This window comes from Muntiacus reevesi, chromosome 21 (genome assembly GCF_963930625.1).
Source record: "Muntiacus reevesi chromosome 21, mMunRee1.1, whole genome shotgun sequence".
NCBI lineage: Eukaryota > Metazoa > Chordata > Mammalia > Artiodactyla > Cervidae > Muntiacus > Muntiacus reevesi.
Window position 1 is genome coordinate 4754015 of NC_089269.1, and position 72089 is coordinate 4826103.

At 40.3% G+C, this 72089-nt stretch overlaps 1 long non-coding RNA gene across 1 annotated transcript; it reads left to right on the forward strand.

Moving 5' to 3' along the window:
• The first annotated feature begins 7231 nt into the window (after window positions 1–7231).
• LOC136152364 (uncharacterized) lies at window positions 7232–48722 on the forward strand. Its single transcript, XR_010660203.1, has 3 exons — window positions 7232–7308; window positions 36349–36453; window positions 48689–48722. It is a non-coding gene; the product is annotated as an uncharacterized lncRNA (long non-coding RNA).
• The last annotated feature ends 23367 nt before the right edge of the window (window positions 48723–72089 follow it).

A 72089-nucleotide genomic window follows, 5' to 3' on the forward strand; every position in this document is an offset into this window, starting at 1 on the left:
GAAGAGGCGGTACAACCAGATAGGAGGATATTAGCCAAATTGCATAATTTTATGCTTTAGATGTTTGCTTCCCAGATAATTTTAGTACAGTACTTGTAAAGATCCTGAGGTCTGTAGTTACGTAAGTACAACATTTTCCCCTAAGTCCCACCTGAAAAGAATGTTTTACACATGTTCCACTTTGAAAGATCTCTATTTTGAACCACCTGTCCAAATTTATGAAGCCCTTGGGTGAGGAATTGCTTTAGTAATGTTGTCATTCTTTTGCTATTCTCTGTACCATTGCCTGTAGATTTCTGTCTACTTTTCAAGCCTCATGTGAAGTGTGAAATAGCGAAAAAGCAGTCTAAAATATTCCTTTGGTGGCTATTTTTTAAATCTAAATTGAAGCCCAGAATTTCTCCTTTTTGAATTAAATTATCTAAATGTCTGTTTTTCTTAGAAGGGAAATTGGTGGGTCAAAATGAACCCAGGATGATATTAAGAACTATTCTGAAGGCTGTCATCAGTTTACTGACATTACTGATCCCTGTTCAATTTACAAATTCCTGATTACAGTCAATAGTCTTTTGTGCTTCAAATACTCATATATGGATATCAAGTAGAAAAGGTATGACACCCATCCCAATACCTGGTACCAGGCCAATTCTATTTTATATCCATATATGAGTATTTCCAGTGAAAGCAGATCATTGTGTGGTTCCTAACAAGTAGAATTGGATTTGAATCACAAAAGAATATTGACTGCAATCTGTAAATTGGACTGGGATGAGGATTTAGCTTAACTAACACCTTTCTTATAAAGTCTGTAAAAGCAAGGCAGCCCCTCAATGTACCCCATGATTCCCTGGATTTTTCTATGATCTATTCCTATGAAAGCTGGATTGTGAAGACTAACTCCTCTGTAGATTTCTTTTTTCTACAAAAAATGAACATTCCTTTCTAGGTTTGACATATTAGAAACTTTAGATTTCTATCTGGTCTATTGTGGTTTTGCCATTTAAATAAGTTGCTTGGTAGTTGAGTTCAGTTAGCAAGGATTATAAAAAGGACTCTGTTTTGTCTGATTTGTAACAAAGAAATGGTACCAAATGAAGCTGGGTAGCTCCCAAAGTAAAATCTCCCATTAGAATATAATGGCTTTTGAAATGAAAAATTAACATTGTGAAATAAAATTTTCTGTGTACTTCTTGCTGTGTATCAGATGTAATGTATTCCACATGTACAACATGGGAGTGGATAAAAGGACATGTGTTTGTTGCACAGTTTCTGTATTTTTTCTGATGTGGCAAAATATTAACTTTAAGTTTATATTTTAAGTTCATGAATTGTGAAAAGTGAAGCATGTATATTGTAATCCTTTAGAGCAACCAGTGGGGAAAATATAAGAAGGCATAGTAAATAAAAAGCCAATAATTAAAATGGTTTACTAAAAAATACTTGAAAATCAAGAGTAGAAAAAAAGGGAAAACTGGAATAAAAGACAAAGGAACAAATAGACAAACTAATAATAATTTTGTAGAATTAAATCCAACCATTTTGATAATTATGTTAAATGTAAATTTTGTTTTAGTTAACAAAAAAACAGATATTGTCGATAAGAAAAAATATACCCAACTGTTTGCTATCTACAAGAAACCCACTTAAAGTATAATGATATAGGTAGGTTAAAAATAGAAACCTGAAAAATTATGTACCATGCAAATACTAAAGAATAAAAAGAAGCTGGAGTGCCTATTTTAATTATAAGACAAAAGAAACTTCAGAACATGGAAACTTACTAGGAATAAAGAGGGACTCCAGTATTCTGGCCTGGAGAATTCCATGGACTCTGTAGTCCATGGAGTTGCAAAGAGTCGGACACGACTGAGCAACTTTCACCTTCACTTTCAAAGAGGGACTTAACACAATTATAAAAGGCTCAATTTACCAATGAAGCACTAAGATTTTAAAAGTGTATGCATTAACAGCAGAGCTTAAAAAAACTCTGCTTAAAGTGATGCAAATGCTGATAGGAGCTAAAGGAAACATAGACAACCAGAATTATACTTACAGACTTTACTATTCTTCTCTTTATAATAATTTTAAAAGTAGATACAAAATCACCACGGATTTCAAAGGCTTGAATAATTTTATCAACCAACTAATATGATTGTCATTTATAAAGCACTCTATTCAATAACAGGTACTTATTTTTTTTCAAGGGCACATAGATAACTCTTTGTGACCCCATGGGTTATATAATCCATGGATTTCTCCAAGCCAGTATACTGGAGTGGGTAGCCATTCCCTTCTCCAGGGGATCTTCCCAACCCAGGGATCGAACCTAAGTCTTCTGCATTGCAGGCAGATTCTTTACCAGCTGAGCCACCAGGAAAACCCATAGATAACTCACCAAGATGGTTCATGTTATGAGTCACAAGAATCTTATTATATTAAATGAAATTATGCAAATGATGTTATCTAATTATAAAGGAAATAAAATAAAAATTAAAGACAGAAAATTACTTGGAAATTTTGTAAATATTTATAAATTAGCATAATCCTATAGAAAATACAGATCAAAAAGGAAGTCTCAAGGGAAATCAGAAAATATTCTAAACAATAGAAATTGGAATGTATTAAAATTTATGAGATACAGTTAAAGCAGTCCTTAGAGGGAAATTTGTAGCACTCAGAGCTGATAATGGAAAAAGAAAATTGTCTCAAACAGATAAGAGTCACATTAATAAACTACAAGATTAGTGCAAACTATACCAAAAACAAGCAGAAAGAAGGAAATGATAAAGAGAGGAACACAGATCAAGAAACTGGAAATAAGCAAAAAAATAAAAAACAATAGGGGGAAACCAATAACTGCTGAAAGATATTTCCTTGACATGATTAATAAATTGACATACCTCTAGCAAGACTGATGAAGAGCAAAAGAAGGCACAAAATACCAATGTTAGTAAGAAAAGTATCACTGCAGTCTAACATACATTAAAAGAAAATTAAGGGATTGCTATGAGCAACTCTATGCACTTAAACTTGATAGCTTAGATGAAATAGACTGATTTCTTGAAAAACGCAGCAAAAAGATGAAGAGCCAGGAGAGTCCCATATCTTTTGAGGAGTTGAATTTGTTGTTAAAGATAGTCCAAAAAAGAAAAACTCCAGGCCCAGATGATTTCATTAGTAAATTACACAAATATTTTGGAAAGAAATAATGCCAATTTTGCATAATGCCTTCCACAAAATAAGGACCTCCCAACTTGTTTTATGTACCTAGCATTACTTTGATACTTTGATACCATACCCAGACAATGGCAGTACAAGAAAATAAAACTATAGATCAATATCTCTCATAAACATAGATGCGAAAATCCTCAACAAAATGCAGTAAATTAAATTTAGCATAAAAAAGAACAATGCATAATGATCAAATGGAGTTTATCTTGGGAATGCAAGGTTGGTTCACCATCTAAAAATCAGTGTTAACTCACCGTACTAACAGACTTACGAAAAGCCACATGGTCATATCAATTGATGCAGCGGAGTCACTTGAGAAATTTAATGTCCATTCATGATAAAATCTCCTCATAAACTAAAAGGAAGATGGAACTTCTGTAATATAGCAATAGGCGTCTGCAAAAACAATCAGCAGTAACCTAAAACTAACATGCGCATGCTAAGGTGCTTCAGTCGTGTCCGACTCTTTGCGACCCTGTGGACTGTAGCCCTCCAGGCTCCTCTGTCCATGGGATGCTCCAGGCAAGAATACTGGAGTTCGTTGCCATACCCTCCTTCAGGGGATCTTCCTGAGCCAGGAATCGTACCCACACCTCTTATGTCTCCTGCATTGACGGGTAGGTTCTTTACCACCAGCGCCAACTGGGAAGCCCACGCCTGACATATCTGGTGGTAATAAAGACTGGAACGGTTCTTCTGGAAAAGTCTGGCAGTTAAACATATACCTATTACATCTGATTCCTAGGTACTGACTTTAAAGAAAAAGAACTTATGTTCACACAAAAGCATGGATGTGAATGTTTATAACAGTATTATCCATAATTGCCCCAAAGGAGAAACAGACTGAATTTTCTTCAGTGGGTGAATGGATAAACAAACCTTGGAATACAGCGCAACTATAAAAAGAAACGGACTACTGACACACACAGCAGTGTGGTTGTACGTTTTATATTAAGCTAAAGAAGCCGATCTTTAAAGTTAAAATTCATATGACATTCTGAAAAGGACAAAACTATCGGGCCAGAGTAATAGCACTTAACCAAGCTTGCATGTGAGGTGGGAGTGACTGCCTCCTGAGTAGTAAGAAGGGATTTGGGGGAGTTTTGGAACGGCTCTAGATCCTTTTGTGTGGCGCTTACAAGAATCTGTACATGTGTGGAGAATTCCCTGGCGGCCTCCTGCTTAAGAATCCACCTTGTAACATAGGGGATGTGGATTCAACCCCTGGTTGGGAAACTAAGACCCCACATGCCCTGGGCAGCTAAGCCCGAGAGCTGCAACGGAAGATTCTGCAGGAAGCAACAAAGATCCTTGGGCCTCTACTAAGAACCAGTCTGACCAAATAAATAAATAAGTAAGTAAATGAATATTAAAAAACTATATGTAATGACCAAGGTGTTATATTTTTCTTATTGAGAAATTCTCCAAGTATCCAAAGATTATTTATTACATGGCACAATTTAACATTAGTCTAAAATCTTAGGCTTAAGGCCTGGAAAAAACAATTTAAATCAGAATCTCCTATGATTTAGATTAGCATTAGAAAAGTTCATAAGGCTAAACATTTAAAAAAAAAAATCTGTCAATTCAGTTTCTTTATTCAGTTCAGTTCAGTTCAGTTGCTCAGTCGTGTCTGACTCTTTGTGACCTCATGAACCGCAGCACAGCAGGCCTCCCTGTCCATCACCAACTCCAGGAGTCCACCCAAACCCATGTCCATTGAGTTGGTGATGCCATCCAACCATCTCATCCTCTGTTGTCCCCTTATCCTTCTGCCCTCAATCTTTCCCAGCATAAGGGTCTTTTCCAATTCTCTGAAAAAATTTTGTGTCCCAAGACACATAGAACTAATGGGAAAAATTTTTCAAATAGTAATCATTGCAAATTAAACCCATATCTTGTACTAATTAAAATATTGTGCACACATCATTTTTTTATATGAAAAATAGGAAAAAGATGTGGATAAAACCAGGGAAAAGATGTGGAGTTGTTTTTAGGTTAGAATTACATCACTCTATGGAATTCCTTGCTGGTCCAATGGCTAGGACTCCACACTTTCACTACGGGAGCATGGGTTCCATCCCTGGTTGGGGAGCTAAGATCCTGCAAGCTGCGTGGCTAAGGAAAAAAAAAAAATTAATTACATCACTAATTTGTTCAGAGCTTATATATTTATCAAGTATGTTTTAAGACCATTGAATTAATTTCAAAAACTCTGAGTGTCCAGCTTGTCTTCTATCTGGGTTCAAAGGTGATTAACCAAATTCATGGTTAAGCCTTTTCTTCTGAGTTACCATTTTAGCTGGGAAAACATACCAAAGAAGCACAGTTAACATTTTCTCTCTCTTTTTAAAAAAATTCTTGACTACCTAGAGTAGATACTTCTTGAGTGTGTAAATTAGTACCAAACAGTATTTTAATGATTAGTTAATCTCTAAGGTTTCACAAGAGTGGGGAAAGGAGAGAGAAAAAAAAAAAAGGAAAAAAAATATCTGGCTTTAGAAAAATATAAAGTTACCATTGAAAAAGGCTAATTACCTCCTCTCTACAAGGAGGGAGTAGGCTTAGATATGGGGAAACCCATCTTCACCCTTAAATGCTCTCAGGCTAGATGAGTGTGCATATGTCCGCCCCATCCCCCCCACCCCAACACAAACAGGGTCAAGATACGGAGAGAGAGGCAGAGCCAGGCTGAGAGAGAGAGAGACAGATTGACTATGCCAGTATAAAGAGTACCATGTGATCCAGGAATCTCATTCCTAAGCATTTATCTGGAGAAAGCTGTAATTCCAAAAGATACCTGGCATCCCAGTGTTCATAGTAGCACTATTTACAATAGCAAAGACAGGGGAACAGCCTGAATGCCCATCAACAGATGAATGGGTAAAGAGAGATATATATAATGGAATATTACTTAGCCATAAAAAGCATGAAATAATGTCATTTGCAGCAACATGGATAGGCCTGGATATTATCATACTAAGTGAAATAAGTCTGAGAAAGACAAATATATCATATCACTTACATGTGGAATCATAAAAAGTGATACAAATGAACTTATTTATAAAACAGAAACAGACTCATAGACATAGAAAGCAAACTGACAGCTGCCAAAGGGGAAAGAGGTAGGGAGGAATAAGCTGAGAGTTTGGGATTAGATACGAGCTGCCGTATATGAAATTAATAACCAATAAGGCCGTACTGTGTAGTACAGGGAACTATACTCAGTATCTAGAAAATAACCTCAAAACTGAATCACTCTGTTGTATACCTGAAAATAACACAACATTGTAAATCAACTGTGTTTGAATAAAATAAAAAAGCAGCAACTCAAGCCTTTGACAATTCTATCAAATGTACTATTTAAAGCCCCAATATCTTTTGATCACTGATGTGCAAAAATAAAAAGGATGATTTCTCCTTTGTTATCAAAATGATCTCTCTTTTATGTTGACAAAACAGAATCTTGTAAGTGCTTCTTCCCCTTTTTTGAATGTACTTTTCAAATGAATAATCTTATTCTTGTTAAAATTTCCCGAAGTGGCCACTGGGTGTTAGTAATAGAATTATGCCAGGTACAGAAAAATGCAGATGAAAGAAAACAGAAATCAAGGAGGCACTCAGCCAGGCAGGCAAACTGATGGAGAAGGTCCCATTAGAATTGCAATAATTATCAAAAATGATGGTTATGCAAACTTCTAACCTCTGGAAACTGACAAAAGAGTATTTGTCACCAGCTGGGGTCCAGTGACCCCTCCATCTCTAGGTAGACGAAACCAAATGAAGCACTTCTCAGGGATGCAAAGAGCAGACCGAGGCAGATCCTAATAAGATGTTGAAAAGGTGCCACGGGTCAAAGACAGTCGAAGGAATGTGATCTGTCGAGAACTACTGGACTCGGCAGCTCTTAGGGCTGACTTGAGGCCTTGCTCTCCAGTTCATGACCCTTTTCTTCCTTGACTTGTCGTACAGACTCAAACAGAAAGTGACAAGAGAAGACGAAAGCAAACAGTAGCAGCTTCCACCATGGGTGAGAGATTTCGGTGACTGCATCTGGAGAACTGTTCAGACCTTCTGGTAAGTGAGCGAGTAGTGCTATTTGCAGAAGGCAGGATGAATGACCACCTAAAAGTTTCACCTGACCATGTGCTCGATTGTGTCCGATTCTGCCCCATGGGTTGTAGCCCACCGGCCTACTCTGCCCATGGAGTGAGGTACCATTTCTTATGCCAGGGGATCTTCCTGATGCAGAGATGGAACCCATGCCTCTTATGTCTCCTACTTGGGCAGGTGGATTCTTTACCACTAGCACCAGCTGGGAAGCCCTCATCTGATAACAGAAATTATGTAATACATGGTTCTCAGTTTATCAGGGACTGGGGTTGCTAAGGAATTTTTGCTCATAAAGTCACATGAAGATTATAGTTTTTACTTATTCATTTCAGCTTTTTGCCGACTGAGTAATCTGAGATTTGAATTCACTAAAAGATTCTGGGGTATAAGAATACCTTCTATGAAATACTTTAAAAGTGATAATAAACTTGTGGTGATATAAATATGAATTCACTTGATCACTTGTCCCAACCTTGGAGAGGTTTTCAGTCTAAATAGATAACTATTTAAAATAACAAGAGGGCATCCCTGTGTTGTTTCTGTCCTTCAGAAAATGAAGTTCCAGTTCAAATCATATTTACCATAGCTTCTGATAAATATTTAAAATATGACATTACGAAAGTGTTCCTCAATTCCCATTTTCTAAGAGGCTTTCTATAAGGAATGTGGTTGGATTTTACCAACTATCTGAGGTTTTGAGATTTCATCGACTAAGTTGGCTGTGCTGGGTCTCCGCTGCTGCTCGGGCCTTCTCTGGTCGCGGCGAGTGGGGACCGCTCTCTCCCTGTGGTGTGTGGGCTTCTCTTTGCAGGGGCTTCTCCTGTTGCTGAGCCAGCGCTCTAAGGCGCTCGGGCCTCAGGAGCTGTGGGTCCCTGCCTGGCTCTAGAGCACAGGCGCAATAGTTGTGGCGCGTGGGCTTAGTGGCCCGAGGCGTGTGAGATTGTCCTGGGCCAGGGACTGAATCCGTGTCTCCTGCATTGGCAGGCGGATTCTTTACCACTGAGCCACCAGGGAAGCCCTATCTGAGATTTTTATCAGGAATATGGTTGCCTTTTCTACATCTCTGGATATGATGTGATTTTTCTACTTTAATGAATGTCTCAATATTGAATAGGCTTCCCTGGTGGCTCAGTGGTAAAAAAAATCTGCGTGCCAATGCAGGAGACGTGGGTTTGATCCCAGGGTTGGGAAGATTCCCTGCAGAAGGAAATGGCAAAAATGGCAACCCACTCCAATATTCTTGCCCGGGAAATCCCATGGACAGAGGGACCTGGCGGGCTGTACTCCTTGTGGTCTCTAAAGAGTTGGACATGAGTTAGCAAGCAAACAACAACGACAATATTGAACTGCTCTGCTGTTCCTGGTATGAAACACGCTTGCTTTTGTACTTCTTTTTTTTTTTTTTTTTCACTCTGTTAGACCCTTTATTGTCATTGTTTTAATTGCTCAGTCATGTCTTGACTCTTTTGAGACCCCATGGACTGTAGCCTACCAGGTTCCTCTGTCCATGGGATTTTCCAGGCAAGAATACTGGAGTGGGTTGCCATTTCCTTCTCCATCTTTTGTACTTCTTTATTACACTTCTGGAATAGTTTTTTTTTAACATTGTGTTTAGGATTTTGGCATCTGTATTCATAGGCACTCTTTCAAGTTTCACTAGGCTAGCTTAACACAAACAAGAAATTCCTTGTTTCAGAAATGTTTGATAGAGTTTTTCTCCAAAACTATCTAGTCCTGTTGCCTTTTGGGGATGAAAATCTTCTCACTTTTTTCTTCAGTTCAGTTCAGTCACTTGGTCGTGTCCAACTCTTTGCGACCCCATGGATTGTAGCACGCCAGGCCTTCCTGTCCATCACCAACTCCTGGAGCCTGCTCAAATTCGCGTCCATTGAGTCGGTGATGCCATCCAACCATCTCATCCTCTGTCATCCCCTTCTTCTCCTGTCTTCAATCTTTCCCAGCATCAGGGTCTTTTCAAATGAGTCAGCTGTTTGCATCAGGTGGCCAAAGCACTTTTTTCTTACCTGATGTATTCAGTGCCGCCACAAGAATGTACTAAATGTAGCGTAGTCTGGGTGTGGGCATTTGCTGTGTTGAGCAGCGCATCCATGTGCGGGTCTAAGCATCTATTCAAGTTTCCTGCCTCCTCTTAAAGCGGTTTGGCAGTTTTTGTTTCTCTAGTATATGATATGTTTGACCTGGATTTTCTAATTTATTGTCATAGAATTTATGAGTATATTTCCCCTTATATTTCTAATAGTTTATTTATTTTTTTTTTACTTCCTGGGCAGGCAGTGATATATAAAACAAGTTCTAAAAATGATGCATTATTATAATAATTGCTAATGCTTACATAGGACTTCCAATTCATTCTATTTTTCTAATACTATTTTATATAATCCTCAAAAAACCCTATGAAGTAGACCTAAACTGAAAACTTATACCCTTTTAAAGATCCTATGCCAACTTTCTATATGGCATATTGAAATCTGATTTTGTATCTTGCCATTATTTCTTTTTTTCCCAAAGGAACATTTCTATCCCTGCCCCCCTCCTTTTCTTTTCTTATTTAGCTTAAGTATTTCAGTGTCTCCATAAGAAATAAATGCTAGAGAGAAGAAATGAGGCCAAGAACACCACCGCAAAGGACAAGATAGAAAATTTTTTAAAAAGAAATACTTCTTGCTGTCTTTTTTATTTAGGAGCAAATGTTTACTTGTTAAATGACTGGCATGAACATTCTAAAATCTCTTACAGGACAAAGCTAGGAAAAAGTAGATGTACTGAAATTGTAAACATTATAAAACCTCCTTGGGTGGACAGGAACCAGAAGATAATATTCTCAAATATTTCTCTTAGAGAAGAGGTCTTGGCATTTAATTTGTGTAGGTACAGAAGGCAGAACTAAACTCAGACAAGTTTACCAGGAAGTAGATATTGAATAAACTTGAGGAAGAACTTTCTAGGAATTGGAGCTTCTGTCTATGAAGCTTCTATGCACATGAACTTGGGCAAAGGCTAGGAGATGGTGAGGGACGGGGAAGCCTGGTGCTGGCTGAAGCCTGGCGTGCTGTAGTCCATGGGGTCACAAAGAGTCAGAGATGACTTGGCGACTGAACAGCATCATCTATGAAGGGGGGGGACTGCTTCACATTGCAATGAATTTCCTCCTCACCTAGGGTGACCATACGAAACTTTGAGAGCGAAATCATATACTAATAATTATAGTTTCATAATTAAAAAATATGAAACTAATAAATTGAAAAACAATTTCTTATTGGTGAACTTATATAATGAAAGTTTATTCAAAAACTTTAAAAATAAAATTCTTAATAAAGATGAATCTATGTATATTAAAGCAAAATATGAAAACTCGTATGGATTATCTATATTCAAATTATATAAGCAGAGTTTTTTGTCTTATTTTATTACTTTTAAAAAAAATTTGGAATTATCTGAATACTTTAGTCAGTAAATCATAGCTTTATAAACCTATAAATTATAAACCTTGGCATTTATTTCCCCTGAATATTTCACGTTTATCAGCTCTCTAATTCCCTTGTTTCCCCAAGAACCCACCGAGTGGCCGGCTGAGTGCTTTGGGTGCCCTGTGGCCTGGGGCGGGGACTACGACAAGAACTGCCGCTCCAGCCACGCCGCGCTGGCTGGACCACAGCTAAGCCAGCCGGGTGGCAAGCGCCAAGGTGGTATTCGTGTGCATTTCCTTTTATTCCTGAGTGTCCTGCGTGATCTTCTCGGGAGACTGTTGTTTTCTTCACAGACAGGCTTGGACATCTATGGGATTTAACCCTCCATTCGCGTGGGGCCTCCACTCCTCGCACATCATTCCAGTGTATCCTCGCTGAGTCAGAGCTGAAGCCGGAAAAGCGGAACACCACAACACCCATCGTGACATTTTTAATGAACTTTACTAATAATACTGGGTTAAAAATGAAATAACCCAGAGCAAAAGCTGAACTGAACAGACCAACAATACGATGGAGTAAGAAGAGACCGTCCTTGGCCACCAGCTGTGAAGATCTCAGACATGCAGAGCTGTTTTCTCTTTTATTAAGCATAAATTCTGTACAGGCAGAAAGAACGAAAAATAAAAATGTATGGAGTATTTCGAGTATGTCTAAAATGTCCTGCCTCTAGTGCTGTTTGTTTGGTGCATTATTCATCACAAGTTCCTCTCCAGCGCTGTTGGAGGCTGGAGACAGTGGAGACCTCCACGAAGAGAAGAAAGTAGCTGGCTGTTCCTCAGTGATGGAGCCGAGGGACCTGCACATGAATCTGGGCTCGCTCTCTGCTGGCCTTAAGCACTCAGCGTGTCCTTTCCTCCTCTGTAAACTGGAGATAACAATAGTAACCATGTCACAAGGATGCTATGAAGATTAAACAGCCCAACATTTGTAAAATAGCATTCGCTATCTAATTGTCGAATAAAGTCAGCTCCACACCCTTGTGGGATAGAAAAGGAAATGAGTTTTGTTCTACTGTGTTCTGTTCTTCAAACTGAGTGTTGAGAGTTTCTCTCCACTTTCTACAAGAAAAGAATTGCTTTCAGTGCTAAAATAAGAATCCTATTTGATACGGTGACGGAGACACAATGACACGATTGCTGCTCCTCTCAAAGGGCCCTTAATGCAAGACCATCTTGCTTGTGATTAGAAACTTAATTAAGGGCTTTTAGGCCCTTGCACTCTGGTTAGGAGACACCTTTAAGATCCTGAAACCCCAAGCTACCCAGGATACTTTCTGCCAAGAGCATCAGCCTTGGACAATAAGTAGCAGCTTCATGGAAGAAAATTAGAATGAGTTGAAAAATCTCTTCAGGCTCCTGTCATAGTTACAAGAGAGAACAAAATGTTAGCACTGTAAACAGGACCATGATTCATCATCATATGGCCTCTGAAATTACAGTCGTGGAAACCAAAACACTGTACATAAGAAATCATACAGCAACACTGATATACTGTAAGATCATGTCATTATTCTGGTTTTAATTTAACTGCCTGTCATTCCATGTTTATGTTAACCCCATACCAGTGTGGGGCATTTAGTTTTTTTTTTTTCGATTCTAGAATAAAATGTTCTTTAACTGAAAAACTGTTCAGATGAATCATAGCCTAGGAAGTACATGTGGGCAGCTCATAATAAAATAAAAGCATTACCTTTGCTAAAGCATCAGAATAATATTTTTTTTTTTTAGCAAGATGCACTTTGCACAGTGGTAATTACTATGCTTTTAAAAACAGCAAGTTGAAAAAAAGCTTGTACTACTTATTACTGGCCCCTGACTCACCTGAATTTTAGTGCCTGTAGATCAGTGGTCTCCAGCCTTTTTGGCACCAGGGACCAGTTTCTTGGAACACCATTTTTCCACTGACTGGGGTGGGGGATGATTTCAGGATGATTCAAGCACATTGTGCACTCCATTTCTGTTATGATTACAACAGCTCCACCTCAGATCATCAGGCGTTAGATCCCGGAGGTTGGGGACCCCTACTCTAGATGATGCCAGATTGACTTTTTTGGACAAGAACATCCCAGGATTAGCCGTGAATTAGGGTAATCTGGCCATGGTGTTCCCACTCCTCTGACCTCACTCCTGTCCATTGTCACCCAGCTAGGACAGTCTCAGTTCCAGTTCTAATTCTTCAGACACAAAGATGAAAGAAATTGGAGATTATGTGTTAAACAGGTAGCTTCTGTCTCCTTCAGAATCAAAGGGTTTACCCATGAAGTGGACTTGTCTCAGTAAAGACTTCTGGAAAGCTCTCTGCATGGCTATGTTATAAAGGAGTTAGTTGCTAGGGGATAAAGACATGATTAGCCACACAAGAACACAGATGCACTTCCACACACAACTCACACTCATTTCCATCTGTTCAAATTCACAGACCCTTCAAAACAGAAGTCTGAGCTTAAAAAGAACATGACCAGTGACACTCTTCTTCCTAAATTTCAGGACTTCCTAATATACCCCATAACCTCAAAAGAAAGAACAATTTGTTCAACAAGGAACAAAGTTTTCAGAAGTTCAGGTTTTGTTTCTATAAAGAAAAATCTCTTGCATTTCAGGTATCTGCAGCGAAAGAATTTGAGTATTAACTTTTGCAGTAAGAAATCAACTTTTTCATAGGCATAAATCCTTAGTTGTTTCATTAGTGAAGAAATAAGTAATTTATATTTGAAGTTCAGGCATACAGTGGTATTGATTTGCTTAATGCAGAAGGTGGCAAGCTATGGCATGCAGATCCAATCTAGCTTTCACCTATTTTTGTAAATATTTGTTGGAACACAGCCACACTCATTCATTTAGATATTGTATACAGCTGCTTTCACTCAGAGACCGTGTTCAGAGTGTAAAGTAATTTCACAGAAATTACTGGTCCTTCACAGAAAAAGTTTGTTGCTCTCTTTCATATTATTTTATGAAAACAGTACATATTTTTATAAAAACCTCATGGGTTTTCATTGCTTGCATAGTGAATCTTGGTGGAGAGAAGAAAAGTAATATAGGTACAACTTAGCGAAGATCTATTCGATAGTTTTATATTTTGCACTGCCTTTTGTTTACCCACTCAAGCAAAGTTGCTTCTTACTTCCTTTGTGTTTCTCTAAATTCTAGAGATAGGTCTGCTTTTGCAGTCATTGGTTTAAATGCTTGTCTCTCCTATTTAATGTCGAGCAACTTGAGAGTAAGGCTCACACTTGACTTAATTTTTTATTCTCAAAATCTAACAATACTTGGTATAATACCAAAAATTTTAAGGAGTTGAATTAAATTGGACAGAATTTCTGAGCAACCCAAAGCAGAAGCATTTTATGATGAGTGCAAAGAAGCCAAGAATGCGTTCACCCTCAGAGCATTTTAAATTTAAAATAACATGGACTCTAACCATAGGATTATATCAAATAATAAGAATTATAAGCCTCCAATACATCTTGGTCATACAGCTCAAAATCAGTAACCAGGAAGTGTGTTTAACAAAGATGAAGATTTAGTTTTTGCTTTTGATTTTAATTTGTCTTTTAAAAATAAATACTATAAATTCCTATTCATTGAAATGATGAGGAAATGGGATTTTATAGTTAATCTAATAATCTGGCTAGTTACTATACAGTTTTATGTTTTCAATTTTTAGGGGGAAAATGATGAAATAAACATAAAACCGCCTGGACAGATTCTAAACTTGCCTTGATTTTAAACTTCTTTCGAAATGCTCTTCATGATTTTGAAGTAACACAGTTATAATGAACATAAATAGTAGGTGGTCAAATACTTATTGATTTGCATTCTACCTTCAAATTAGATAATCTGAGAATTTGGTCTGCAAATATGCTGACCCTCTGGTATATACTTTGAAAATTGCTTCAAAAATTCCTGTTATCAGCTTGTTTACTTGTCATTTATATTTTTCACATAAAAGTCAATTGTGGTTAAAAACAAAAACAACTCTTCAGTTATTTGAGTTTCTAGGCTATTTACATTGTAGACAAAGGAAAATTTTACAGTTTTTAAATACCATGAGAATTGGCAGGGTTCTACAGTCCTTTTCCTTTCACTTTGGATGTCAGTAATAAATATTAGTTTGTACCCATCTTAAACAGCAGAAGCAAACATTCTGCTGTCTTCCAAAACTGGTTTTCTGTCTCAGTGCCAAAAGTGATGACTGTTACGGGTCTATAGAGAGAGGGATGAGTTTAAATCCTGATTCAGCCATTTATTACTTTTGTGATCATGGACAACTTACTTAATCTATGTTTCAATTTCCTTATCTGTGAAATAAGGAAACTTAACGGGGTTACGGTAGGGATTAATAAGTTAATGAATATAAAGTCTGTAGTTAGCAAGTTTCTGGCACATAGAGTTCTGAAAATGGTAACTATTATCCTCATAGTTCAGGTTATTAAAAATTATTTACTCTTTCATTTTTAACATTAACATCCAACAGAATTCATTCTGGGGATGAACCGTTCCATGTGTGTGTACGCTCATGTAACCATCATTACACTTGGGGTGTAGAGCAGGTCTGTCACCAGAAAAGTTCCTCATGCTGTTGCTTTGAAGTCATACTCTTTCCCCAGGCCCTAAGCTGTGACAGTCACTGATCCAATTTTCATCACCATGTTCTTTCCTTTTCTAGACTGTCATATAAATGGAGTCATACAATGTGACCTTTTGAGGCTGTCTTCTTCATCCAGCAGGAAGCATTTGGGATTCATTCAGGTTTCTCTCTGTGTCAGTGGTTTCTTCCTTTCATTGCTGAGTAGTATTCCATTGTGTGGATGTATCACAGTTTGTTTATCCATTCACTCGCTTAAGGACATTTGGCTTCCTTCCAGTTTTTTACAATTTTGAATAGAGCTACTGTGTGAACATATGTTGTGTGAGACGTTTTCATTTCTCCTGGGTAAATATTTAGGAGTGGGGTTTTTGGGTCATATGGCAAGATGTATTTAACTTTATAAGAATCTGTCAAATTGTTTTGCAGAGTGAGTATATCATTTTGCATTTCAGGAATGCAGGAGTTCTGGTGGCTGTGCATCCTCACTGATACTTAGTATTATTGTATGCGTGCACACTCAGTTGCTTCAGTCCTGTCCGACTCTTTGCGACCCTGTGGACTGTAGCCCACCAGGCTCCTCTGTCCAGGGGATTCTCTAGGCAAGAGTACTACAGGGCATTGTTTGCCCCCCTCCAGGGGATGTTCCCAACCAAGGGATCGAACTCTAGTTTCTTTATGTTTCCTGAATTGCAGGTGGATTCTTTACCGCTGAGCCACTGGGGAAGCCCATTATTTTATATATATATATATTTAAAATTTTTAGCCTTCTGATAATGTGAGGTGGTAGCTCAGTGTTTTTTTAATTTTTGTTTTCGGCCATGGTATGTGAGAACTTGCCTGCCAGTGCAGGGGCTGCAGGAGACTAGAGTTTGATCCCTGGGTGGGGAGGTTCCCCTGGAGGAGGAAATGGCACCCCACTCCAGTGCTCCAGCCTGGAGAACCCCATGGACAGAGGAGCCTGGTGGGTGGCAGTCCACGGGGTCGCACAGAGTCAGACACGACTGAGCAGGAGCAAGATGATGATGTGGCTTTTGAGAACTTGGTTCCCCAACAGAGGCTGAACCTGGGGCCTTGGCAGTGAAAGCCCAGAGTCCTGGACCCCCAGGGAATTCCCTGTTTTTTATTTTGTTTTGTTATGGATAATAATGTTGAGCATATTCTCATGTGTTTATTTGAAAACTATATATTTTCCTTGGTGCAATGTCTATATGAATACTTTGTCCATTTTTAAATTGAGTTGTTTTTTCACTGCTGAGTTTTTGAGAGTTCTTTGAATATTGTTTTTATATTCTGGATAGAAATCTTTTATAAGATATATGATGCATGTGTTTTCTTTCAGTTTGTGACTGGTCTTTTCATTCTCTTAGCAATCTTTTACAAAATGAAGGTTTTAAAGTTTGATGATATCTAATTTATAATTTTTTTTCTTTTAAGAATTGTAGTTTTGGCATCATGTCTAAGAACTCTTTGCTTAACCACGTATCATGAAAAATTTCTCCTACGTTTTATTCAAAAGTTTTATAATTTTATGTTTCACATTTAGATCTAGGATTGATTAATTTTATATAAAGTGTAAGGATTTTTTTTTTTTGTAAAAAATCAATTGGTCTTAGTTGTGTGGGTCTCTCTCTGGATTTTCTCTTTTATTACATTTGCCTTTGTGTGTATCTCTTTGACAATAGCACACTGCTTTGATTAATATAGTTTATAGTAATTTTTAAATTACTTCTGACCTTATTCTGCTCTCTAGAAATTGTTTTGGCCATTCTTTCTCTCTCTCTTTTCTTTTTTTGGCTTTTCTATATGAAATTTAGAATCAGCTTATATATACTTACAAAATCCTATTGGATTTTTGTTGGAGTTACATTATATCTATAGTGCAGTCTGAGGAGAATTGACAGCTTTATTACATTAAATCTTTAATCCACTAACACAGTATGTCTCTCCATTTATTTTGAACTGCATTGACTTCTTTCTTCAGAATTATGTAATTTTCTGCATACAGGTCTTGCACATATTTTGTTAGATTTATACCTAAGCATTTCATTATTTGGGAGCTATTATGTTTTAAAAAATGATTTTTAGTTTCCTATTGTTCATCGTTGGCAACTAGAAATGATTGATTTTTGTGTGTTGATTATATATCCTGAGACCTTGCAAAACTCATTTTTTAGTTTTTAGGTTTTTGTTATTGTTGTTGTTGTTCTTTGTAAACCACTTTGGATTTTCTACAAAGAAAATTTTCTCTCTTGCCAATAGGAGTAATTTGATTTCTCCTTTTCCAATCTTCTTGATGTTGAATAGAAGTGGTGAAAGAGGATATTTTTGCTTTGATCCTTATTTAAGGGGGGAAAGCTTTCAACTTTTCATAGACAAGAGTGTTAGTGAATTTGTTTTTATTTTCCATCAGTTCAGTTCAGTCACTCAGTCGTGTCCGACTCTTTACGACCCCATGAACCGAAGCACGCCAAGCCTCTCTGTCCATCACCAACTCCCCGAGTCCACCCAAACCCATGCCCATTGAGTGGGTGATGCCATCCAACCGTCTCATTCTCTGTTGTCCCCTTCTCCTCCTGCCCCCAATCCCTCCCAGCATCAGGGTCTTTTCCAATGAGTCGGCTCTTCTCCTCAGGTGGCCAAAGTATTGGAGTTTCAGTTTCAACATCAGTCCTTCCAATGAACACCCAGGACTGATCTCCTTTAGGATGGACTGGTTGGATCTCCTTGCAGTCCAAGGGACTCTCAAGAGTCTTCTCCAACATCACAGTTCAAAAGCAGCAATTCTTCGGCATTCAGCTTTCTTCACAGTCCAACTCTCACATCCATACATGACCACTGGAAAAACCATAGCCTTGACTAGATGGACCTTTGTTGGCAAAGTAATGTCTATGCTTTTTAATATGCTATCTAGGTTGGTCATACCTTTCTTTCCAAGGAGTAAGCATCTTTTAATTTCATGGCTGCAATCACCATCTGCAGTGATTTTGGAGTCCAGAGAAATAAAGTCTGACACTGCTTCCACTGTTTCCCCATCTATTTCCCATGAAGTGAAGTTAGTCTGTTCCTAGTTTGTTGAGTATTTTTTTTTGTCATGAAGTGATTTAAAACTTGAGCAAAAAACTTTTTGTGATATCTACTGATTTCTCTTCTTTAGATGGTTGATATCATAGATATATTGATTGATCACAGTGTTCCATGGTCATTATTTTATATATTACTGCATTCTATATGCTGCTATTTGGTAGAGGGTTTTTGTGTCAATGTTCAGGAGTGATTTTCGTCAGTAATTTTCTTTTATTTTCTTGTGCTTTTTGTCCAGTCTGTGGTGTTCTTTACTTTCTTGTCCTCTTTGTCTGCCAGAAGAATGCTGGCTTCATAAACAGGTTTGAGAAGTGTTCCCTGTTCTTTTATTTTCAGGAGGAGACTGTAGAGCTGATGTTCTTTCTTCTTTAAATATACCAGTGAAACCATCTGAGGCAGGAGATTTTTGGAAAGGTTTTACCTTAACTAGACAGTTTTAATTTTTAACAGTTATAAGTCTATTTGGAATGTCAATTTCATCTTGGTTGAGTGTTGATAGTTTATGACTTTTGAGGTGTTGGCTGGTCCATTTTGTAAAGTTATTGGATAATGTGAAGTTAATTGTTCATAGCATTCCTTTATTTTTCTTTCAACACCTGTAGGACCTGTGACAATATTCCATTTTAGTCCTGATATTAATGATTTCTCTTTTTCTTTTTCAGTTTTTGATAAAACTTGTCAACTTTGTTAGCCTTCCTAAGGTTAATAATGAGAAGGGACTGGCAAACCACTCCAGTATTCTTGCCTGAAGATCCCATGGACTGAGGAGCCTGGCGGGCTACAGCCCATGGGGTTGCAAAGAGTCGGACACAACTGAGTGACTGACACACACACCCACATACCTACGAGGTTAATCAAGTCCAATTTTTTCTTCTCTATTTTTTTCTCTGTTCAGTTTCTGCTCTTATCTTCATCATGTCATTTCCCCCTTACTCTTGCTTTTGAGTTCAGTTTTCCCCCCCTTGTTTCTTAATGTAAAAGTTTGGATTACTGATGACGCTTCCCTGGTAGCTCAGCTGGTAACGAATATGCCTGCGATGCAGGAGACCCTGGTTGGATTCCTGGGTTGGGAAGATCCCCTGAAGAAGGGAACAGCTACACACTCCAATATTTTTGCCTGGAGAATTCCATGGCCAGACGTCCATGAACAGAGGAGCGTGGCAGGCTATAGTCCTTGGGGTCGCAAAGAGTCAGACATGATTGAGGGACTTAAACTTTCACTTGGATTACTGACTTGGGACCTTTATTTTTTTCTAACCTAAGTATTTGATACTATACATTTATCTCAGGGGATGGCTTTAGAGTCATTCCTCAAATTTTAATATTTTGGACTTATAATTTTTTCCAGTGTATTTTTTAACTTTTCATGATATTTTTTTTCTTGACCTGTTGCTTATTTGTTAACATGTTGTTTATTTAATATGTGAGGGGGCTTCCCTGGTAGCACAGTGGTAAGGATTCTGCTGGCAATGCAGGAGACATGGGTTTAATCCCTGGGTCGGGAAGATCCCCTGGCGAAAGAAATAGCGACCCACTCCCATATTCTTTTTTTTAATTTTTTTATTTTTCAGTGGGTTTTGTCATACATTGATGTGAATCAGCCATAGAGTTACACGAATTCCCCATCCCGGTCTCCCATCCCACCTCCCTCTCCACCTGATTCCTCTGGATCTTCCCTGCCCAACAGGCCCGAGCACTTGACTCATGCCTCCCACCTGGGCTGGTGGTCTGTTTCACCACAGATAATATACATGCTGTTCTTTCGAAACATCCCACCCTCCCCTTCTCCCACAGAGTTCAAAAGTCTCTTCTGTACTTCTGTGTCTCTTTTTCTGTTTTGCATATAGGGTTATCATTACCATCTTTCTAAATTCCATATATATGTGTTAGTATACTGTAATGGTCTTTATCTTTCTGGCTTACTTCACTCTGTATAATGGGCTCCAGTTTCATCCATCTCATTAGAACTGATTCAAATGAATTCTTTTTAACGGCTGAGTAATATTCCATGGTGTATATGTACCACAGCTTCCTTATCCATTCATCTGCTGATGGGCATCTAAGTTGCTTCCATGTCCTGGCTATTATAAACAGTGCTGCGATGAACATTGGGGTGCACGTGTCTCTTTCAGATCTGGATTCCTCAGTGTGTATGCCCAGAAGTGGTATTGCTGGGTCATATGGCAGTTCTATTTCCAGTTTTTTAAGAAATCTCCACACTGTTTTCCATAGTGGCTGTACTAGTTTGCCTTCCCACCAACAGTGTAAGAGGGTTCCCTTTTCTCCACACCCTCTCCAGCATTTATTGCTTGTAGACTTTTGGATAGCAGCCATCCTGACTGGCGTGTAATGGTACCTCATTGTGGTTTTGATTTGCGTTTCTCTGATAATGAGCGATGTGGAGCATCTTTTCATGTGTTTGTTAGCCATCTGTATGTCTTCTTTGGAGAAATGTCTGTTTAGTTCTTTGGCCCATTTTTTAATTGGGTCATTTATTTTTCTGGAATTGTCACTCCCATATTCTTGTCTGGGAAGTTCCATGGACAGGGAGCCTGGCTAACTACAGTCCATGGGGTCGAGAAAGAGTTAGGTACAACTTAGCAACTAAACAACAACAACTTAATATCTAAGTGCTTAGAAATGTTTCTGTTATCTTTACATTATTAGTTTTAGTTTAAATCTATTATAGAGGATGTATTTTTATAATTATAATTTTTTTAAAATTGTCAAGTTTTTATTTTGCATTCCAAGACATAGTCTACATTGGTGATTGTTCCATGCACTTGAAAATAATGTGTACTTGGCTGTTAGTGGGTGTTAAATAAATGTGAATTAAATCCATTAGTTGATGGTGTTGTTCAATTCCATACCTTTTCTGATATTTGTTGGCTTGTTCTATCAAATACTGAGAGATGTTGAGGTTGTCAGATATAATTATAGATTTTTCTTTTCATTTGGTCAACTTTTGATTTATGTATTTGAAGCTTGGCAGTTCATTTATGATTATTTTGTCTTCTTGGTGGATTGACCCTTTTATTATTATGTAAAATCCCTTTTTATCACTTTAACTTTCTTTTGATTAGTGTTTGTATGATAAATCTTTTTTCCATCATTTTTCCTTTAAGCTACCTAATTTTTATTTTTAAATTGTTTCTGACAATCTGCTCTTTAATTTGTATGTTTAAACTATTTACATTTAATATAGTTACTGACATATTTGGATCTAAGTCTATCATTTCATTGTTTATTGTCTATTTTCTCCCCTTCATTATTTGCTTTTCTGTCTCTTTTTCACTGCCTTTCTTTGGACTGTATGATTTTTTTTACTATTATTTCACTTTATTTATTGTGTGTTTGACTCTCTTTTTCATAGTTTATGTGGTGCTCAGGAGTTATGCTTAATTTTTCACAGCTTAGATAAAATCAATATTTACTGCTTCAGTTAGAATGTGGGAAACTTACCACCATGTAGCTGCTTTTATTCTCTCCCATTTATGTTGTCAGCTGTCTCGTGTATTACTTTAATGTGCATTGAAAAATTATCAGACAATGTAATAATTTTTGTTTTCACATATCAAATGTATTTTAAAGAGCTCAAGAAAAGTTTTATTTACCCAATTATCTACCATATCAGTAGCTTTCCCTTCATTCCTTTTGATACAAGTTTTCCTTTGGTATCATTTGCCTTTAGTCTGAAAATTTTCCTTTAGCAATTGTTTTAGAACAGGTTTTCCAGCAAAAAGTTTTCTTCATTTGAGAAAGCATTTACTTTATCTTTATTCCTGAAAGAAATTTATGTTCTTGAAAATATTGAGCCAATTCCTTCTGGCCTCTGGTATTTCAGATAAGAAACAACGCTTTAATTGTTGTTCCCCTTATAGTTAAAATATTGTTTTTGTCCTACTTTTTAATGTTTTTAACTTGTTTTCAATTTTTAGAAGTTTGATTATAAAATGTCTTGCCATGAACTCTTTTGTTTTTAATTAGTTGATTAATTTAATTTTGGTTGTGCTGGGTCTTTGTCCTTGTGCAGTGGCTTTCTCTAGTTGCAGCCAGCAGGGGATACTCTTTGCTGTCTCCTACGGGCTTCTCACTGCGTGGCTTCTCTTGGTTTGGAGCATAGGCTCTAGGTGCACGGGCTTCAGTATTCGGAACGCATGGCTCAGTAGTTGCAACTCCTGGGCTCTAGAGCATGGGCTCAGTAGCTCAGGTACATGGCTTTGTTACTCCACTGCATGTAGAATCTTCTGGACCAGGGATCGGACGCGTGTCCCCTGCATTGGCAGGCAGATTCTTATCCACTAGACCACCAGTCAAGTCCAGCATGAACTTCTTTGTATTTATCATGTTTGAAGTTCACTGAACTTTTAACATTTATAAATTCTTGACTTTCACCAAAAGTAGGACATTTCAGTCATTACTTCTTCAGATTTTCTCTGCACCATCCATTTTTTTTTCCTTCTAGAACTTCAATTATACAAATATTAGACTTTTGGTTACTGTTGCATAGTCCTCTTTCCTGTCATCTCCATTCTACTATTGAGCCTATCTGGTAAGCTTTTGTTAGACATGTAAAGTTTGCAAAGCAATATGCTGTTGAAAGGCTTATAGAAAATCCCTTGCATGCTGTTGAGTCTTGTATTTGTCCAGGTGTATTTTTAACAAAATGAACAGTTATTATTCATAGTTGCATTAATATAAGTTGCCAGTCCAATCCATGGGACACAGGAGAAATTATTAGATTCATGTAAAGTATATGTGTGCATGTTTTGGTTTTTAAACATGTCCTCAATCTTTTTAGCACTCTCTATCAGAAGATTGACTTTAATTACCCTCTCCTTGAATAGTATTCAGTGCTATATTAGTGACTTATCTGTAAAAAAGAGAATGCATTGAGAAGTGACGCTGTGTCACTACCAAGGTCTAGCTGGAAAAGGCAATACAACTTCCTTTCTTGAAAAACTCACCCTTGGAAACCAGCCACCATACTGTGAAGGCACGTGTAGAGAGCACATGTTGGTGTTTCAACTCATACTCACGGCCAAGACTAGCATCAACCAGCAGACGTCCGAGTGAGCCAGACTTCAGATGATTCCAGCTGCCAGCCTTCAGTCTCAGGCAAAGCTGAGTGGAGCATAGATGAATTGTCTCAGCTGAAGCCCGTTCAGATGATTGGTTTTAAGCAAAATGCATGTTGTTGTTATAAGTTTCTATATTTGGGGTCACTTGTTACCTCGCAATAGATGAATAGAATAGAGCTTAGTGTTTGGTACCTGCAAATGCTGTAGAGGGGTACTGCTATCACAGCAAACCTAAAACATGTAGGAATCGCTTTGGAACCTCAAGGAGAGTGTTAATGAAAGTCTAGCACCTTGAAGAGACTGTTAATAGAAAACAGCCTTTAGGAAAGTCCATCCACCAATGCTTTCCAGTCTTTTAATTACATCTGCCCCCTTACCATTCAAGTACTAGAGATATTGCATATGTTAAAGTTTTGCCTTTCACTCGAACCTTATTCCTCTGCTCTGTATAGTAGAGGAGAGCCTTAGTCACGGTGATGCCACAGATGCTGGGAGTTAACCTCCTTCCCACGTCTGCCCCATGCAATGCCTGCTATTGACTGTTGGATAATTCAGTTTCAAAATCCTATCATAAGGGACTGTTTCCTGGAGCCATTTTCCATTCTAGCTCTTAAACTGGGTTTTCCTGAAAGCAGAGTCTGATTCAATGACGCAGTGAAGGTGCTTTATTTGGAACATAATCCCAGGAAGCACATGAGAGAATAGAGAGAACAGGAAAGGGAGAACAACTGGGGCTCAATCTCCCCTGTGAACTCTGAAGAGTCTTGTGGAACATGCCTCCAATATCTTGTTAAAGAGCTGGAGGTGAGTCTGTTGACATGAAAACTCATGTTCAACATGGTTTAAAGGTTGTCCCTCCCATTGATAATACTTCTGCACTTTTGTGTCTGGGGCTTCCCAGGAGGTGCTAGTGGTAAATAATCTGCCTGTGAATGCAGGAGACACGGGTTCAATCCCTGGGTCAGGAAGATCCTCTGGAGGAGGGCATGGCAACCCATTCTAGTATTCATACCTGGAGAATCCCATGGACAGAGGAGCCTGGAGGGCTACAGTCCATGGGGTCGGAAAGAACTGGGCATGACTCAGGTGCCTTAGCACACATTGCATGCTTTTGTGTCTACTGAGTCTCTCTGAGTGACTTCCAAGACCCCAGAGAAACCCTGAGGCAGAAAAGCAGAGAGATGTCATTCATATTTGAGGAGAGACACTGGTAATATGCATGAGGTTTACCTCAGCTGCAATGAAATCAGATGAGCTGAGCGGGATGTGGTTTGGGGCCTCACAGATGTCTAACACAACCTACATATATATTTGAAGAATATGCAATATTTCAGGTAGAGGGTAGGATGGAATTCATTTTCCATGAAGCCAAAAGATGTTTTGGCAGCCCATGAACCCCATGTTAAAAACTCTTGGCCTCGAAGTTGTTACTTCGTACACATCCTCTTTCCAAGCACACAGGGAGCCTCACTCTCCGCCTCCCTTACAATCAGGTTAAGCAGGCCTGAGTCTGAGACAGCGGGCGGGGACAAAAGTAAGGTCTATTGTTTCCAGCTCTGTCCCCTAAAATTTGCTCATCAACAAGAGAGGATTTAGTGGGGAAGATGATACAGTCACAGGATGGGAGGAACTTGAATCCTGAATTGTAACTTGTAGGAGAGCAGCCCAGGCTATTCATTCAACTCTCATCAGACTTGAGAGAGTAACTTGGGTGAGAAATAAGCCGTGTGTGTGTGTGTGTGTGTGTGTGTGTGTGTGTGTGTGTGTGTGAATCCACAGATATTCTGAATTTCTTTGTTGTTTGTTTGTTTTTTTAGCAGTTGGATTTAATTACTTTGGCTAATACAGTCAAAATGTTTTATAAAGTAGTGCCAGTATCTTAAATAAGACTAGTAGTTTCTTGATTCTCACCACACTTTAGTCATTGAAGAAAGTGTTAGTTATCACCTTTTTATCTTCTTGGCAGGCATAAGTGACAGAATCATGACAAGTGACAAAATCAAGATTGTAGTTCACTTTTAGCATCCTAGGGACTAGACAGGAGCTTAGCTTTAAGAAATAGTATAATTATTTTTAGATCACCGATTGCCTTCCTCCTAATTAGGGAGAATTGCCCATTGCTATCTTGCACTTGCTAAAGACAACTTGAGAGAGAAATCCTTCTTCACATTCCTAATATAATAAACAGGAGAAAGAACTAGCATGAGATGCTGTCTTTCTCCTTTATCATGAATGAATGTCCAAGAAGACATCCTGGGTATAATAAATACAGAAAAATGAAAGACAAGCAGATAATCACTTGCATTTTAGATGAGTAAAAAAGAAGCTTTCCTAGTGTTTAATAATATGTCTTACCACTTTTAGACAAGTATGAGGATAGTATCTATTTGATGTCAGAGATGGACTGTGACAAAGAGGTAAGAATACTCCCTCTTGTGGTCCTTGAGAAAAATATTCCATTCTCTGAGAGTGTATTGAGAAAATAGAAATTCTGGATTCAAAGGTAATTTCAATGGATAATTAGAATTTATCCTTCCCCTTCTGACCTGGCTCTGCAAGGCTGAGTAGCCATTTTAGGCTGTAGGTCTTCTTGAGGGTGTTTATGAATTTGTACTCTTAACCTCAGGGAGAAACTGAGAATGTGACAAGAGGAAAGACCTCTTCAGCCTGAACTGGAAAAAAACAAAAACAAAAACAAAAAACTGCTTCCATCTGAATTTTTTTTTTTGAAGCATTAAATAGTAATTGTCACTCGGCTTCTTCTTTCTTTACGTTGCTACTGGTTCCCCGAGGTGGTCTTGTACTAGCCCCTGGGGAAGCTTTGATTTCAGAGGAACACATTTGTGTTAGACACTGTCTCCTTTAAAATACGTCACTTGTTGCCTTATGGCGTGGGTATAAATGTATCTCGCGGGTGTGTGTTTGTTTCCTTCATTCTCCTTGGAATATTATTTAGCTTTGTTTTTCTCAGGGGATGGTTGGCTGCAAAACTTTGGAAACAGTAAATTTACTAATTTCTTAAGTGAAATAAGGATGGCACTGCAGCTGGAAGACAACACATATCCAGTGTCAGCTGTGGTTGATGAGAAGTTGTCATTTGTTTTCTCATAATTGATGCCCTCTGTGTTCTGCTTCTAATGTTTCATTATTAGAAATATGATATCCTCCATTTCTGAGGAGGGTTGACATCTGTGTAGGAAATCAATATCCATTCATCTCTTGATCTCTCTTTCTTTCTGGTTCTCTAGTTAGGTTATATGTATTGTTCTGGTTTGCCCTGAAAAGTCCTGGTTTAATACTGCTGTCTCAGTGTCCCATTTAGCTGAAGGTTTGTTCCTTTTTCTTGCCTTTTTTTTTTCTTTTACAGTGAAAAATTTAACAATTTCAATTTCATAAGTCAAAACATGCCACTTTAAGAACACAGGAGGCAACTTTAAATTTAAGAAGATTTAACTATTACATTGAAAAAAATACATTCTTTAGAAAATACCTATTCCATGATATTATAAGAAAAAAAAATTAAAGTACATAAAATGTGAGGGAAAAAGAAACTGCCTTGGACTGGATGAAGCCTATCCCTTCAACTTCGGTTTCATTGGAGAAGCAGGTCTCATGAGCCACTGAGATGCGTAGCTGCTGGAAAAAGGAGTTTAACTGCTGGCTCAGAAAATAACAAATGGGTTTGAGAAACATATACTCAGTCTTTACCACATTATGTAAGAAGAAATGAATGAAGAGAGGGAATGAAAGATACATGCAGTACAAAAGCAAGAGAGGTGTTATTTTACACTACAGGTAAAGAAACAGGCTCAGAATAAGTAAGAAAATTGCTTACGGCCATTTAGTGAAATCCTACAGAGTTCAGTTCAGTTCAGTTCAGTCGCTCAGTCGTGTCTGACTCTTTGCGACCCCATGAACCGCAGCACGCCAGGCCTCCCTGTCCATCACCAACTCCCGGAGTCCACCCAAACCCATGTCCATCGAGTCGGTGATGCCATCCAGCCATCTCATCCTCTGTCGTCCCCTTCTCCTCCGGCCCCCAATCCCTCCCAGCATCAGGGTCTTTTCCAATGAGTCAGCTCTTCTCATGAGGTGGTCAGAATACTGGAGTTTCAGTTTCAGCATCAGTCCTTCCAATGAACACCCAGGACTGATCTCCTTCAGGATGGACTGGTTGGATCTCCTTGCAGTCCAAGGGGCTCTCAAGAGTCTTCTCCAACACCACAGTTCAAAAGCATCAATTCTTCGACCCTCAGCTTTCTTTATAGTCCAGCTCTCACATCCATACATGACTACTGGAAAAACCATAGCATTGACTAGATGGATCTTTGTTGGCAAAGTAATGTCTCTGCTTTTTAATATGCTATCTAGGTTGGTCATACCTTTCCTTCCAAGGAGTAATCGCCTTTTAATTTCATGGCTGCAGTCACCATCTGCTGTGATTTTGGAGCCCCCAAAAATAAAGTCTGACACTGTTTCCACTGTTTCCCCATCTATTTGCTATGAAGTGATGGGACTGGATGCCATGATCTTAGTTTTCTGAATGTTGAGCTTTAAGTCAACTTTAATTCTTAGTACAGGGCTTAAGATGAGTTGTTTTGTTATAGAAAAAATTGTCCTTTTCTTCTCCTTGGGAACACTGGATCCCTTTCTCCTCCTCAAAGGCACTGAACCCCTTTCTCTTCCTTGAGAGTCCCAGACTCCTTATCAACCTACCTAAGTATTAGCTCTCTCACTCATGTCCCATCGAGTTAGTGATGCCATTCAACCATCTCATCCTCTGTCGTTCCCTTCTCCTCCTACCTTCAATCTTTCCCAACACCAGGGTCTTTTCTAATGAGTTCTTTGAATCAGCTAGTCAAAGTATTGGAGCTTTAGCTTCAGCATCAGTCCTTCCAATGAATACTCAGGACTGATCTCCTTTAGGATTGACTGGTTTGATCTTGTTGCAGCCCAAGGGATTCTAAAGAGTCTTCTCCAACACCACAGTCCAAAAGCATCAATTTTTCGGTGCTCAGCTTTCTTTTTGGTCCAACTCTCACATCCATACATGACTACTGGGAAAACCATATCTTTGACTATACAGACCTTCATTGGTAAAGTAATGTCTCTGCTTTTTAATATGCTGTCTAAGTTTGTCATAGCTTTTCTTCCAAGGCTGCAGTCACCATCTGCAGTGATTTTGGAGCCAAAGAAAATAAAGTCTGTCACTGTTTCCATTGTTTCCCTATCTATTTGCCATGAGGTGGTAAGACCGGATGCCGTGATCTTCGTTTTTGAATGTTGAGTTTTAAAACAACTTTCTCACTGTCCTCTTTCACTTTCATCAAGAGGCTCTTTAGTTCCTCTTCACTGTCTGCCATGAGGGTGGTGTCCTCTGCGTATCTCAGGTCACTGATATTGATCCGTACTTGGAATGCTTGGCTCCAGACCAGCACATCATCTTGCAGAAACAACACTCAGGACTTTCTACCTATCCTTTCTGGAATTGTGTCTGGTTAATTGTTGCTTTGCCCTTACCCTTTCCAAGCACAAAAACTCTGAGGCTTGTTCTTTGAGGAAACATGTCAGCTAGTGCAGCATAAATCCCTGTTTGTCTCAAACAACAAGTCATACATTTAACTGCTTATCAAAAAACTTTTTTTTCCTCTGTTCCTCAGAGCGCAGCAGCTCAGCATACTTGGTGTTCCTCCTGACACAGAGCTCGGAGAGCCCGCATCAGTAGTCTGTAAATGTAGCAGGAGAACGGGCTGCAGGCTCCGGAATTCAGACTTGTCTGGACATGCCTGGTGTACTGGTGAGGCCATCTCCCCATGACTTGTTTTTCTGATGGACTAAGGAGATTTCTGAGAAAGTATGTGTCCTTAAAGAGGAGAGTTTCGCTTTGTAATAAGCCATAGTTGTCTGGGTGAATGAGTGATTCCAAATACAACATAAGAATTTTCATTTTCATTTGGCTAGTAGGCAAGATGCTATTGGATGGAGATTGAAAATCCTGTGGTGCACAATGTATTTCAGTTCAGTTCAGTCGCTCAGTCATGTCCGACTCTTTGCAACCCCATGAATCGCAGCACACCAGGCCTCCCTGTCCATCACCTACTCCTGGAGTTTACTCAAACTCATGTTGAAGAAGGAACTCACAGGGCCTGGACTCCATCTCAGGCCTGTTCGTGCTGACCATGCTCGGCCGCCTCTCCAATGAACTCTGAACTCTGTGTTTAGTGCCTGTGGAAATGACGACAGACGGATAAGACCCCCTCCAGACAGGTGAACCTTGAAGATCATATCCAGGTTACTCCTCGCCTAAGAGAACACATAAACTGATCACCCCTTCCTCCAGACAGGCCATAAATTTTCTGTACCTATTGGACTGTAACCTTGGGCTTATTGATTATTGGCTAATTGTTTAACTGTCTGAGCACATGGCACATGAATGATGAGGTTATTGGGATTGTATTTACCCTTCCTTTGTTTATGTAAGTCTCAAGGAATTTGGGGTGGTGAGTCTTATACCCCATTACCCCATATACATGGGGTATAAAAGATTTTCACAAATGCTGGTCGGGGTCCTTGGCTAAGAGGAGACTCTGCCTTGGGCCCACCGGTATAATAAACTGCACTCCACTATCTGCATTGTCCTTCTGAGTGAGTTTGTTTCCCGGAAAGCGTGGCTACAACAATGTCCATCCAGTCGGTGATGCCATTCAGTCATCCCATCCTCTGTCGTCCCCTTCTCTTCCTGCCCCCAATCCCTCCCAGCATCAGGGTCTTTTCCAATGAGTCAGTTCTTCACATCAGGTGGCCAAAGTATTGGAGTTTCAGCTTCAGCATCAGTCCTTCCAGTGAACACCCAGAACTGATCTCCTTTAGGATTGACTGGTTGGATCTCCTTGCAGTTCAAGGGACTCTCAAGAGTCTTCTCCAACACCACAGTTCAAAAGCATCAATTCTTCTGGTCTCAGCCTTCTTCGCAGTCCAACTCTCATATCCATGGAAAAACTATAGCCTTGACTAGACGGACTTTGTTGGCAAAGTAATGTCTCTGCTTTTTAATATGCTGTCTAGGTTGGTCATAACTTTCCTTCCAAGGAATAAGCGTCTTTTAATTTCATGGCTGCAATCACCATCTGCAGTGATTTGGGACCCCCCCCCCCGCAAAAAAAAACCATGAAAAATCTGATTTTCTAAAAACTCTGAAGTATAGGTGGACAAACAGTGCCTCACTGCAGCTCCATAAAACAGATGCAGAGGGGGAAATGCTCTCTCCGTGATGTAAGTGTGGTGGACAAGAGTCTAAAGTTGCTTTGCCCCCACCCCACCCCAGGGTTTCTGACTCCCATTCAACAGTTACCCATTCAGCAGTTATCTAAGTACATCTTTGAAGGGATTTTGCAGTTGTAACTGAAGTCCCAAGTCAGTTGACCTTAAAGTATGAAGATTACCCAGCTGGGCCTGATCCTATCAGATAAGCCCTCATCTGTAGGTAGGGGCACAGAAGGAGGCCAGAGATTCAAAGCACAAGGGTAGATTTGATGTGCTGTTGCTGAAATGAACACGAAGGGAGCCTTGTGTCAAGGAATGCAGGTGGCCTTAAGGAACGTAAAAGTAGCCCGTTTCTGACAGTTGCCAAAGACATAGGGATCTCAGTCGATGTTGAGTCAATGGCCTGAATGAGTTTGGAAGCAGATTCTTTCCTAGGGTTTCCAGATAAAAGCCCAGCCCAGGAAACCTCTTGATTTCAACCTTGTGAGACTCTAAGAAAATAATCCAGTTGAGCCTGCCCAGACTTCTGACACAGAAGTGTGAGGGGATTTGTGTTTTTTTAAGTCCCTACATATATGGTGATTTTTCTATGCGGTGAGAGAAAACTAAGGCAGTAATGGAATCGATGAAGCCATACCTCGTGGGACTCAAACCTCACTGCTAGTGGGAAGCCCCAGAGTCCCACAAATGTGGTGGGTGCCAGTGGTGAATGGTGGACACGGAGAGAAAGGGCTTGCTGAGGGCTTGCAAAGCATCCCCTAGCCACTCCCAGAAATTCTCCTGGGAAAGCAACCAGAAATTTAGACTGTCACAGTTAACATGAGCTGCTGGAACCTATGGGCTGATGAAGTTCACGGAAATTGCCTGTACACATCTCAGTAAAGTTCAGGTTAGTTAAATCTCCTAGTATTAATATAACTTCATTCACCAAAAGGGACACAGTTTTGTTTTGTTTTTTCTTTGTTTTTATCTGATTTACTTGTCCCCGCTCCTAAATTCTGTTGTCTTTTTCTTGGTCCTTGGAATCTCTTTTGGTAGATGCCCAAAAGTAGATTTAATAAGTATATCCTTAGATAGTGGAAACAGTAGAAACAAGTATCTCTTTTTTCTTTATTATTAAATTTTTGCTGAGATAAAATAGTAACTTAAGACATAGGTCATTTTCAATATACTTAAGTGCCTTTATCACAAACTTCCAATCAAAAAAAAAATAGCAAACATTTTGTATTGGGTTTTTAACAAAGGAAACATGACCAAAGTATGGAAGAGCATGGACCTTTCATTTCTGATGCCAAGATATAGATTAGTAAAGAGATGATTACAGTATAATTGTGCTGTAATTTTATGGGGATAGTAGCAGGAGACAATACCCTTCAAATCTCTTGCTTTTCTGCACATCTTCTGAGCAGATATATTGGCAGCTTCTATTCTGGAATATCTTCTTAAGTATGTTTGTATGGCAAACAGCTTGAAAAGATAAAGATAGAGTTTCTCTCTGAGGCAAAGGGCAGATTTGTTTGCCATCCAGGATAATAAAGATAATGTCTCTTTCTGGAGCAAAGTTTGGGCAAATTTGCTGGGAGTTTCCTTTAAAAGTTCCGTGTTTCCTAAAGTCATGGCGTCTGGGCTGTGACACAAACTCGTTGTGTACAAACTTGTCTTAGTTGGCCTGAGGTTTTCCTGATTACAGCCTAACGTCCTACATATCAGGAACCCTTCAGTTTGGAGCACAGCACGGGCTGGTCACTCTAGTGAGCTGCGTGCACGCGAGATGGAGATACTCCGTGTCACGCCTGGTTGGGTTTGTGAGGCAGGAAACCCATGTACGCTTGAAGCTCCTGCTGTCCGTGTGCTGTGATTAATAAAGTCCTTGGCTCTGACGCACATCTTGGGCTAGCATCCTTAAAACTGTGCCGGCCTAACATGTTAGGTAGCAAGGACCATAAAATCGTAGACCCTTCACAGTTCTTTACAAATTCAACTCCAGTAATGGCTGGAATTGTAGTTGGGAAAATGTCTATTTTAGATTGGAGAAGTGGAGAGAGTCTGTAAGCTTCCTTTAATGTTTTCCAAAAATTGTTTTATGAAATGGGTAATTCAAAAACAGATCAACTTATGAAAGTGACTTTGTAAGAACTTGTGTAATTTCCATCACAATTTTTCCTCTTATTCATACATTATTTAGAAGTGCATTGCTGAATTTTCAAGCATTTAGGAATTTTGCTAGTTATCTTTATGTCACTATTTAGTTTAATTCCACTCCAGTGAGAAAATATACTCTATGATTTCAATTGTTTAAAATTTGTTAACATTTTCTTTGGTTTATTTTGGCAAATGTCTAAATGCATTTGAAAAACAAAAAAAAATTGTATTATCTTCCTATTTAAAGGACTCTTTTTATCATTTTGAAATATCATTATTTCTAGTAATGCTTGAAGTCAACTTTGTTAGTGTTTTTAAAGCTGTACCAGCTTTCCTTTGTTTAGTTTCTGCATACTGTATATATTTCCACTCTTTCTATTTTTGAGGTTTCTGTGTTCTTAAATTTAGAGTTTGTCTTTTACTAACATCATATTGTGCGTGTGTGCTCAATCGTGTCCGGATCTTTGCGATCCCATCAACTATAACCCACCAGGCTCCTTTGTCCGTGGGATTTTCCAGGCAAGAATGCTGGAGTGCATTGCCCTCTCCTTCTCCAGAGGACTTCCTCACCCCGGGACTGAGCCCAGGTCTCCTGTGGCTCCTGCGTTGGCACATGCAGAGCCTTTACCACTGAGCCACCTGGGAAGCGCAAGCCTCGTATAGCCGGGGCTTATTTGTTTGTTTGAAGTTCCGTCCAGCAGTCTGTCCTTTAATTGAAGTCTTTTTTTCTAGTTATATCTTGTACAACTACTGATAGAGCTGGTGTTGTGGAGTGAATGCTTCCCTCCCAAAAATCATCTGTTGAAACCCTGCCTCTTAATGTAACCATATTAAGAGGTGGAGCCTTTGAGAGGTAATTAGGATTAGATGAGGTCCTGATAATGGAGCCCTTGTGAGTGGGATTAGTGCCTTTAGATGGGAAGGGGGACTTGCTTCTCCTTTCTTCTCTCTGCTGTGTGAAGATACAAGAAATCTTCAGCTTGGAAGAAGGCTTTCACCAGCACTCAACTGTGCTAGCCACCTAATCTTGGACGTTCAGGCTTTAGAACTGTGAAAAATAAGTTTCTATTGTTTATAAGCCATTCAGGCTATGGCATTTTCATGTGTGTGTGTGTGTGTGCGCGCGTGCTCAGTCATGTCCGACTCTTTGGGACCCCATGGACTGTAGCCCGCCAGGCTCCTCTGTCCATGGGATTTCCCAGGCAAGAATACTGAAGTGGGTTGCTATTTCCTCCTCTTGGGGATCTTCCCAGCCCAGGGATTAAACCTGCACTGCCTGCTTGGCAGGTGGATCCTTTACCGCTGTGCCACCTGGGAGCCCATGGTGTTTTCTTATAGCAGCCCATTCTTTGATCCTTTATTTATCCTTTCTTGAATTACTTTAATCAGATACTGTTCATTACTCTATTTTCCCTCTATAGGATTTTTTTATTATGTACTATAAAAATTATTCTTTTTGATATTTTCCATGTAACTACAATATGCATCCATATCTTATTGTGATCTACCTTAAATTAGTAACTTTATCAGTTACTGACCAGTATGAGAACACGTCAACAGTTTAATCACGCCACTCCATTACTCTTGCCTGGAAAATCCCATGGACGGAGGAGCCTGGTAGGCTGCAGTCCATGGGGTCGCTAAGAGTCAGACACGACTGAGCGACTTCACTTTCACTTTCCACTTTCACGCATTGGAGAAGGAAATGGCAACCCACTCCAGTGTTCTTGCCTGGAGAATCCCAGGGACGGGGGAGCCTGGTGGGCTGCCGTCTATGGGGTCGCACAGAGTTGGACACGACTGAGGCGACTTAGCAGCAGCAGCAGCAAAAGTTTAATTCCATCTACTCACCTGCCATCACTTGTGTTAGCATTGCTGGCAGTGTGAGTCATCATCATGAGTAGAAGGGAATTTGAATGCAAATTTTTGGATCCTTCTCTCAGTTCCTTTCCTATCTGGGGTGTGATGCTCAATTTCCAGACACACTGGCAGTTCTGAACTCAGACCTCTTTCCCCTCAATCCAGTAAGACTGTCACTTAGTTTGAGTTATATTCCATACATTACAGTTAGAAAAATGCCCTCAGAGAAAAGCCATGGCATGAGTATAGACCTCACCACGTGTGCTTCCCTTCTGTCGGAGCCCGAGCGAGTCCTGCCTGTTCTGACTCTGCCGGCTCCTCCACACAGCTGATTTATGGACGTCATCAGCTTTTATAGTTGTTCTTGGCAGAAGGCTTTGTTCAATACCAGCTACTTTATCATGCATGACTGAGACTGGAAATCCTTTAGAATATTTTTATAAACAGAAATTTCTCCTCAGGTAGTATTTAGTACACCAGTGGACAGTTCGTGGAAATGAATGGTGGTTGTTTTTTTTCTAATCAGTATTTAAAATAGATAATTCCTTCACATCCTGCAATGTTGACCAAATATTATCATTTTTGGTGTGATTATGAGTTCGTGGATGTAGACGTATTTGTTGTACTTCAAGGCGCCCCAGGTGGCACTAGTGGTGAAGAACCCGTGGGACAATGCGGGAGGCAGGAAGAGGCTAGGGTTCGCCCCCTGGGTGGGGAAGATGCCCTGGAGGAGGGCATGGCAGCCCACTCCGGAGACCCCGTGGACAGGGAAGCCTGGAAGGCTGCAGCCCACACGGCTGCACAGAGCTGCGCTTGACTGGGACGGCTCAGCACACTTGCATCCTCGACTGAGGGGTGTTGGCCATGCCTTCGTTTACCTAAAGATTTATCTGGAAAACAGCTCTGTACAGAGCTCAGAAAATGCAAACATTTCTTCCCTTTCGTTAGCCTAGAAAAGTGGTGAGAAGTGGGGTCACCAGACTCTGTAGAGAAGGAATGAGCACAAGGACTGGAATTCATTTGTACATTTTACTCAGTAGTAACTCTCCTCCATTCACTATTATGTTACTATTATTATAGTGCATTTAAAGATATTTATTTCATCCAAATATATTATTTAAAGAGCCTTAGTGCATAAACTGTTGGTTGATATTTTCTATTGAGCTGATGGATTTTAGAGAAATTCTTGGAAGGAACATTATAGTAACTTGCAATGTTATTTTTCTGGATAGGAGTCTCTTGAAATTGTCTTAATAGTTATGGTAATGAAGATAGTTTAATATTAACTTCTGTTAATGTTGACTTTATAGACTGTGTATGTTTGTGTGTGTGTGTATGCGTCTGTGTGGTACATGGTTTTGATTTTTCACTGTGATTAATGAGGCCTATCTGATTTCAAGAATTTCATTTAGACGAGTGATGGAGACAGGTAAGCTATAGAAAATATTTAGGGCATCAGGGATGTAGATTAATAATAAGTGCTTTATGCTTGGCTGTAGGGAGCAGCAAAGGTTTCACCCAGGAGATGATCTTTGAGCCTTTTCATTGGAGTTCACCCACAGTGGAAGGAGCCATTCCAAACAGAGGGAACAGCTCGTGCAAGGGTACGTAAGCAAGTAGGATTGGAGATAACGCTATGAGGTAGCTAAATCAACGGTAGCCTTTATTCCATCATAAAGAGTTTCCACTTTATCCTATACAAGAAGAGGAAAATAGCCATTAGCTGAAATTAGATCAGCAGGAGAAATTTACTTAGTAAAATATAGCCAGAACATTTTTAATAATTAGGGAAAAGGAAAGATTAAGTGAACTTCCCACGTCCCTGATTTTATAATTGGATAATAATAGAGAGGGGATGGGTGGGAATAAGCTGTCATTGGGGGAGTAGGACAATGATAAATTTTATATTTCTATTAATATATTTATCTGTAGTTGTGTCTGAGTGTATCTCTCATGGTATATTTTTTAACCTTATATATCTCTTAGGCTAACCTCTCTGCTCCTCACAGATAATGAAATACACTTCCATGATTTTATTAGGAAACATTTATCTTGTCTTGCTGCCCTTTCAGCTGTTTACTTCTTCTGCAAGCTCTCATGTTTTCATGAATAATGTTATGTACTCAGTGGATATTTTTATAATGAAAAGTCACACATAGGGCTCTGTCACACATAGAGATAATATTAGTCACTTTAAGAGAGTGTCATCACACAAAAATGGGCCAGATTGAAAGTTAGCTAGATATGCCTTGCTGGTTGCAGTCATGAAGCGGGTTCAGCACTTGTCAACTCATTTAGATTTTAAGGGAGGAATTGACTGAACATTCTTGAAGAAGACATTGAGGCAGACAAACAGGACAGTGTTGGCATGGAAAAAGAATGCATTTTGTAGGGACGTGGATGGCCCGAGAGTCTGTCACATAGCGTGAAGTAAGTCAGAAAGAGAAAAACAAATATTGCTTATTAACAGAAATATGTGGAATCTAGAAAAATGGTACAGATAAATCTATTTTGGGGCTTCCCTGGTGGCTCGGATGGTAAAGAATCCGCCTGCAGTGCAGGAGACCTGGGTTCAATCCCTGGGTTGGGAAGATGGCCCGGACTTGGAAGTGGAAACCCGCTCCAGTATTCTAGCCTGAAGAATCTGCAAGGACAGAGGAGCCTGGTGGGCTACAGTCCATGGGGTTGCACAGGGTCGGACACGACTGAACAGCGAAGCACAGCACAGATCTGTTTTCAGGGCAGGACTGGGAATGCAGACATAGAGAACAGGCATGGGGACCCAGTGCGGGGAGAGGAGGATGGGACAAACGGGGGGTTAGGATTGACCTATGTCCCTTCCATGTGTAAAACAGCTAGCCAGCGGGAACCTGCCGTAGAACACGGGAGGCTCAGCTGGGTGCTCCGCGGCGCCCCAGAGGAATGCGATGGGGGGTGGGAGTGAGAGGGAGGCCCAAGACAGAGGGGATATATGTGTACACACAGCAGATTGACTGGCTTCATTGTACGGCAGAAACTAGCATAACATTGCAAAGGGACTATAACCCAATAAAAAAAGAAAAGAAAGCAGAGCTTGGGAGGTATCTCTTTGATATATTTTTGGCTTGCATTTGAGTCTGCCAGATTAACGGAATTTCCAATCACTTTGTTATCTATTTCATGTATGATTTTAAAATTGAAATGTTTATATATCTCTAAGTGAAAAAATGAGAGAGACATGCCATTTGATTTTTTTAAATTTGACCAGATTCCCCATCTTGGTAGGAGGTAGGACAGAGTTACAGAGGCATGAAACACCATCATGATGTTGCCCATTTGTCTTTCTGCCTCAACTTAGGTGCTCTTAACTCACTCCTGACCTACTGAAAGAGGCTTCTCTCTGCTGTGTTCATACGTCCAAACGTGCTTCCTTTTAATGCATTTCAGAAACTTCTAGAAAGAATTTTTGATGCCATTCAACAAATCTTAACAATGTGCATGTTACTAAATTAATTAAGCAAGGAGGCCAGTAGACTATGGCTCTAACGCCCTGGCAGCCTGGAAGGAAACCAGCCTCTAAGCCTGTCAATGTGTCAAGGTTAGGAAATCAAAACAGAGGACAACCAGTCACAAATAGTCAACTAGGCGTTAAACTTTTAACCAATCAATGATTTCCTTTCTTTGCTTCCACACTCTCTCTATATATCTTTTTCCCGGCTTCTGTTGGCAGGTCACTCCTGACCACGTCCAATTTGGGGTTACATAATGCACAATGATTTTTGCTTAAATTTTCAGTATGCCTCAGTTTATCTTTTAACAATGTTCTTTCAGTCAGCTTGTACTTTTGACCAGATCCCTAGCTTTTGTTTTTAACTTCAACATGGGGTTAATGTTTTTGAAATCTCTTTCTGAAAGGCTTGAATAAAGTTAAAATATTTAACCTCGGCATCTGAAACTTCCCCAGATTTTATTGCAAATTGATTAACAGTCACTCTTCCCTGAGGCCATCCCAAACCTCTGCATGTGTCTCTGTGATGCCGCCTCACTTTCATATGACTTTGCTGGCCATGGCTAGAGCGTAGGCACCACCAAGGCTGATCTCCAGGAATTTGAGCAATGGGAAGATTTTGAAATGAATGAATCATTCATGAATCATCCATTCATTTGTCTTCCTCCTCCTCAGTCTCTGTGTATCTAAATTGTATGTTTACTGTAAGACTTAGATTAAATACCTCCTCTACCATGATAGTTTCCTAGAATCCTTTACACAGAAGAATCATATACTTCTGAATTCCACAGTATTTTGTTTATGCCTCATTTATGATACTTATTTTCTTTTTAAAATTATTCTCTACCTATTCTCTATAATGGAGTCTATATTACATTTATTTTTGCATCTTTCCTAGACCCTAGAGTCACGGTACTTGGCACATAGTAGGCACTTAGTTCCTGTTCTTTGAATCCATTAATAATTAGAAGAGAACTGAAGTGATTATTGCACGAATGACTAAATCTCTAGAATAAGTTACATGACTTCCCTGGTGGCTCAGACGGTAAAGCGTCTGCCTACAATGCGGGAGACCTGGGTTCGATCTCTGGGTGGGAAGATCTTCTGGAGAAGGAAATGGCAACCCACTCCAGCACTCTTGCCTGGAAAAATCCCATGGGAGAAGCCTGGTGGGCTACAGTCCATGGGGTCGCAAAGAGTTGGACACGACTGAGCGACTTTACTTCACTTACTTCACTTCAAACACACATATGGATCTCTCTTAAAAAAAAACAACAAAAACAGTTAGTGAAAATAAAATCACAACAATTTTGGTATCACCATTCCAATAATTAGCAACTTTGATAATTCTAACAGCCATGCTTTATTGACAACTGACTCTGTGCCAGGCAATCTAATCACTTTATCATCATGAGACTTCAAAACTACCTTGTGAGGGATTATATCCATTTGAATAATGAACATTTTGAGGCTGAGCATTATATTTGCTAAGTATGTGAACTAAGATTTAAGTATTAACCTGACCAACTCCAAGGCTCTAGCCATTTGGTCATACCTCTGCACTTTGGGGGTTAAGAAGTACTTTTGGCTAACTAAGTTAAGTGTCCTGTGTCCTGTGTCCACAGTGGAGACACAAATGTGACCAGGGGATCTGGCTATTTTGGAAGGATCCTCTGGAGAAGGGCATGGCAGCCCACTCCAGTATTCTTGCCTGGAGAATTCCATGGACAGAGGAGCCTGGTGGGCTACAGTCCACGGGGTCGCAGAGAGTCAGACACGACTGACCGACTAACACACACACACACACACACACACACACACACACACACACACATCCTTAGTTTCCTTGATAGAGAACTGATGACCACATTGCTAACAAAGGACGGAGGTACCATTAGTAAAGTGAAAGTCGCTCAGTCGTGTCCGATTCTTTGTGACCCCATGAGCTTGGACTTCTCCAGGCCAGAATACTGGAATGGGTAGCCTTTCCTTTCTCCAGGAGATCTTCCCAACCCAGGGATCGAACCCAGGTCTCCCACATTGCAGGCGAATTCTTTACCAGCTGAGCCACAAGGGAAGCCCAAGAATACTGGAGTGGGTAGCCTATCCCTTCTCCAGCGGATCTTCCTGACCCAGGAATCGAACCAGGATCTCCTGCATTGCAGGCGGATCTTTTACCAACTGAGCTATGAGGGAAGCCCTCATAGTAAACTAAAGTATCAGAATTTAAGTTGTCTTGGTCACCATTTTCTATAATAACTTAATATTACAACCTGGAATCCAGTAGTGAAAGGAAATTTTGGGAGTGCTCCTAACTGTGGCTACCTGATTACAGTTCAAAGACCTATACATTCTGAGGACCAGAAGTTCACGGGATTGCCTTCCTCTGTACTGCCTCATTAACCTAATTTCCCCTGCCTCCGCCATCTCCAGTCATCCCTGGGAGATGCTAATTGTAATGCCTCTGGAGTCAATGGAAGGTAGAAACCACACAAGCACAAAATGAATAAACTACAGAAATGCTAGTTTTATTTCACAGCATCAGGCTTTTATCCTTATGATTTTCTTTTTTTGGCTGTTAAAAAAATTATAGTATGGCTAAGTCAATGAACCTTTAATTCTGTAATTTTGTAGTGGGTGTTCATTATCTTTTACATGGGAACTAGAGAACATTAACTCTTTCTTTCCCTAACTGATAAGTGTTAAGTAGATGAAGAATGTTCTAGCTCCTTTTTTTATATAAAATTTTTTTTCTGTCACTTTGCAAAGTTAATGCAATATTATTGACTAAATATAGCTCTTTCCTGATTGTCTTCTTCCTGCTCCTTTAGTCTGTTCCTGTGAGTAAGATTTTGTGCCTCCCTACTTCAGCACTTCATTCAGTATCTCCCAGTAGTAATAATTATTGAATGGAAACCACCCATATTTTTGTATGGTGATTTATATTTAGCATATCCATTATCTTATTTCACCCTAAAAGTAACAATCTATGGAAGGTCGATTGATAGTATTTTCATCTCTGTTTTACAGATAAGGGGAATAGGTCTTTTTTTTATCTTGAATGTGAGAAAAAATAGCATTTTTAGTTCCACTGTCATCAGAACCAGCAGCCTCAAGACTACACAGTTGTGGCAGAGGAGAGAAGCAAGCGGAACTAGGGGTCCTCTTCGTGTTTTCTCTCCTACTCATCAGTACATGGAACACTGAGTTAAGAGCAGCCTTTGGACTAGGACAAAGGAATACAAGTCTCAGCTCTGATCATCTGAAGCTGCGTGTTACTGAGCAAGTTATTTGACCTACCTAAACCTCAATTTTGTATTCTAAAAAGATAAAAAAATAATAAGGATTATGATATTTATGCCCAAAATTCACGACTGATGTGACTTAGCAGCAGCAACAGCAGCAATAACATTAGGAAACATTTAATTCCAGGCCATCATCATTGTACTTAACACTCGTCCAATCAAACAGTATGTTGTTCCTGTGTTCATTTATTCCCTCAACAAGTACTTGAGTGTTCACCGTGTGCTGTAAATCAGACACAGTGCCTGCCCTCATTAAAGTGCACATAACAGAAAGTCTGAGTTCATTCACATGTCAGAATGCATGCAGAGAATATCTAAGGCTATTCAGATGTCACAAGGTCCGGATTTTCACGAGGAAAACGGACAATGCATTGAAGCAGCAGAGGAGGGAAATCAGGCAGGTGCACCACTGTTCTAGAAATCGAGCCAAGAAAGTGTTTCAAGGAGGTGGTAGTGATCGATTGCATTAAATGCCTCTGGAAGTTAGAGTAAGTTCGAGTGTGAGAATGAAATTGATTTTGGCAAGATGGATATCATTGATGTCTTTGATAAGAGCAGCTTTAATGAAAGGTGGGGGATTAGAATGGAGAAGGAAATGGCAGTTCACTCCAGGATTCTTGCCTGGAAAATTAGAAAACAGCTACTTGGTACATACAAATTTATGCAAAGAGTTTCCATCCAGCTCATGATCACTAGAACTCATCTGTTCTAAAAGAGAATACCATATTTATCTTTTGGTAAGGTGGCTGACATTCAAATTGAGCTTTTGTAGTGCCGCTATTAATATCATCATACCTATTCATCTTTAAGTCTAATTTATTAATATATAGAGGTATAGAAATTGGCTTTATAACAAATAGCATTCCTTTAACATTTGAAAAGAAAAAAATGGCATTTACTTAACATTTTGATTTGTAAAGACAGAATTTTCAGAACAAATAGTTTCAAGGTTTTTTTTTTTAAATGTGTGTGTGTGTAAAACCCTTAGATGATAACAGTTTTCTAAAGCTAGTGGATTTCTCCACCCCACCCCCAGCTACTGTGCACTTTGGCCTCTAACAGCCCTCAGACCTGGAGCTGCTTTGACCTTGGTGCAAAGAGAGTGAAGCTAGGGCGACCAAACTAAATAAATAAAATAAAATAAAGTCAGTGGCTTTCTTAGTCAGCATTCCTAAACAACTGTGATAATAAAAAGCCCTTCACCCAGGGATGTGTTATCTGCTGCAGGTAAATGGATCATGAACAAAGGCCACTGCTTCATTATGTGAGACAGAATATGTTGTTATTACATTTGCAGTACCATTTACATGGAAGCTTATTTAGACAATCTGTAAGTGCTACGTATCATTGAATATTTGCCGTTAAGTCCATAGGGTGAATGCTATGAAGCTATTTCCTTTGAGTTAAGGTGATTCACTGGAGAGAGAAATCATGGCCATCACATTTAAAGGTACATGAGTATATAGGAAAGGAATAGGGCCTCCAGTTCACACGTCATGCCACTTCTTTCTGGAGAGTGCCTTGGGGAATAATACTTTTTAAAATATAGGTATCCATAGAAGGTAGGAATAGCAGACAGATCATTTGCTTCTCACTGCTCACATTTGCCGAGAATCTTCTACAGGTTTTCCTTGGGCACATGAATCAGTTTAATAATGACTGCTGCCAGTGGGCTGCTAGACATCAGACTGCCAGCCTACTCAACAGTATTGCCATCTGCTATTTGGACTCACAGCGTGCTGCTGCTATGCACCACCTCATTAAGAACGGGACTCTTGTGAGCCATAGACAGTAGCTTATTCAAGTGAGCGGAGGCAGACTCCTCGCCAAGCCATGTTTGTAGAGGCTGCGTACATCTCATCTCATTTGGGCATTGCTCTGTGCTGGTTATGCAGTCTGGCAGCTCGCTGTCTCTGATCATTTAAGTGCAAGCCTTTCGAGCCAGCGCCTTGTTTCAGAGCAGTATTAAAATACAAAAAGGATTATTTCAAAGATTTGTAACAAATATTTATTCCAGACTTTTTTTTCCCAATAATACATCTTGAGATGGTGTTAGTCAGTGACTTGCCGAACACAAATATTTAAATAAGTGTTTTATAATTCAGTGGACTTTTTTAGGATAGACTTTCCAGTTCTGAAGATCTCTGTTTTCAGTTTTGTGGAAGTCCTACTGCCTAGTTTTCATTTCTTGGAAAATGATTTTCAAAGGCTTTCATTATACTTTTCCTTTTTCTTCTCCCACTGAATATCCCAAGGCAGCAGTGAAGACAAAATATTTGTATTTGTCAGACAAAAATGGCTGCATTTCATCCAACCTCACTGATCACTTCTAGCATTTTTACAGGATAAATGAAAATTTATTTGCATAGGTCACCCAATATTTAGATCTTCTCCATCCGCCTCAATAGCTAATGGGTTCTGTAGCATTTTCAGAATCAGACAAGGGTCTTGCCTAGTGGCTTGGTGGTAAAGAATGTGCCTGCCAATGCAGGAGACACTAGTTCAGTCCTTGGGTTGAGAAGATCCCCTGGAGGAGGAAATGGCAACCCACTCCAGTACTCTTGCCTGAGAAATCCCATGGACAGAGGAGCCTGGCGGGCTGCAGTCAATGCAGTCGAAAAGAATCGGACATGACCTAGTGACCAAACAACGTCATCTCAATATTGACCTGGTTTCAAATTGCAAAGGACTCATGGGCTGGTGTTCAGGCTCAGGCCCCCGTCCCTCACATCCCACACAAGCACTTAGTTCTCACACTCATACTTACCAGCATCAAAATGTTTCCTGTCTTTGTGCTCATTAGATACTCAGTGAAGAAAGGCTTTGGTGGGCAGACAGAATTGGGAAGTGGGGCATCTCAGCCTGGGTTCTCTAGGATGCAGACTCTGAGATGAAGCATAACCTGCAGGATGTTTATTAAGCAGAGTGCTTGTAGAAACCAGTATTTGCAGAACAGAGGGAAAGCAGCAGGAGTGGATAGAAGGAAAAGCTGTGTTGTAATTCAAATCCAACAATCCAATCAGGGGTTGGAATGACCTTCAGTTGTCCTGAGACGGGCCAAAGGACAGCTTCGTCATCTTGCACTGGTAGGTCACTGGATACGGGCAACATCACCAACGGGGGCGACCTCCGTGGAGCAGTTCCCTGAGGCTGAGGCAGTTCCCGAGGACGGCAGACGGCTACAGGCTACCTGCTGACAATGCTCCCAGCAAATGAGGAGCAAGTGCTGCCTTGAAGGGGATCTGAATGGTAGATCACAAGCGGCCGCAGGAGCTGGATCATCTCCTTTGAAGAGCTGTGCTAAACTTGCCCATATGAACGGCTTTGAGAATCTGGCACCAAAGAAACCTTCCAGCTTTGTTTTTCTCTGACCATCAATTCACACCCTAGGGCACTAATGTATCACAGAACATAGTATCATAAAGTCCTCACTAGTCTCACAGTGCCTTGTGGGCTATGTTAAAGAACTAAGTACAGATGGTTTTCTCTACCCCCCTGGCTACCCGTCCTGCTTGAAAACTCAGGTGCTGTTACACTAAGCATGGGTTTGCAAGTCACAGTCAGGTGTGTGGAGAAAGCAGTTCCCTTTTCCGTAACTGTTATGTCTTAAGCTGTCCTGCTTAGCGGGCTTCTCCACTGACATTGCCCTCTCTGCTGACATCTGGTGAGATCCCTCCTGGAATTGTGCTGCAGTCTGGGACTCTTGCTTCTCAGCCTTCTTCCTTTCTTTCAAAGGGGTAGACATGTTAGGCAGTCTGAAGACTCTGCTCCTCTGGCTTCCTCTTTTCAACCCTTAGACGCATTTCCCCAAGTACGTCTCTTATAAATTGAATCCCATATTTACACGTGCTTCTTGGAGGGTCTTGCACGTAGTTACCTGAGGATCACTTCATGTTACTGAGGCTTGTTTTTTGAGCAAGTCTAGTGTAGATTTTATCGTCAGGCTAGTTTAGAGATACCATGTAATGTGTAACTTCCTGAGATCCGAGTAAAAGTTTGGAGTTCTCTGAGGACTCTCCACTATGGCTGGATGGAAGTTAAATGTTTCCTGCTCTCATGCTAGTTTGGGGAATTGTTTAGTATTTAGCAGTGGGCACAGAAGGATGTGTAAGCAAATTTCTGGGAATGCTTTCTCTGCATACCTTCTTTCTTGCTGATACTCTGCCTTGAAAACTCAAAAGACACCTGTCCCATTCAATACCAATCTTTGTCTCCTCAACTCAGCAACACTCCTCTGCTCGAGCTCCTCCTCCTGCAATGCGATCCAGAGCGCTTAACCCCGGAAAGGCAGGGCAGTGGTAGGGCCACCTTGGCTCACCTGCTCAGCGACCAGTCCTTTGCTTCCGGTTGTCCAATGTCTGAAAAGCTGCTTCACACAATTTTTCTAGCTTCTTGAAACTCTGACAGCTAACCATTTTGTAAAGTTGCTAAGATACTTAGATATTTAGAGATATAAATTTCCCATAAGCATGTGCTTTCACAGCATCCCACCAAGTTTTGATATGTTGTATTTTCATTAGAATTCATTTCAAAATATTTTCTAAATACCACTCTGATTTATAGTTTGACTCAGTCATCATTAGTGGTATGTTCCTTACATTGCTACCATTTGGGAAACTTTTTTTTAACCTTTATATAATTGATTTCTGATTTCATACTCTTATAGGATGTCAGTCATTTGAGATTTGTTCAGATGATTTGTGATCAGTCATATGATTAGTTTTGGTAAGCATCCTGGGTATGCCTTCCTTGGTGGCTCAGATGGTAAAGCGTCTGCCTGCAATGTGGGAGACCCAGGTTCAATCCCTAGGTTGGGAAGATCCCCTGGAGGAGGAAATGGCAACCCACTCCAGTATTCTTGCCTGGAGAATCCCACAGACAGAGGAGCCTGGTGGGCTACAGTCCACGGGGTCGCAGAGAGTCAGAGGAGACTGAGCGACCAACACTTTGATACCTTAAATGAGCGTGCGTTCTGAAATGTTTGGATGTAATGTTTCATGTCTAACATGCAATGTACTGTGCTAAGAGCAAACAGCAGGAACTCAAGTCATATTAAGTAACTCAAAAGTTTATTCCTATTGATGCTAAATCCATACCAGATGAAGAGAGGATGATTATGCAATCACATGGATGTAGGCAGAAAGAAAATCTTTTTCTGGTAAAATGGAACTTCAAAGAGGAACCCCAAATCAAAATGTGCAGTTATGCCCCGTGCCCTGCCCTGATTCCAACCTATATTAATACCAACCCTTTACGTGATGGAAATTTCTCCAACATTTTTCATTCCTGTGTTTCTACCAGTGTTCCCTTCATTGGTTGTAATTTCTCTATCACTAGTGCTATGTGACAATAGAGGCAGTATCTTAGGGGAAACTAATGACACTGATTTATAAAGCTCATAGAAATGTAAGAAATGGTTGATTTTATTTCTCCAATTTATGATTGCTTCTCAGATTACATGAACTTAGAGGATACCCAATACTGTTATCCAGCGGTAAAATGTTTCAGGTGGAGTAACTTAAGTTTTTTCAAGTTCGAGTGTCACTTTCTATTTCTTATGAGCATTACTCAAGGTTAAAAGTTATTAACATACAGCTTCTAGGAAATACATTTGGCCTTCCTCTTTAGCCCTCTGCCAAGCTCTGTTCTGGACAATGCAATTGTGATGATGGAAAGGAGAGGGAGTGTAGACTGAGACAAGGCTAACAGCACGTTCTCCAGGCTGCCGAGATGCCCCCTGCGCACTGGCTCCCATCTCTCCCACCTCCAGTTCCAGCTGCGCCTTTGGTGAACAGCTCCGGGCAGGCTTCCCCTGCCTCTGCGCTGACAGTGCCTCATCCCAGGCTTCTAGCAAGAATCTAGCTTCCTGTCCCGAAGCTCCTCTGCTGCGACACATGTGATGCTGTAGCACCAGTGACGCTCTCCTGGGTGGGGAGGTGCTGCCCCGTGGGAGCAGCCCGCAGCACACAGGTGATGTCAGCTGAGAGACATATGCTGCTTCTTTTCCTTCCTCAGGCAGACAATTCCGAGACACAGTTTAATTAGGATCCTGGGAAGCTTCTGCACTAAGCAGCCAAGAGCACTAGTGGACCGCTCAATAACACTGTCTGTTTTGCTTGGACATTCTTTCCTTTTCCACCTGTCTTCTCCCCTCTGTCTCATCCTTGTTCCCTAGGGCCACATTTCCAAGTAGAATATGTCTCTACATTTGTCTCAGGCTCTGCTTTCAAGAATAGTCTAGATGAAGACAGTATGCAGATAGGTTGTTGGTAGACTGTATGATACAGGAATATAATTTCCCTTGACTCTGCACATGCTACAAGGAAACACTCATTTAGTTGTGAGCACAGATTATGATAATTTCAATGATTTTTCCATCTTTTTTCTTTTTGAAAGTTCATCATTGATCCTGATGCCTGAATGCCTGAAGAAAAAAAAAGTTGGTACAAATTAGCTTATAATTGAATAGGCAAATTTCTTTGTGATGACAGCTCTAAGTATTTTTTCTTTGTGAGGCAGCCCTCAGCTATTTGATTGGATTTTTCAATCTAATAAGGAGAAGCCCTCTGTCTACTTAATGAGGTAAAGCTTTTTGTTGCTTTGGAAACAACCATATCACATTTCTTATTCTCTTTGGTAAAAAGCTGGAGCTTTTAGCACTGTAATCCTTTTTTCTAAGACACTCAAACATACTTTAAAAATGTAAAAATTACTGGACTTTCTTATTCATGAAACACTGAAAGAATATCTTGAAAGATTTAGGGGTTATTAGGAATACACTAAGGTTGCCCACATGCCATCTCTGAGAAAAATGTTATCATTAAAATTCACTCATTTAAGGTACTGAAGACATTACCGAGAACAAAATTGGTAAATTCCTCTCCCTCTTCACTGAAACTTGTATTTTACGAGTGGGGAAGGTGAGACAGTAAGGAAATTAAATAATTAAAATATATAGCATTTCAAATAAAGGCTACAGATAAAAAATAAACTGGGGATGGGGGAATGAACATGCAAGTTTTCTGTTTTGTTTCGTTTCATTTCTAGGTCTTACTGATGCTTGAATAAAGACCTGAGGAGGAGAAAAGCATGTCATATGGATGTTTGGGGGAGGACCATCCAGGAAGCAAGAAAGGCCGTCCCCAAAGTCCTCAGATGGAAAGATGCCAGCGTGGTTTCAGAGAGGTGAGCACCGGATGAGGAGGTGGGAAGTGGGCAGTGGCGGGTCCCATGGCGGAGGGGCTCTCAATGGACGTAGGGCCACACTATGCGCTGAGGGGATATTCTGAAAACCTGGGGGGACATTTTGGTATTACTGGGATTGGGGTGGTACTCTGGGCTTTAGTGGGTAAGCAAAATTTATGTTAAAAGTATAGTAATGTTTGGGACAGTTCCACCAAATAAGGTATTTCCCCCAATTTTGTGTGCCTTTAAAATGTTCTGCTGCTCATTCATGTAGAGGTAGAAGTTTATTTATGCTCACTTCCAAACTCCATTCATGGCAAGCTAGGGTATTGGGATCCACTCTCTTCCTTGAAAACAAGTAAATATCCTGGGGAATGGAGAGTTGATCAACTTTGGAAAGCTTTTGCCAGTATTGTTTCAAATATATTTCTGTCCCAGGTTCTCTCCCTTTGATTTATTAGGAAGGAGTTAAATTTCATATATGTTAGGTCACTTGATACTATAAGTGTATAGTGTATATGTGTATAGGAGTTAAATTTCATATATGTTAGGCCACTTTTATACTATTCTTATCAGTCACTGATGCTTTGTTTATTTACCATATTTTTGTCTCAGTGCACTTATATTTGGATGATTTCTAGCAACCTGACTTCAAGTTTAATGACGCTTTCATGATTGTGTCCAACCTACTGATAACCTATCAAATAATTTCAGATATTGTATTTTTCAGTGGTAGGACTTCCATCTCACAAAAAAAGATTTGTTTCTCTCTTGAAATTCTCTACTTCCTCATATATTACATCTTATTTTAGTAAGATTCCTTTATATATCTGTCATGGTTAAGGACCTTGCCTATTAATTCCAATATCTGTACTGATTCATGTTTCTGTTGATTTATGAGAAAGGTTACACTGCAGGACAAGGAGAAAAGAAGTCTCGAGGAAAGCCCCTGGATCAGCCGGACAGCTGTATGAAAAAAAAATTAACTCTTACTGCACACCATAGTCCAAAACCGATTTGTGGTTAGTGGATTAGAAGATGCAAAGAAAAACATGTTTTTAGATGGTAAAAATAGGAGAAGGTTCTTGTAGGCGATGATTTCTTAGGATAGCAAAGGTACTAACCATAGAAGAAGACTGAGAAATTAAGACTTCAGTAAAAGTTTAAAATTTACAGTCATTATTAACATTTAACAATGAGATGGTTAAACGGCAAGTCAGATAAGAAAAAGTATCTGTTTGATTGCAGTACTCATAAATGAAAATGGACTCACATCTAGAATATATAAATCAGACAGAAAAAGACAACCCCTCCAAAAATGAAATGAAGACCTTAAAAGCGTTACATGAAAAGATACTCTTTTCCCATTAGTCATCGGAGGAGTGTAAATTGAAACCACACAACCACCAAATGTTGGTGAGGGTGTGGAGCAATGAAGAGTCTCATCTGCTGCTGGTGGGAGTGTAAATTTGAAAATTGTTTGGCACCATCAACTGTAGCTAACCATGTATATAATCTATGTTGGAGCTGTTCTACTTTTAGATATATATCGCATAGAAATATGTATCTATTTGATACATACATAGCTTTAGATGCATATAACATGCTGATTAAGTATAATGATGTTCACAATTATTACTTGTATTTCCAGCTCCAAACCTGGAAGTAACATGAATATTCACTATCAGTATAAGGAACCAATCACAATATTCAGTTTCAGTATAAGGGACCAGTTTTATGAACTGTCTAGAATAGGCAAATCTATAGAGGCAAAAAGTAGTTGCTTCGGTCTGGAAAGGATGCAGGGAAGGGGAGTAATAGCTAGAGTATAGAGCTGTTTTGAGGTGATGAAAATGTTCTGAAATTGACTGTGCCTGCCAGTGGTTGCACTTATCTGTAAATATACTACAGAAATACTAAACTGTACATATTAAATGGATGAAAATTGTAGGGTATGGGAACTAAATCTCAGTATAGTTTAAATTTAAAAAACAACAGTATAAATGATAAGTTGCAGTATATTCACACAATTAAATGCTGTATAGCATAAGACAAAATACACAGACATTACATGCAACACTGAATGAATCTCAAATGTAATATGGAGGGAAAGAAATAAAATATTACAGGATATTTACTGATTAATTCAGTTCATGTGAATTTGAAGCAATTAAACTAATCTATGAATTTGAGGATAAGACAATGGTTATATTTGGGGAGAAGCTGCCCTTGACTGAATATGGGGCTGGAGGAGCTAGGTATGTCTTATCTCTCAATCTGTGTGGTAGATGTAAGGATATGTTTGTGTTAGCCGTCGAAAGTTTATTGAACTGTTCGTTTACAATTTGACCACTTTCCTGGTCAATCAAAAGTTGATTAAGAAACATTTTTTAGAAATCCAGTTCAGTAAGTTATCCTATTCATATACATTTAAAAGACCAACTAAACAAATACATAAGCATCTTGATAGTTCATTTTTGTGGCTTGGGAGTATGCTGAATTTTTATTTTATTCTATCTACTTTTCAGCATTTCCCAAGTTACCATCGTGGGCATAAATATATTACATTTATCAATGGAAAAAATGCTATGCAAATTACACATACAGCTGACGCTGCATTGTGAGATCTGGTATTGTTTATACTCATCTAGTCTCAGCGTAGGGCTCTGGGTTTTGCTCCCAGGTGGGAAGAGATTGCTCTTTTGGCGTGAAGGAGGGCGTGGCTGTGGGTCTCGGGATTTCCCGGCAGCTCTGCTGAGTGCTGGTAACTCAGCACTGGCCACACGCATCGGGAAAGCCCAAGTGCAGGTGTAGGGCCCAGAGGCGGCAAGCTCAGCCTCGGGAGGCGGCGCCCAGTCCCTCGCCGGGTGGGTCGCAGTCCTCCGGGAACCTGAGTCTACTGCCAAACTGGGGTTGAACTGGGGGCTGAAGCTCTAGCCCCGTGCTGGGTAAATTGAAAGACTGTAGTCTAAACGCTGTAATCCTCATGTTTCTGTAAAGTTCGAAGCTAAGAGCGTTTTATTTATTTATTTACCTTTTTATGAGATTGTTAAAAAAAAGACAAGCGACAAAAACGACTGTTCCTGGGCTGCAAATCGTAAAACGCCTGCGCTCTGGCCTTTTTTTTTTTTTTTAACAGAAAAAGTCTGCCGACCCCTTAAGAAACTCTAGGCTGAAAACTTAAGGTATTTAAAAATGTTACCTGGGTAAGCTCTTCCTGACGACAAGCCGGGTGTGGAGGCAGCCTACCAGGGCACTTTCGATCCCTGGTCAGGAGATGCAGTACTGCCCGGGCTCGTCCGACCCGGGAAGTCAGAATCCACCAAGGAGTGTGCAGCAGCCCACCTCCGAAGAATCCAGCCTGGGAGTGGCCAGGCACGGGGGCCAAAGACACTGGCTCTTCCCGGCGGAGGAGAAACGCTGCGAAGGATAAAGGATGCTCCCTGCAGCCCTCCGCGGGGCGCAGGGGAGACGGGGTGGGCCGGGGAAGGCAGCGTCGTCGCTCGCGCAGAAGCCGCGGCGCGCCCGGCGGAGCGCTCCCTCCTCTCCGCGGCTGCCGGCAGCCGCGCGGACCGCGAGGCCCCCGCGCACAGCTGTAGCTGGACGCGCCGCGTGGGCGCCCCGCCCCCGGCGCCTGCGCAGAGGCCGCGCGCGGGCTCCTCCCGGCGCGCAGGCCCGCGGTCCGCGCGCCCCGGAGGAGTGCGACCCCGCTGCGGCGGCGCCGGGGGCGGGGCGCGGCGCGGGGGGAGGCGAACGGTGCTTGCTTGCTGGACAGTTGACAGCCGTGAGCCCTGCATCCCGGCACCCTTCAGTACTGCGGATATGTGCACTGAGCAGAAGGCAGTCTCATTTAATTCAGGCTAATGTGTCGTGTGTGTGTGTGTGTGTGTGTGTGTGCGTGTGTGTGTGTGTGTGTGTTGCGCACTCGCTCAGTGGTGACAAATTCTCTGCAGGCCCGTGGACTGTGGTCCGCCAGGCTCCTCTGTCCATGGAATTCTCCCGGCGAGAATGCAGGAGTGCGTAGCCCTGCCCTTCTCCAGGGGATCTTCTGGACCCAAGGATCAAACCTGGGTTTCCTGCCTTGCAGCCCGATTCTTTACCGGCTGAGCCCCCAGGGACGCCCAGTGTCTCACTCTCCCCTGAGAATCAGGGATGCTCCTACATCGGGGCTTGTCAACTGCGGCGCCGCTGACTTTGAGCCCGAGGTTTCTTTCTTGTGCGGGGAGCGGGGCCGCTGTTCTGTGCGTTGTGCGTGTTTACAGCGCCCCTGGCTTTAGAGGCTGCTAGATACCCGTGGCAGCCCTGCCTCCCTCCCCAGCTGTGACCACCAGGAATGTTTTCAGACGCGCTGTGCCGGGGAGGGGAGGCAGAACCGCCCCCATGAGGACTGCTGTCCAATAGCATCACACTGGCGTGTCGTTAGGATATGTATCACTAGGTTTTTCCAACATCTGGAGTCGGAATGCACTAGACATTGGTACATTGCTGTAATTTAGTATATAATCCATATTAGAATTTCCTGGATGGTTCCCCCCACTCTCAATCCTTGCTTCCGCTATACTTGTTTGTAAACTATAAATTCATGATTTAACAAGGATCGCGTATTGATTTTAGTTATCAAGACTCTGGCTTCCTTCAGTTGACACGACTACCTCAGCCTGTTTTGCTTATTGTTTTTTTCTGGCATTGGTTTTTTTGGAAAGTTCAGACCAGTGGTTTTCCAGAATGTCTTTCTATTTGGATAATCAAATTGGTCTTCATTCTAAGATTCATGTTAAAATTTTTGGCCTTTATTGGCTGGAATTCCACTTGGGTAATGTTGTATCCACTTTTTTCCTAGTTCAAAGACCTACCTAGCTGTTCTAACAGCATTTAATTTTCAAAAGTCCACTTATCTCCCAGTGATTTGAGATACCCCTTTTATCACATACATAAATTTTCACATCATTCTTGGCTCTACATCTATATTTTCTATTTTTTCCATTAATCTGATTGTCTACTCAAATGATAATAATATACTCTTTAAATTATAGAAACTGTATATTTCAATATCTGGTAGAGTTAGTTATTGACAAAATAGCTTATTGCTGTTTTCTTATTTTGATTTCCTGGTTTGCGGAAATAATCTTGGTTATTTATTTCTTCTATGTACACTACAGAAACTAGCTACATGAAACATACTTTGAAAAATGGCATTAATTTATAATTTTTTATTATTCAATTGAGGAGCAAGGTTTATTTTTCCTTTTATTCAAGTCACAGTTTTCTATCTTTCAGAAAAGCTTCTAAGTTTTTCTCATATAGATTTTGCACAGTTTTTATGAAATTTACTCCTAGGATAACTTTTCAGTTTGTTGGTAATGTAACTAGAGTCATCTCCTCTATTTTCCTCTATAATTGCTTATTGCTTAAATATATGAAGACCCTGAGTCCCAGTCTCATACTGGAATAGTCTCATTTACTGTTCCACACCTAGAATGAGACATTTCTCAAGAGTCTTCATTGCTTTCACTGAAAATGGTATTTAGTGACCACAGTCTGTGCCCATAGGATCTTCATAACTAAAAGGCTTATTGTTACTTCTCAGACTTTTAAATACAAGATGTAGGAATTATGTGGTTTTTCAAAGAAAAAGAAATCGTAAATTTGTGCTGATATTCCAATTTTAATGGAAGATTATTTAATTTTCTACTTATTTGATTTTATGTTGCATCTCTTTTCTGCTGAAAAGCATGATTCCAAATGTTGAATGATTGCATATTTACTTCTTCCCTTAGTATATATAGTAGTTTCAAAATAACAGTACCAATGTGATAATGAATTATAAAAGTGCTAAATACTGTTTGATACAGCTAGATTTGCTTCAGGTTGTTTTCAAGTCTAGGTTGCTTAATTAAAAAGAAAATTAAGTCCAAAATGGAAAAAAAAAAAAACAAGCCTTAAACATGTATAACTTTTTGAGTATAATATCTAACTCATCTTCTCTCATTTTTATTGATATAAATTTTTAAATTCATGAATCTTTTTCTGAACACTTTTTAGCAGTATCCTATAAACCCTGATATCATGTTTTCATTATTTTTTTTCTAGAAAATTTCATTATCAGTTGTTGTTTTTCCTTGAGCTAAGCTAAGTTTAATAGAAAACTTAAAATTTCAAGGTGGGAAGGTTTTCTTGTGCTTTGCTTGTTATGGATTCATACTTTTATTATGTCATTGATGGAGAATATTTGTATTTTTCTTACTATAATTTATTGAGGTATAGATGTCTCCGTATGTAACTATAGACTCAACTATTATAAGTGTTTTTGGTGCTATTTTTGGTCTTGGATTAAGAGAAGTATACTAAAGTCTGCTATTATTATGTATTTCTAGTCTCTTTGAATCTCTTGTAGTTTCTGCTAAGTGAAAGAAGCTACTGTGTTATTTGCTGCATATCTTTCATAAATATTTTATTTTCACTGTGATTGTAGCCTTTAAAGTTGTAAAGTGCTCTTTAACTTGGTAATAGGCTTTGGTTTCTAAATTCTGTTTAATTGGATTTCAAAATATTAGTTCTTTCTTTATATTTTCTTGGTATAACTTTTTGCCTCCTTTCATTATTAACATTTCTGAATTATTTTGTTTTCGGTATGTGTTTGTCTTTTATGTGCAGCAAAAAGTTGGATTTTGCTTTAGAATCAACTGATTTGTTTGTCCTTGTAATATGGGGGTTAAGTCCCTATTAGTTGATATGTTTGGTCTCAGATAACTCATTTTTATTATATTTACATGTAATATGTGGCATATTTGATGGTAAGTACGAATGAGGAAGATAAAGGAGGACAGGGAGTGCAGGAAATGCTGGGGAAATTTTCTGTTTTAAGAAGGTGGTCAGGGAAAGTCTCATGGGGAAACTGACTTCTGGACGTACTCTTTAAAAAAAAATTATTATTGATTTGGCTACTCTGGTCTCAGGTGTGGCAAGCAAACTCTTGGTTGAGGCATATGAGATCTAGTCAGCCTGGGGCCTCGACATTGGGGGCACAGAGCGTTGGCCCGGCAGGGAAGCCCCTGGACATTCTCCTGAAGTAGGTGAAGGAATGAGTCATTTAGATAAGTGAAGCAAGATTTATCCTGACTGAGAGAACAGCAGGGCCTAGAGACACATGATTCCTTGGTGTGTTTTCAAAGACCAGCAGCGAGGCTGGTGTGGCTGAGTGCTGTGTGCAGCTGAATACTGGGAGACAGGCCGGAAGGGGTAAGTCAAAGCGTCAGATAGGGCCCTCTGTCTCACGGAGGGAAGGAATATCCCTTAAGAGGAATTTTGTTGCCAGATGTTGAAATAATATTACCTCTGCCATCCCACAGTAATAAATTAATAACTCTGGGAAATTAATAAATCTGGGAATTTCAGCCTAGGTGGGAAAAGAAGCCAGTCTTAGCATTTTTATATTTTAAGGTGTAACTCAAATTATGCGTGAAATAGTTTAATCTCTGCTGATTTTGAAGGTTGGATTAGGAAACACCTTCCAATGCAGTGGAAATGATCCTTGAATATATTCTCAAACCTTTGATGTTCTAGTTTCCATGTTATATTCTACCCCCAAATTCATCAGCTGTAGCTTCTCAACTTTAGCTTTTTTGCCATTTAGCTGAAGGTGTGAATTCACAGGCGAATAACTTTAATGAAACATAACAATAAAATGTATCTTGACTAATAAATGTTTAAAAGGCAGAAAAATGTAAAAATTCTATACAGAGATGTTGACCAAAGGCTCACACACAACATAGAAGTTTTTTTGAATTCTTTTAAAAAGTGTTCAGCTTAGAACAGCTTTTCCTTTTTATAAAGATATCTGTTGTTTTAACAGGGAACTGTACGACAGAGACGGTAAAATGAAATGCGTGCATCTATGTGGGAAGGCTTAAGGGTAAGTTAAATCTGTAATCCAGAAAAACTATGTTCAAGATTGCAGTGGATGGGAACAGAGAAGGGACAAACTTTATACCTAGGCAGGCTTCCTTGTCTTTTTGTATTTCGTTTGGCTGCACTTTAATTTTCTCCTTCCCCTTTTTTTTCTCACCTTTTTTTTTTTTTTGTTAAGCTAAACTGACAGTGAAATGCTGTGTGAATAAGCCACCACTCACAGAAAACTGAACAGTGCATTGTAAAATAGGACACAAAACAAAAGGCTTCATCGCAGAGCTGAGATCATCGGGCTGGGAAACAGATCCAGTGCCGCGATGCAACAGTCTTTCTGAGAGCGGAGGCAGTCTCCACCATTTTTGGTATGCTACTGCCCCCTGCTGTTCGCAGTGAAGTACTGACGACAGAAATAGGTTTGCCTAACACGCCAGGGTTTTAGTGCAATGTTACCACGCTATCAGAGAAAGCCAGACAGCATTTCAAAGATTTAAAATAGAATAATTTAAGGAGTTGTTTTCTAAAAAGCTATTAAAGAAATCCCAAAGCACCTCCCCCTACTCCCCAATATATCGAAAAGAAACGTATGATTCAGTTATTTGGCTAATGAATGCAGTTTTCTCTAAGTTCCTGAAGAGAGCAGAGCCCAAGTCAATTGAGACAGCTTGGAGAAAAGCTGATGAAGTGAGCAGAGAAAATGGAGGGCAAATGTGCCAAAGGAGAGGGTAAGGAACAACTTACATACAAAGGGGTGAAGCAGTTCAGTCCCCGACAGATCATTCACATTTTCCCAAGGATGTTGGATAAAACTGTCTTGTCTCCACTGAAGAGCTTGGACGGGCTATTTGTGAGCCTTCAGGTCTTCCGCCCCTTGTTCTTGGGTTTGGTCGTGGAAACTCAGAACCATTAGGATTTGAATTTGGGTCCCTGAGGCAGAGCAGAAGGACAGAATCCTTGGAGCTGATTTCTCGATTTACTCTGCCATTTCTAAAGGGGTCAGGGCCATCTCCTGGATGGAAGTTGGTCCATGTGCAGATGTGTGTGTTTGAGGGAGCTCATGTTATTTGTTCCATGTTTCAGAACTGTAGCAACTGTGGGCTGCTAGAATCATCTATATTTCAGCTCTTCCATGGGATTAGGTAATAAGGTGCTGCCAGGATCCCCTCCCACTCAGTAAAAGCAATTTAAAAAGTAGGGGCCTTGTTTCAGCGTTTGGTTTTTGCTCGGACTCTTTCTCCATGAGGAACATGACTAGAGAAGAATCTTTTAATATTTAGAAAATCACATGCATATTTATATACAAAATTACATCCTGTTATGATAAACCTAGAAATCCAGCCTGAACTACTCGTCAAAGATTTAGATTTGGCTCTAAATATTGCTAAGAATGCTGTTTCTAACTTCTGAAGTCCCCACCTCAAATCACAAATGGTGGATTTTGAGATAAAAATTTGAGAAAACATTTACATCATTTATTTCAGATAACAATAAGCTGTTTCTTTAGTACCTGAGGCAGTTGCATTCACAGTGTTGATTTTAGTGCTCATCGCATTTTGTTTCTCTCGTATGCGACATTTTAATGTTTATTTACTCACTTAAATTTATATTCTTCATTATGTGCTGTGCTTAGGCGCTCAGCTGTGTCCGACTCTGCGGCCCCATGGGCTGCAGCCTGCCAGGCTCCTCTGCCCACGGGCATTCTCCAGGCAAGAATACTGGAGTGGGTTGCTGTGCCCTCCTCCAAGGGATCTTCCAACCTGGGGATTGAACCCAGGTCTCCTGCACTGCAGGCGAATTCTTTACTGCCTGAGCCACCAGGAAGCCTTTTCTTCATTATGGCAGATGTTAAAGATAGGGTGAAAATATGATAGACTCTGCCTTTAAGCTTTTTATAGTAATTTAGCAAAATGTAGAACAACAATATGATAATCATATAAGAAGGAGCCCAAGAGGTAGAAAAATAATTTCCCCATCCTTTTTCATTTTATCATTTTATTTCATTTCTTCTCTTTACTATTTTATTTTATTTGTATTCATTTTATTTTTTAAAATTACAAATCAGGAAAGCTGATTATCCTTTGTATGTATCTTTACACGATTCCTAGTACTCCAGCACTTTATACAGAGTTTGCACACATTTGTAGTAAATATCCGCTGAATGAAATAGGAGCATCTACTTACTAGGAGCCTTTGTCCTATGCTGTGCCTATGTAAACTAGATACACATTTGGTTTCTACAGAGGAGAAGAGTGAAATTAGGAGGAATTTATATAGACCTGGAAGGAAGTATTAGAAATATTTGTTTCTTTTCAAATGCTAAAGTATAATGAGAAACTTTTTAAATGAGAAAAACTAAAACACCAAAATTCCGCCATGTCAGTTCTTGAATCTCTTTTTAATGATTTTCGTAAGTTGCATATGAATTGTCAATATTTCTGTCTGTGCAGTTCTTACCAGATCTGGGATAAGCAGCCTACCTGGTAGAAACACAGAGACAGGTAGAAAGCAATGAATGACGATGCTTGTGATTCAAAAGGAAGCCTAAGCATTTTCTTTTTGGTCAAGAATTAATTTATCAGTGTTTCATTGTACAAAACCATAGTATATTGAAACATGCTTTTTGCCACCTTAGTGGTGTAACCCAAATTATCTGCTGTTATTAAATTGTTCTACTTAAATGGTATTGAATGCCAGTATCTAAGAAAGCTGTAAGCATAAATGGTTTCCAAATATCTTTGGGTTACTTAGAAATGGGTCTTCTCTGCAAATATACTATGTTATACTATAGAGTATATGGGGCTTCCTGGGTAGCTCAAATAGTAAAGAATCTGCCTGCAATGTGGAGAACGTAGGTTCAATTCCTGCGTCGGGAAGATACCCTGGAGAAGGGGGCAACCCACTCCAGTATTCTTGCCTGGAGAAGTCTATAGTCAGAGGAGCCTGGCGGGCTACAGTCCAGGGGGTTGCCAAGAGTTGGACATGACTGAGCGACTAATACCCATGTACTGTATATTTCGTTTTGCATATATAGTTTCTGTAACTACTGATATAAAGATATCTATAACTATATAGTAACACAACATTAATTTATTCTTTTAATGTCTGCTATTTGAGAACATTTGCAGTATTAATAAGGGCTTTGCTGGTGGCTCAGATGGTAAACACTCTGCCTGCAATGCAGGAAACGTGGGTTCAATCCCTGGGTCAGGAAGATCCCTGGAGAAGGAAATGGCACCCCACTCCAGTATTCTTGCCTGGAAATTCCCATGGACAGAGAAGTTTGGCGGGCTACAGTCTATGGAGTTGCAAAGAGTTGGACAGAACTGAGTGACTAACACTTTCACACTGTTACTGGAACTTCGTCTAAGAGAGGGGCTTCTGACTTAATCTGAGTGTGCCGCTTGTGGTGAAGAGCCTACGTGCCAATGCAGGAGACATAAGAGTTTTGGGTTCCATCCCTGGGTCGGGATAATCCCCTGGAGGAAGGCATGGCAATCCACTCCAGTATTCTTGCCTGAGGACCCCATGGACAGAGGAGCCTGGTGGGCCACAGTCCATAGCATCACAAAGAGTCAGACGTGACTTGGCACACACACGCTCAATCTAAGAAAAATTCAACTTAACATTGTTTTCATTTTACATTTCACTCGTGTGTGTGTGTGTGTGTGTGTGTGTGTGCATTCAGTCGCTTAGTCATTTTCCACTCTTTGCAACCCCATGGACTGTGGCCCGCCAGGCTCCTCCACCCATGGGATTTCCCAGGCAAGAAGAGTGGAGTGGGTTGCTAGTTCCTCCTCCAGGGGATCTTCCCAACTCAGGGATGGAACCCAAATCTCCTGGGTCACCTGCCCTGGTAGCTGAATTCTCTACCACTGAGTCACCTGGGAAGCCCTTTTACATTTTAGTATTAGCTGTAAATAAGAGAGAGAGTCAAAATGATACATCACTATTATTACTATGTCAAAAATTGTAAATGCTTGGTGTTAGTCTACCGGCAGTTCAGTTTTTGGTGTCAAGTTCTTTGGTTACAAGAAGGAATATTTAGTTTACTTCACCAGTAGGTGTATCTTCTAATACTGGATGGCCTCTGGGCATTTCTTCTGCTATTGATTTTTTAGCACTGTTATCTGTGATTACATGAATGGAGTTGACTGGGGAAGTACTCGTCAGGTTTATTCCAAATAAGACTATAGAATGGGTTACTATGGTAACAAGGAGGTAGGCAAGTAATGGGACTGCCGAATAATTTCGAGAGCAATAGATTAAGCCTCAGGTGCTTAGCCAGGATTCAGGAATAAAAGCCCATCTGAGACAGAGTGTGCACCAACATTGGGAGCGTCCCGGAGACAGCCATAGAACGCTCTTTCTGGAAAAGGCAGCGGTGACTTTTCCACCATTTCCCCCCTCTGTGGCTATGGACCATCTTGGGCCCTTCACGCGCCCACTCGGGCCCTTCTGACAGCTTGGCCGCCCGAGACCCCTGCGGAAGCGCGGAGCAGGAAGCGCAGGCGGCGGGGAGGAGAAACTGAGGCTGAGGCCAGGTGCAAGGGCGCCGTCCCCAGGGTGCGGGCGCGCAGCCCTCGTGGAGCGTGCGGCGCAGGAGCGTGAGCTGTGCGTGGGGAGTTTGGAGCGCTCTTCTCGTGCTGGCGGTGAGAACTGGATTTTAAACAGTGAAAAGGCCTCTTTTAACTTTAGTATTTTCTGATTCTTCTGCACATCAGGCATTGCCTGAAAGCATGGTTAGAAAGTGCCAGCCTCGGAGCTTCCTGCGTGCGGTGGCTTCGAGTCTAGGAATACCGTCCCAGGGCATTTGTAAGTGCTTTATCGCGTACGGCGGAGGAGGTAGCATAGACTGTGTTCCCATCCTCAAGTTATTTTAAACGGAATGTGAGGCGAATAAAAAGAAGCCCGAAAGCACAGAATTAGAAGAAAAAGTGAGTAAGGTAGAGAGCGTTTTGTTTCTATTTCACTGAAATGTCTTTGGGGAGGTTTGGTTAGTACTGGATGGAGTGGTTAAAACCGTTGAAGATACAAACCTCAAATTATCCACCTGAAAAGTTAGAATTCGTAAATCCCTTCTATACAGCAAGGAATCTGCCCGTGTATCTCTCTCTCTCTCTCTTTTGCCTTTAATCCCAGATCTTCTCTGTCTGGATGACCGAAAACAATGGAAATTATTAGAGCTGCTCATAATGAATCACTCTTACCAAAGCCAGATTGACAGATATGGTTGGGATTTAGGGAAAAAAATAGCCGACATGACTTTGAAAATGAAAATGAATGTGCTGCTGAGATGTTGAAAATATATCATTACATAGACTAAGAGACATAGGAAATAATTAATCTTATCTTTTAGACTGGGTACTATGAGGTTTATATTTAAATGGTCTCTTCTCAATTCAAATTGCCTTAGGCTTTGGTTATTTAAAAATATTTTGTATTCGTGAACACTTATTTTACAGTTGATGGGAATGTTTGCTTGTGGCCCAACTCTAATTTGTAATCTGGAAAGTTCATTTATTTATTCATTCCACATCTATTATATATTTACTGTGTGCCAGATATGATGACAGTGATTGGCCTTCACGTTCATTTTAAAGCATACTTAAAATTTTGTGAAGTTTATTTACCTAAATTCCAAGAAATTATGTGTGGAGAACAAATCAGGGCAAGAACAAGTGGGTCTATTACATTATGTCTAGATCTCTGTTGCAGCACTTACCACACTTTTCTTTTTAACGTTAATTTTGCCTGCTGGAATGAGCGTAGTGTGTGGTCTGGATTGGATCGTCAGCATGTTCTCAGCATCTGACGCAAGACTTGAAACCTGGTAGAGGCCCAGCAAGGGAGGTTTGGATGAATTAAAGCCCCACATAAACATACACTGTCCTTTCTAAAGACATTTTTGTTTTTATTGGATATTAAGACTGTTTACACTCTGAGATATCTTCCTCTAGGAAAAAGCAAAATCTTTTTGTTAAATCCCTTGTTTCCTAAAAATCTTCCAGAATTTGACGGACTGTTGATCTGAAGCACTTTGACTTGACTTTGATCTGAAGAACTAAGATTCCCACTTAGTGGAATCTGATTAAAATCATTTTTGTGATAACTAAGATCTTCAGGTTCCAGCTGAGTATTTGCTTAATATTTATGAGAACAAATATTTTATATTAATCTTAATATATTTCCAGGTTGCCTGGTGGGTGAAACCAGGCTTTGGAGAAGCAGTTCTTGTTTGGGAGATGCTAATGATGGGCTTTCTGAGAAGCCCTTCTCATTCATCCAGCATTTGTTGCTTTCTATGTATTCAGTGGGTTTATGTCCATAAATACATATTTATAAGTGCTTTGAGTATGAAACAATGCTGAGACAGCGATCATATGTAGCCAGAGGGTTATGTAATTCACATGAGAATCTTGATGATTCCCATTTAGGGTGGGAGTTAATAGTAGTACCCTGGTTAAGTAAAGTCCCTGGTGCTGCATTTATTAGATATCGTATGGGATTGACCATTAAGTAAATTGTTCACTGCACAAAGAAACCCATGAAAGGTGCACACTTTATATCATGCTGCTAAGTTGCTTAATTCGTGTTCGACCCTTTGTGACCCTATGGCCTGTAGCCTGCCAGGCTCGTTTGGCCATGGATTTTCCCAGGCAAGAATACTATAGTGGGTTGCCGTTTCCTTCTCCAGGGTCTCTTCCTGACCCAGGGATCGAAACTGCATTTCCTGCCTTGCAGACAGATTCTTTACTGCTGAGTCACCAGGGCGTAGACTTAACAATTTGAATACTTATTAAGACAATTTTATGGCAGAGGGTAATATGTTTTCTTGTTCTAATAGAATTAGTATAGTATGATACATTTTCTGACAAATGGAAGTGTAAAATGTCTTGAGGAAGAGGTACTTTTTTTTTTTTTTTTTTTTGGTATAAATCTTCTGTATAGGGTAGTGGTGGCCTGAACATGGACAAGTTGCATAACTCCTTTGGCCTTCAAGCGAAGATATTAATACCTACCTCACTAAATTGGTTGACAGTACTAGACATGTCTGGCATATTGTCAGCATTTAATAAATGTTTTTGAATGAATACAAAAGCACTGAATTTAATGTATGTGATAAAGCTTTGATAAGTTGCAGCTCACGTTTGCTTTGATTAAGGTGAATTTTAGAGGGATTAAATGTCTGTGTAAATATGTATATTTGAATCTTTGAGCTTGTTGAGTGTTTCACATTTTATACTTACTACTATTTGAAGCCATGAAATTAAAAGATGCTTACTCCTTGGAAGGAAAGTTATGACCAACCTAGATAGCATATTTAAAAGCAGAGACATTACTTTGCCAACAAAGTGTCTGGTCAAGGCTATGGTTTTTCCAGTGGTCATGTATGCATGTGAGAGTTGGACTGTGAAGAAAGCTGAGCGCCGAAAAATTGATGCTTTTGAAATGTGGTGTTGGAGAAGACTCTTGAGAGTCCCTTGGACTGCAAGAAGATCCAACCAGTCCATCCTAAAGGAGATCAGTCCTGGGTGTTCACTGGAAGGACTGATGCTGAAGCTGAAACTCCAATACTTTGGCCACCTCATGTGAAGAGTTGACTCATTGGAAAAGACCCTGATGCTGGGAGGGATTGGGGGCAGGAGGAGAAGGGGATGACAGAGGATGAGATGGCTGGATGGCATCACCGACTTGATGGACATGGGTGTGAGTAAACTCCAGGAGTTGGTGATGGACAGGGAGGCCTGGTGTGCTGCGGTTCATGGGGTCGCAAAGAGTCGGACACAACTGAGCGACTGAACTGAACTGAACTGATGTGGTATTACCTAGGATGTTCTTACTGACATGCTTGGTGTCATTTTTTATTTTCTTGAGTTGTACACATCCAGCATAAAGAAAATTATGATAATTTGACCTATTTGAAAGGAAAATAGTGTCTCACAGTTATGTTTCTTTTGGAATCCTAAAATCCTGGAATCCTAGGTTTAAGAAGGGACTGTTTGAATTTCCCTTTATCAAGTATATATTAGTCAGTTGTTACATGAAAGGATATATTCTGTGTACTAGTGCTCTAAAGATAAGTGAGTTACTATTGTCAAGTAGTTACAAGTCTTTGCATGAACATTTCCAGGGACAATTAATAATTATTAGCTTGATTTTTAGGAATCTCTCTTATGACCATTCAAAATTTGTCTTCCTGTAACTTTCATTTATTGGTGTTAGCTTTACTCTTTGGGTCACAAAAAAAGTCAGATTCTGTAACATAAGTATCTTTCTTATTAAGATAATTAACCTTTTTTTTCCCCCCAATGAGCTTCTGTTCTTCATTTTTTTTAAAATTAATTTATTTACTTTACAACATTGTATTGGTTTTGCCATACATTGACTTGAATCTGCCATGGGTGTACATGTGTTCCCCATCTTGAACCAAACTAAACATCACTGTATCCTGCTGTTTCTCAAGCCTCCTCTTCATCTTTCTCGCTCCCACGAGTGCCTTCCTGGCCATCTACTTACCTCCAAAGGCGTGGTGTGTGCGTGTGTGCTAAGTTGCTAGTTTTTGAGGCCCTATGGCCTGTAGCCCGCCAGGCTCCTCTGTCCATATAGTTCTCCAGGCAAGAATACTGGAGTGGGTTGCTGTTTCCTTCTCTAGGGGATCCTTCCAACCCAGGGATCAATCCTGCGTCTCTTATATCTCTTGCATTGACAGGCAGGTTCTTTATCACTAGCACCACCTGGGAAGCCTGAAGTTGCAGTTAAGTTCAGTTCAGTCGCTCAGTCGTGTCCGACTCTTTGCGACCTCATGAACTGCAGCATACCAGGCCTCCCTGTCCATCACCAACTCCCGGAGTTTACTCAAACCCATGTCCATCGAGTCGGTGATGCCATCCAACCATCTCATCCTCTGTCGTCCCCTTCTCCTCCGGCCCCCAATCCCTCCCAGCATCAGGGTCTTTTCCAGTGAGTCAACTCTTCGCATGAGGTGGCCAGAGTATTGGAGTTTCAGCTTCAACATCAGTCCTTCCAGTGAACACCCAGGACTGATCTCCTTTAAGATGGACTGGTTGGATCTTCTTGCAGTCCAAGGGACTCTCAAGAGTCTTCTTCAACACCACACTTCAAAAGCATCAATTTTTCGGCGCTCAGCTTTCTTCACAGTCCAACTCTCACATGCATACATGACCACTGGAAAAACCATAGCTTTGACTAGCCGGACCTTTGTTGGCAAAGTAATGTCTCTGCTTTTTAATATGCTGTCTAGGTTGGTCATAACTTTCCTTCCAAGGAGAAAGTTGTGGTAGCCACTGGGTATTCAGGGCTCCAGATGTAGTCCAACCATTGCAGGATACAGCAATGTGATTACTTCCTGCATTCCAGATTCTGTCCCTGAAATCTCCCTGAGTGGTCAATGTGTAACTATGCAAAAGTACTGTATTTATTTTGCACAAGTTTCCATGTAAGGTATTTTGGGGAAAAGGATAAATGACCTTCTTAATTTCTTGAAGCGCTTCTCATATAGTATATGTGACATTCCAAATGGGAATTCTAATGAGGCAGCCTGAATTCTGGGTTATTGAATCATTATTTGGAAGGCATTTTTGGTCCAGTTGATTAAAGCCACTGTTATTCATACATTTTCTGACAGCTAAGAGATTTCTGACCAGCCAGGGAAGGATTTCTATAGTTTTGCATGGTCTGTTTCTATAAATTACTGTCTCACTGAAACTTTTTGTTTTATTTATTTTTTGGTGAACAACGAACATGATGGGGAAAGAATTGTTCTACTTATAACTCTAAGCACTTTACTAAAAAAAACTTAGTATCTTCTCAGCATTTTTATTTAACTGAAACTCTCTTTATATCAGGTGTACTCTGTGTTTGGGACAAGTAGCCTTGCCTAGCAGAATGCCAGAAGGTGCCAGTTATAACTCAGTGACAATTTATAGGTGCGTACACTGCTTTAGTCATTTTAGTGGAAGTGAAATGTTAGTTGTTCAGTCATGTCTGACTCTTTGTGACCCCACGAACTGTAGCCTGCCAGGCTTCTCTGTCCATGGGATTCTCCAGGCAAGAATACTGGATTGGGTAGCCATTCCCTTCTCCAGAGGATCTTCCCAACCCTGGGATCAAACCCAGGTCTCCCGCATTGCAGGCAGATTCTTTACTGTTTGAGCTACAGGGAAGTCCTTTCAGTGAAAGGGAAGGACAAAGAGAGATGCAATAATTATTTGGAAGGTGGGGAGAGGGAAGAAAACTCTACTTATGTAAAGGGGGAGTGTTTGGAAGCAGTGTGGATTAGAATTGGAGGGGCAGTGTGTTAGTTTCCTAGGACCCCGCCATAACAAATTACCACAAACTTGTGGCTTAAAACAACAGAGATTTGTTCTGTCCTAGCCAGGAGGCCAGAAGTCCAAAATCAAGGTGTTGGCAAGGACGTGCTCCCTCTGGAGGCTCCACGGGAGAATCCATCCTTGCTTTTGCCCAACACTGATGGCTCCTAGGCATTCCTTGGCTTGTGGGTGCCTTGTTCTGTCTGTCTGTGTTTTCGTGTGGCTGTCTTTCCTGTGTCTCCTTGTGTCTGTCCAGATCTCTCTCCCCATTTTTTATAAAGGTGCGTTGGATTAGGACCCAATCTAAGGAGAACTAAAGAGCCTGTTGATGAAAGTGAATGAGGAGAGTGAAAAAGTTGACTTAAAACTCAACATTCAGAAAACTAAGATCGTAGCATCTCGTCTCATCACTTCATGGCAAATAGATGGGGAAACAATGGAAAGAGTGATAGACTTTATTTTTTTGGGCTTCTAAATCACTGCAGATGGTGACTGCAGCCATGAAATTAAAAGACGCTTGTTCTTTGGAAGAAAAGCTATGAACAACCTAAACAGCATATTAAAAAGCAGAGACATTACTTTGCCAACAAAAGTCTGTCTAGCCAAAGCTATGGTTTTTCCAGCAGTCATGTAAGGATGTGAGAGTTGGACTATAAAGAAAGCTGAGTGCTGAAGAATTGATGCTTTTGAACTGTGGTGTTGGAGAAGACTCTTGAGAGTCCCTTGGACAGCTAGGAAATCCAACCAGTCCATCCTAAAGGAAATCGGTCCTGAATATTCATTGGAAGGACTGATGCTGAAGCTGAAACTCCAATACTTTGGCTGCCTGATGTGAAGAACTGACTCATTGGAAGCGACCCTGATGCTGGGAGGGTTTGGGGGCAGGAGGAGAAGGGGATGACAGAGGATGAGATGGTTGGATGGCACCGACTCAATGGACATGAGTTTGAATAAACTCTGGGAGTTTTTGATGGACAGGGAGGCCTGGCGTGCTGCGGTACATGGGCTTGCATGGAATCTGACACGAATGAGTGACTGAACTGAACTAGTCCAGCATAATCTCATTTGAACTCGATTACATGTGAAGACATTTTTTCCCCCCAAATAAAGTCGTATTTACTGGTACTAGGAGTTAGTATTTGGATGTATCTTTCGGGGAACACAGTTTAGCCCACAACAGATGAGACAGCACTAAGTCAGGGAACACTGTAAATGGTAGATTGAAGCCTAGGTTTTATTTATAAGCCAGTGAAACTGCTGTAAATTTTAAGCAAGAGTATAGTTAGTAAAGGAAGGTCCAGTAGCAAGCAGTATGCTTCAGTATACTGATTTGAAAATGAAGTTTAGCAGCTAGGATATTAATTAATTGCAATGTTCCAGGAATAACCTGAAGGGAAGTTTATCCAGGAAGAGGGGGAAGAATGTATTTTCCAAAGGCAGCGCCAAAATCGTCCTCATACCACTTGCTCTTCTGCAACGAGACTGCCTTAAACCTTATCAGTGTCTGTTTCTTTACCCACGAACATGGGCAGAGTCACTGCTCTGGCCGATAGAATAGGTGAAAGGGATGCCACCCAGTTATACGCAAAGGCTCTCCTTGGCCCAGCAGCTTTAACCCTCAGAGTTGTGGCGTAGGTGGTCTTCCTTGAGGTCACCTTGCTTGGTGTGTCTTGATTTGGTATTTCTGATGCATATGGAGAGGCCCCAGAGGAGGACCGTGAGTTGAGGCAAGTGGGTTTTCTCAGGTGCAAAATTTAAGGAGATGCTGTCTCTCAGGTGTACTTGCACAATGCTGACGGTGAGCACCTCCTTAAGTTTTGCACGCTGGGAGAGTCGCTCTTAAGAAGGCACTGGTTCTCAAGGGTCAGTAAGTACCGTGGCAGCACTTGGGAATGAGTGCCTCCTTAAATTTTGTGCCCAAGGCACCTCTCGTTGCCTTACGGAGTCCTTGCCCTTCCTGGAGGATGCCATAGCGAGTGGAGAGAAGGACAGAGAGGGAGAAGGACAGGGGGGAAGAGAGGAGGAGTGGGTAGTGAGATTGAGCGGAAGAAAGAGAGAGAATGAAGGACCAGAGAGGTGCAACATACTGAAGTGAGGAGACCGCCTTGAATATTGATCCTCTGGTCTCCATTACTAGTTTGCACCAGGTGGATGAGATGAACCACTCAGTTGAGACCTTGTTAATTCCTGACCCACAAAATCATGAGTGAGTTTGTTATACAGCAGTATATTACCCAAAGTACCCTCAAGTCTAGCTAGATTTATGTAGGGTTGATAGTTGACTGAGAAATACCAGGTAGCTTTGTATTTATGCAATTCTGATGGAGCAGGATATGTCTGATTACTACTTAGGGAGAAGGGATGAAGAAAGTGATGGACACAGATTATAGTCACTGGCAGCCTAGGAAATAGAATTTAAAGCCTTGCTTCTTCAGCTCACTGCTTATACTACATAGTCATGCAACTTTTAATGTTTGAAGTTGGCCAGAAAAAAAGATATACACACTCACAGTTTGAGTCTTTATAGAAACAAAGTCTGTTTTGATCTATGACATGTAAAGTGTTGTGAAATTCTTATTTTTAAAGCAGATGGTCTGAATTCGGATGCTAAATAAATAAATTGCCCTTGGATCTTATTAACCCTCATACGAGATGGAGGGAAGTCTGTGTAGCTATTTCTTCTTGGCTTTGTCTGAACAAATTAAGCTTTGAATGAAAAGTTTATTTTTACAAAGGCTGAATTTACTAATTTTTTATTGAGTACCTGTGTTTCACAGTAATTTACACATTCTTTCAAATGGCTGTTGGCACATTTATTTATTTTCCTTTGAGTACTTTATAATTACTTGTAAATAAGGCTGAGAAAAAGGAAAATTTGGAAAAAAAAAGTCAAGAAAGGAATTATTTGGTAGAGGAGGTGTATTGCATACAAAATTAAATATGACATTTTTATAAGCTTTCAGTTCATTTTACAGGTATCTCTGCTTACTCCTACAAGTGGGCAGTGAGTAAAGATTTCCTGACCCATTGTTCATTTCAACACGGTGTTAGACATGTTTATGACCTCCTAGAGTACTTACAGTTGGACTACACAATTTAGCACCTAATTATATACTCTCTTGTATTGTTCATTATTATATCATTGTATGATTCTTGTTCTCAGAAGTAGGTTACATGATCTTAAAGGGCAGGGACCATATCTTCTACTTCTGTGTTTGCATTCCGTTTAGTATAGTGCTGGGCATGGTATTCACTTGGGAAAATTTTTAATTGATAGAAGTATATTAAGTAATTCTAGTCCCTCAGAATTCGTGAATGTGTCTATAGAGCATTTGTTATAGCTCTGGAGTTAAGGGCACAGAGATAGGCAAGTTACTTTTCCTTTCCCCAGGGAATTTGTTGTTAAGTGGAAGTACCAAGGTGAAGGATTGCTTTGACTGATGAAGTCACTTCTTTTTTCCTTTAGCGTCAGACCAGGCCAGCTGAGAAGCAGAGAGGCATGTGCCATTGTTCTACCGTTATCATTTTGATGCAGATGATGGTTGACATTTTGTCCCCTTCATTTCTTCAGTTGGACAAGCCAACTAATGGTGTCTGACCTGGAGAAGGACAGGTATCTCTTTTGTCTGAGTAGCTAGTCTAAGTGGGTTGGCAGGCTTTACTTTTCTCTTGTTTTGAGCAAGCATGCTGTTTCTCAGGGCAGTAGATCTACATTATTATTTTTTATTATAGTAAAATGTAGATAATGCAAAATTTCCCATTTTAATCAATCTTTAAAATTTTTTTAAATCAAAATATAATTGATTTACAATGTTGCATTAGTTTCAGGTGTATAACAAAGTGATTCAGCTTACATATATATATTCAGTTCCATTCAGTCACTCAGTCATGTCCGACTCTTTCCTACCCCATGAACCGCAGCACGCCAGGCCTCCCTGTCCATCACCAAACATCTCCGAGTTTACCCAAACCCATGTCCGTTGAGTCGGTGATGCCATCCAACCATCTCGTCCTCTGTTGTCCCGTTCTCCTCCTGCCCTCATCTTTCCCAGCATCAGGGTCTTTTCAAATGAGTCAGTTCTTCGCATCAGGTGGCCAAAGTATTGGAGTTTCAGCTTCAGCATCAGTCCTTCCAATGGACACCCAGGACTGATCTCCTTTAGGATGGACTGGTTGGATCTCCTTGCAGTCCAAGGGACTCTCTCTCAGGAGTCTTCTCCAACACCACAGTTCAAAAGAATCAATTCTTCGGTGCTCAGCTTTCTTTATAGTCCAACTGTCACATCCATACATGACCACTGGAAAAACCATAGCCTTGACTAGACGGACCTTTGTTGACAAAGTAATGGCTCTGCTTTTTAATATGCTGTCTAGGTTGGTCATACCTTTCTTTCCAAGGAGTAAGTGTCTTTTAATTTCATGGCTGCAATCACCATCTGCAGTGATTTTGGAGCCCCCTCCCCAATAAAGTCAGTCACGTTTCCACTGTTTCCCCATCTATTTGCCATGAAGTGATGGGACCGGATGCCATAATCTTAGTTTTCTGAATTTTGAGCTTTAAGCAAATTTGAGCTTTAAGCTTTTTCACTCTCCTCTTTGACCCTCATCAGGAGGCTCTTTAGTTCCTCTTCACTTTCTGCCACATATGTTTATTATTTATGTAGGCTTCCCTGGTGACTCAGGTAGTAAAGAATCTGCCTGCAATGCAGGAGACTTGAGTTTGATCTGTGGGCCAGGAAGATCCCCTGGAGAAGGCAGTGGCAACCCACTCCAGTATTCTTGCCTGGAGAAATCCATGGACAGAGGAGTCTGGCAGGCTGTACAGTCTGTGGGGTCACAAAGAGTTGGACACGACTGGGTGACTAGCTCTTTTACTTTCACTTTCATATATATGTGAATCGCGAAGCACTTTCTATATGTGTGTGTATCTATCTATCTATCTATCTATACATATATATAGAGAGAGAGAGAGAAAGAGAGAGCGAGACAGAGCGAGAGAGAGATTCTTTTCCATTATAGGTTATTAC